The 72,089-nt window shown below is 34.9% G+C and overlaps 1 protein-coding gene across 4 annotated transcripts; it reads left to right on the top strand.

Annotated features, from left to right (window-relative positions):
• The first annotated feature begins 36,309 nt into the window (after nucleotides 1-36,309).
• Nucleotides 36,310-65,591, top strand: LOC145684468 (uncharacterized). 4 transcript variants are annotated; one of them, XM_081756898.1, is made up of 3 exons: nucleotides 36,310-36,876; nucleotides 57,367-57,455; nucleotides 62,722-65,591. In XM_081756898.1, exons 2-3 carry the CDS (start codon nucleotides 57,451-57,453, stop codon nucleotides 64,097-64,099), a joined length of 1,383 nt encoding a protein of 460 aa, XP_081613024.1. In that variant the 5' UTR covers nucleotides 36,310-36,876; nucleotides 57,367-57,450; the 3' UTR covers nucleotides 64,100-65,591. The 4 variants fall into 4 exon arrangements, with proteins under 4 accessions (XP_081613024.1, XP_081613022.1, XP_081613023.1 ...); XM_081756896.1 differs by lacking the exon at nucleotides 57,367-57,455; XM_081756897.1 differs by lacking the exons at nucleotides 36,310-36,876; nucleotides 57,367-57,455 and adding an exon at nucleotides 55,291-55,430.
• The last annotated feature ends 6,498 nt before the right edge of the window (nucleotides 65,592-72,089 follow it).

Genomic DNA, 72,089 nt, shown 5'->3' with positions numbered 1-72,089 from the left:
TAGCAGATAGTACATAAGACTATTTAATATAGCAGGGCTGTACTCGGTTCAACCCCTATTTTAACACAGCAGAAATTACGAACACATAGCAGAGCAGATATTACATAAGATTCATTCCCTTTTATGAACTTTTTAGGGGTGTATTTGTTCTCTTTTATGACCACTTTTTCCACCCCTTATTTTACCATAGCAGAAATTACACTGAGACTACGAACACACAGCAGAGCAGAGAATACATGATTCATTCCCTTTTAAGGGGTGTACTCGTTCTCTTTTATGACCACTTTTCCAACCCCTATTTTACCATAGCAGAAATTACATAAGACTACGAACACATAACAGAAACATTTACATTTCCAATTCGATACTCCCCTTTTAACCGATTTGGATGAAACTCGGAATATAGGGATTTTCGGACATGCTGATTACGAATATTATATGTATTTTTACCTGGGTCTTATAGTTTATGTGGGATACGCCCTTTCTATGTTAATTTTAACCGATTTGGATGAAACTCGGCATATGGGGGTTTTCGGACATGCTGATTACGAATATTATATTTATTTTTACCTGGATCTTATAGTTTATGTGGGATACGCCCTTTGTATGACACTTAAAACCCAATCACTCGTAAAAGAAGCAACATATTGAAGTGGTGTTTCCACATTTAGTAACAGGTCATCAACTACTAAAAGTTTCAAAAATAATGGTCATCGAGGTCAAAGGTCAAAATACTTAAAACCTAATAATTCGAAAATGGATCCACATATTGAGGTGCTGTTTCCAAATCTAGTAACATGTCATCAACTTCTACAAGTTCCAAAATAATGATCATCGAGGTCAAAAGTCAAAATACTTAAAACCCAATCACTCGTAAACGGCGCCACTTATTGAGATGGTGTTTCCACATTTAGTAATAGGTCATGTACTACTACAAGTTCCAAAAATAATGACCATCGAGTTCAAAGGTCAAAATACTTAAAACCCAATCACTCGTAAACGGCGCCACATATTGAGATGGTGTTTCCACATTTAGTAATTGGTCATTACTACTACAAGTTTCAAAAGAATAGTCATCGTGGTCAAAGGTCAAAATACTTAAAACCTAATAACTCGAAAATGGATCCACATATTGAGGTGCTGTTTCCAAATCTAGTAATACGTCATCAACTACTACAAGTTCCAAAATAATGATCATCGAGGTCAAAGGTCAAAATACTTAAAACATAATAACTCGAAAACGGAGCCACATATTGAAGTGGTGTTTCCACATTTAGTAATAGGTCATCAACTACTACAAGTTCCAAAATAATGATCATCGAGGTCAAAGGTCAAAATACTTTAAACCCAATCACTCGTAAACGGCGCCACATATTGAGATGGTGTTTCCACATTTAGTAATTGGTCATCAACTACTACAAGTTTCAAAAATAATGGTCATCGAGGTCAAAGGTTAAATATTTAAGCTTTAATAACTTCAAACAAAGCCTGTGTGACCTATTCAGTTTTGTACCAAGCAGAGAGAAGTGAAGAATGTATAAATATGACTGGCTTACTTCGAAAAAGAAAGCAAAGATATGCCATTTTAACTATTTAAACAAACGAAAGGATAAATTTGAATGATCTATTTTATCCAGCTCAGAATTTTATATCATTTTGTACTACTCAAATAAACAAAAAAACGAAGAAGGATCATTTTAACTTACTCAGACTTTTATACCATTTTGTACTAATCCAATGAATGAAGGAATAGAATATTTAGTTTTATACCAACCAGAAAAAAAGAAGTGAAGATTAGGTGGATTATTTTCTTTTGTACCAGCTGAAAAAGAGAAGAGCTACTTTAACTAGCTCATTATGTACTGTTTACGCAAACGAAAATTTACCATTATGTAACTTGAACTACTGAAATGTTCTATTTTTTGTACCAACCAGAAAAAACCGAAGAAGGATGATTTTAACAAGTTCATAATTTCTGTAAGGAAAGAATAATTTCGATGTTCTACTTTTTATACCAACGAGAAAAAATGAACTAGCTGAATATTTTATATCATACGAAAGAATAAATTTAAGTGACCTATTCAATTTTGTACCAATGAGAAATGTCATTTTAACTGGCACAAAATTTGAGTGGTCTAAAAAAGGCGAAGAAGGACTATTTTATATAATTTTTACTACTCAAATAAACAATGGAGTATTATATTTGTACCACCGAGAAAAACAAAGAAATTGTACCATTTTGGAGAATTCAAATAAACAAAGGACTTATAATTTGTGTCAACTCTAAAAAGGGCCATTTTAAATAGCTGAGTATTTTATACCATTTTGTATTATTTCAACAAACAAAAGGAAAAAGGAAAAAAGGACCATTTTAACTAGTCTAATAAACGAAGGTATAAATATGAGTGAGACCAGAGAAAAAGCGAAAAAAGACCATTTTAGTTAACTGAGAATTTCTGTACCTTCTTATACTATTTAAACAAACGATGGAATAAATTTGAGTGGCCTGTTTTTTGTACTAACCAGAAAAATGGAAGAAGGTACCTTTGTACTAGTCCAATGAACGAAATAACAAATTACGAGTGTTATACTTTTTATACCAAACAAAGAAGAACCATTTTATTCTTCTTTGTTAAATCTCACGTTCAAATATTTTATGAGCCTTACTTTGTCTCAGGAGAGGCAATTTAAATTGTGATCAGGATGACACAAAAATATACAAAATGAAGCACCACAACTAAATGAAGCACTCGTTTATTTTAATCATTCACAAAGGTATAAAACTCTGAGCTTTTCTTCTGATTGTTACAAAAAATGAAATGGACCACCCAAATTTATCAGAGTAATACAAAATGGTATAAAAATACCGAGCTTGTTATAATGGACCTTCGTGGTTAGTACAAAACTAAAAGGGGCTTTTTCTGCTTGCTATAAAGTGAATAGGTTTATTCCTGCGTTTATTTGAATAGCATAAAAGTATAGAAATTCTGAGCTTATTCCTTTGTTTGTTTGAGTAGTAGAATATGGTCTTTCTTTGTTTTTTTCTTTGATTGGTACAGAAAGTAGAACATCAAAATTTATTCCTTCGTTTCTTTTAGTATTACAAAATGTACATAAATATTGAACTATTTAAAAATAGACCTTCTCCGCTTTTTTAATTGCAAACAAAATTTATTCATTCTTCAACTTTTTCTACTTGGTGCAAAATTGAATAGGTCACTCAAATTTAACACTTCCTTTAGTTTAATAGCACAGAAAGGTACAAATTGACCTTATTTGCTTAAGCCACTCAAATTTATTCTTTCGTTTGTTTGAGTTGGTTACAATGGACAAAACTAAATAGGCCACCCAAATTTATTGCTTCGCTTATTTGATTAGTACAAAATGTTAGTTCTTTCCTTTTCTGCTAGCTACAAAAGTGAATAAGTCACACAAATTTATTCCTTGGTTTCTTTAAATAGTACATGGTCAAGAAATTGGGTAGACCAAAAGCACAAAAAAGTTATAACATGCTGTGCTATTTAAAATGGTATTTCCTTGCTTTTTTCGGTTTGGTACAAATTTTACAAAAAGGTATAAAATTTTAAGCCTGTTAAAAATGGTTCTCGTTGGTACAAAAGGAAATAAAACACCTCAATAAATTTATTATTTTTTAAGTGTCTTAGCTTTTCTTGTCAGTACAAATTTATACCTTTGTTTCTGCTTGGTACAAAACTAAATAATCCATCCAAATTTGAGTATTACAAAATGACATAAAATTCTGAGTCCATGTTCGCTTTCTCAAATTTATTCCAGCGTTTTGTTTAAATAATACAACATGCACTAGAAATTCTGAAATAGATAAAAATGGCATTTCTCATTGGTATAAAATTGAACAGACCACTCAAATCTATTCCTTCGTTTATTTAAATAGTTAAAATGGACATTCTTCGCTTTTTTATAAATTCTGAGCTAGTTAAACGGGCATTTCTCCTTGGTACAAAATGGAATAGATCACTTAAATTTATCTCTTCGTTTGTTTAAATAGTACAAGATGATATAAAATTCTCAGTTAGTTAATATGGCATATCATTGCCTTCTTCCTTGTTAGTCCATCTAAATTAATTTTTGCGTTTATTTCAATAGCCCAAAAAGGTACAGAACTTCTGTGCTAGTTAAAATTGTGTTTGAGCTAGTTAAAATGGTCTTTTTCGCTTATTCCTTCGTTTATTTGAGTAGTACAAAATGGTATAAAATACTCAGCTAGCTAAAATGGTTCTTCTTTGGTATAAAAAGTAGAACAACCAAATTTGTTCTTTCGTTCATTGGACTAGTACAAAGTACCTTCTTCGATTTTTCTGGTTAGTACAAAAAACAGGCCACTCAAATTTATTCCATCGTTTGTTTAAATAGTATAAGAAGGTACAGAAATTCTCAGTTAGTTAAAATGGTCTTTTTTCACTTTTTTCTCTGGTCTCACTCATATTTATACCTTCGTTTATTAGACTAGTTAAATGGTTCTTTTTTCCTTTTTGCTTTTCTTTGTTGAAATAATACAAAATAGTATAAAATACTCAGCTATTTAAAATTGCCCTTTTTAGAGTTGACACAAATTATAAGTCCTTTGTTTATTTGAATACTCCAAAATGGTACAATTTCTTTGTTTTTCTCGGTGGTACAAATATAATACTCCATTGTTTATTTGAGTAGTAAAAAGTATATAAAGTAGTCCTTCTTCGCCTTTTTTAGACCACTCAAAATTTGAGCCAGTTAAAATGGCATTTCTCATTGGTACAAAATTGAATAGGTCACTTAAATTTATTCTTTCGTATGATATAAAATATTCAGCTAGTTCATTTTTTCTCGTTGGTATAAAAAGTAGAACATCGAAATTATTCTTTCCTTACAGAAATTATGAACTTGTTAAAATCATCCTTCTTCGGTTTTTTTCTGGTCGATACAAAAAATAGAACATTTCAGTAGTTCAAAAGTTACATAATGGTAAATTTTCGTTTGTTTAAACAGTACATAATGAGCTAGTTAAAGTAGCTCTTCTTCTCCTTTCCAGTTGGTACAAAACAAAATAATCCACCCAATCTTCACTTCTTTTTTTTTCTGGTTGGTATAAAACTAAATATTCTATTCCTTCTTGTATTGGAGTAGTACAAAATGGTATAAAAGTCTGAGTTAGTTAAAATGATCCTTCTTCGTTTTTTTTGTTTATTTGAGTAGTACAAAATGATATAAAATTCTGAGCTGGATAAAATAGATCATTCAAATTTATCCTTTCGTTTGTTTAAATAGTTAAAATGGCATATCTTTGCTTTCTTTTTCGAAGTAAGCCAGTCATATTTATTCATTCTTCACTTCTCTCTGCTTGGTACAAAACTGAATAGGTCACACAGGCTTTGTTTAAAGTTAATAAAGCTTAAATATTTAACCTTTGACCTCGATGACCATTATTTTTGAAACTTGTAGTAGTTGATGACCAATTACTAAATGTGGAAACACCATCTCAATATGTGGCGCCGTTTACGAGTGATTGGGTTTAAAGTATTTTGACCTTTGACCTCGATGGTCATTATTTTGGAACTCGTAGTAGTTGATGACCTATTACTAAATGTGGAAACACCACTTCAATATGTGGCTCCGTTTTCGAGTTATGTTTTAAGTATTTTGACCTTTGACCTCGATGATCATTATTTTGGAACTTTAGTAGTTGATGACGTATTACTAGATTTGGAAACAGCACCTCAATATGTGGATCCATTTTCGAGTTATTAGGTTTTAAGTATTTTGACCTTTGACGTCGATGACTATTCTATTGAAACTTGTAGTAGTAATGATCAATTACTAAATGTGGAAACACCATCTCAATATGTGGCGCCGTTTACAAGTGATTGGGTTTTAAGTATTTTGACCTTTGAACTCGATGGTCATTATTTTTGGAACTTGTAGTAGTTGATGACCTATTACTAAATGTGGAAACACCACTTCAATATGTTCCTTCGTTTATGAGTGATTGGGTTTTAAGTGTTATACAAAGGGCGTATCCCACATAAACTATAAGACCCAGGTAAAAATAAATATAATATTCGTAATCAGCATGTCCGAAAACCCCCATATGCCGAGTTTCATCCAAATCGGTTAAAATTGTCATAGAAAGGGCGTATCCCACATAAACTATAAGACCCAGGTAAAAATACATATAATATTCGTAATCAGCATGTCCGAAAATCCCTATATTCCGAGTTTCATCCAAATCGGTTAAAAGGGGCGTATCGAATCGGAAATGTAAATGTTTCTGTTATGTGTTCGTAGTCTTATGTAATTTCTGCTATGGCAAAATAGGAGTTGGAAAAGTGATCATAAAAGAGAACGAGTACACTCCTTAAAAGGGAGTGAATCATGTATTCTCTGCTCTGCTGTGTGTTCGTAGTCTCAGTGTAATTTCTGCTATGGTAAAATAAGGGGTGGAAAAAGTGGTCATAAAAGAGAACAAATACACCCCTAAAAAGTTTATAAAAGGGAATGAATCTTATGTAATATCTGCTCTGCTATGTGTTCGTAATTTCTGCTGTGTTAAAATAGGGGTTGAACCGAGTACAGCCTTGCTATATTAAATAGTCTTATGTACTATCTGCTATGTTCAAATAGGGGTGGAAAAAGTGATCATACGAGTCCACCTCTTAAAGATTATCTGCTATACTGTGTTCGTAGTCTTCATGTATTCTCTGTTATGGTAAAATAAGGGGTGGAACAAGTACGTAGTCTTATGTATTATCTGCTATGTTCAAATAGGTGTTGAAAAAGAGATCATAAAAAGGAACGAGTTCACCCCTGCTATGTTACGTAGTCTTATGTATTATCTGCTATGTTTAAATAGGGGTTGGAAAATAAGCTCATAAAAGAGCACGAGTTCACCCTTGCTATGTTACGTAGTCTTCTCGTCTTCTATGTTTTCGTGGTCTTATGTGTTACCTGCTATTTTAAAATAGTGCTATGTGTTATCTGCTCTTCTATGTGTTCGTAATCTTGTGTGTTATCTGCTATGTTCAAATAGGGGTTGAAAAAGTGATCATAAAAGGGAACAAGTACATCCTTGCTATGTTACCTAGTCTCTGCTATGTGTTCGTAATCTTATGTGTTATCTGCTATGTTAAAATAGGGGTTGAAAAATATGCTCATAAAAGGGAACGAGTTCACTCCTAAAAATATGCGCATAAAAGGGAACGAGTATACGCCTAAAAAGTGCTCATAAAAGGGAACAAATACACCCCTAAAATGGAGGTCGTAAAAGACCGTGGTTCGACGGTTCAAGGTGTTTAATTTCCCAGAGGCTCCTGAGTTGGCCTAATATGAGTTACGTTGTTCCAGATCGATCCATTTTCTACTATTTTTATGAATGGATAACATTTTAAGAAATATATACAAAACATGCCGCTTCCGACATAGCACTGAAGTATTTCTTTTAGCGGTGTACTCTGACGATCATACCCCCTCCCCTCTCAAGTTGTAAAGTAAGAAGGGACAGAAACATCCCAGACACTCAGGGTTCAGTTGGGAATAATAAAACTATGGGTAATTAAACATCTTGTGCAGTGTCACATTTTGCTTATTTTTGAACATTTCTGTGAATTCAACAATGCAACAGCGGAAATACTAACTGGTTTTATTACTCCAACCATCGCTTCAACTAAGGGATAATTCCCAATTGTCAGTGAGCCACTTAAATTTTCGTTCTTTTTCTGTTCTCCAGAGGTAAGAATGAGATTTTGTCAACAGTAAGTACGCCAGAAATTTTTACTTGGGGGTGTGTTCAAAATAAAAGGAGGGGTGTGCTCTCAGAATAGTGATATAATTTTAAAACAAACTCAAACAAGAAAACAGTATATTTTGTTACGCAACTATTGCACTACTACTACTACTACTACTACTACTACTACTAATAATAATAATAATAATAATAATAATAATAATAATAATAATAATAATAATATCAGCTCTTCGCAGTGGTAGGTTCAATAAACTAAGTTCACACATTTGAGCATTTATTATTATTATGAAACTAGGTAATACAGTGAATCCTCCAAAACCGGCCATCGGCGCAACACGATTATTTGTCTGTAAATAAGAGGTGTCCCTAAAAGGAAGGATTCTCTCTCATAACACCACATCACACATATTTATGGAATGGAAGAATAAGAAAGTTTGTTCTCTTATGAAGATGTTCACTATTGAGAGATGCCCGTTAAGAGAGGTTTCAATGTATTAGGAATTAACCTCCACTATTTTACCCCGTAATTAAACGTGAATTGATTACATGCGAATTATTATAATTATTTTGCAAAATTCTGCTATTATTTCAATTTATTCACCCCCACTAAGTTTTAGTGGGTGATTTTTTTTTCAAAATATTAATTGGGAAAAATTCACTCGTCCCATGCTGAAATCACATTCGTTTAGCAATTTATACTGCACGTAGTTCCAATTTCATTATTTTAATATTCTAACCCTGTTGTTAACGTTAATTGTAATATTATTTGATATCTTAATCTACGTTCCTGCCCCTTCCTGGCTACGTTATTGGCTCTCAATATCTTTCATAAGAAAATTATTCATTGATTTAGTTGTTTTCCAGAAATACAGTTTTTCAATTTACAAATATTTCGTATCTTTCTGTTTTGTCTTCTTTAATATACCCTAATTTTAATAATCCCAGGGCTCATAGTGGACTTGTCTCTTGTAAATAGTTGAAAAGTGACCAAAAATGGTCAAAAGCACAGGTAAAAGTGACCAAAATCTCATCATGCCTCTTTTTTCCTTTGTCGGTTTCTCCATCACCTCTCTCTTTGTTGTTTTGTTTCATCTTTACTTCTTTTTGAGCTTCCTCCTTTCTTAGGTTTTCAAAGTAAGCTTTGAGTTACGGTAAGCAGAAGTAGCAGATGTAAAAAGTTTCTGAGTGGAACCAGTTCTGGCCTATTTCCGAATTTCTTCATCCCAGACATTATATTTAACTTCGCATTAAGAGTTCTCAAAAACGTGAAATATTCAAATTCATCATCTACTCTTAAGAAGAACATACAACAAGCATAACACAAGACGAACATGATGAACCACACAGACACACACACATACAACGTTGAACGGAGCGTTAACTATTACGAGAGAAAACTAAAAGATTATTATGATAGAAGAAAGAATAAACACAGAAGGGTTCTCAACCCCACCTTGAGAGCTTAAGCATCCACCAACCGTCTACTAAAACTTTAGAAAGAATAAAAGCTGAAGTGAGAATAAAGCTGACTGATTCACATGTGGCAGCAAGTATTGAAGCTTTCAGAAGAGTAATGAGTAACAAATTTATGTTTCTTCCATTTGTTTTTATATTTTTCTTAGAAAGCTGCCAATACATAAATCACACGAAAAAGTCACTTTACCTCTCAAAAAAGTAACTTTTAGTGACCAACTTTGAAAAAAAGTAAATTTTAGTTTTAAGAAAGTTACTCGCTATGAGTCCTGTTTCACTCAATGAATTTACGTGAATAAAAATATACTTTACAAAAAATTAAGCTAGCGCCAAATACGTTCCTGCATAACACTATACTCAGTCTAAAATATATATAATTCTTATCTCGATCGATCTCTTTATTTCTAAAAACGTTTTGACTACACCCTTCTAACGTCCGTCCGTTGATACACCACTTGCAGAGCAGGCTCAAAACCAGCCACCAGGGCCATGAATATGTTAGGAGGGGCCAAGTAATTAAAAATTATCTTACAAATATCTAAATTGTGCATTTTGTATTGAGGTCTGGAGGGGACATGAAAAATTAAGGGAAGGCCAGGCCCTCATTAGCCTCCTCTGGTTGCGAGCCTGTTGCAGAGTAGAACTTATCAACTGAATCTGGTATAGGTTTATTACTATATTGTCATATTTTTCCTTATTGAGGAGGAGGTAGGTGAATAACCGCTCAAGACTTTGCCAATTTCAGTCATCTGCATCTGTCCCTCAATCTCTTTTCTCGGAAACGACCGCGGAGCCTAGGAGGTTTGGGTACAGAACCTCGCGGCGACAACCTCGCAGACCAAAAACTCGCCTGGCCAAAACCTCGCGGCCCAAAATCTCGCCAGGCCGAAACCTCGCCTGCCAAAACCTCGCGGTCCTGATCTCTGGACGCAGAATCTCGCCTAGTCTAAACCACGCAGGACGTAATCTTGCCTGGGAAGAAATATGGTCAGTATAAAATCTCGTCATGACGATTTCTTCGACGTAGAATGCTCTATATATTGCTATATGTATATATTTTGTAATAACACATAATTGCATTAAAATAATGACAAGAAAATATTCTAACATGTACTTTGAAAACCTGTATATATAAAGTGAAAATTACTATGTTTGTGACATCAGACCTCTTGAACCACTCTCGACCGATCTCGATCAAACTTTCAACATAGATGAGCTTCGAGCCTGGGATGTCTTTTGTAATTTCACTTTGACGGCATAATGAAGTGGAGGGGGATATATATATAAAAAGAAATAAAACTTAATAACTCTTGAACCAAGAGACCAACCTCCATCGAATTTGTTAGACAGGTCAGGTTACCACCTGGGATGACTTTTATTATTTCACTTTGACGGGAAGGTGGAGGGAAAGGGGGAAACATATAGAAATACATAAAAATTAAATTAGCTCCGTTTGTGACTTAATAAATCTTGAACCACGCGACCTGTCTCGATCAAATTTTCAATATAGATGGAGTTTGAGCCTGAAATGTTTTTTATTTCACTTTGACGGTGACCTTAGGAAATTCTAACAAAATTGAATAATATTTATGAAAGTATGAAATAATATGTGAGTTTTTACGTCCCTCGATTATGTCCTGTAGGTTAAAGGTGGCGTAGATGATCAGGATGAAGGAAATGATAGAATGAAGAAAGTGGGGAAAAACGGGAATACCCCAAGAAAGCCCCCACATACGATGTTTTTATATTATTATTATTATTATTATTATTATTATTATTATTATTATTATTATTATTATTATTATTATTATTATTATTATTATTATTATTATTATTTGTAATATGGAATTGCATATTAAGAAACTCATTGGGTAAAATTTAAGGAAAGGTTCCATTCCGCAAATTTTTGGACAAGCGAGATTTTAGTCGGTGAGGTTTTGACCAGGCGAGATTTTGGCTCACGGGGTTTTGGGCGGTGATGTTTTCGTTTACGCGAGGTTTTGACCCGGCGAGATTTTAGTCCGCGATGTTTCGGGCGGCGAGGTTTTGGCAACGCGAGGTTTCGGCCTGGCGAGGTTTTGTCCCGCGAGGTTTAGGTCGGCGAGGTTTCGGCCGCGAAATTTTGTCCGTATCCCGCCCAGGAGGGTATGTATGAGCATGTCTGTTTTGTCAATTGTTTCGACCGGAACACCGTCCGAAACAAAGAGGTCATATGGTACTCGAAGCCGTACATGAGAACGAGGTCGCTTCGTATTTTGAAGTGAAATAAATAAATAAGAATATTGCCTTCTTTCCTAAACGCTAAACCGTTTTTAACTTGATGTAATAAATAACCTATATGATACTGATTTGATACAATTGGATTTGGGGGAGCATTCCTTTTCCATCCAGGGGTGTGTGTAAAGAAATTTGGAGGGGTGTTAGGGGGGTGTTGGGGGGGTGTAGATTACTCCCTGTTTGTCAACATGCTAAAGTCAATATGCTAGATGCTAAATGGGAGTGAATTATGCTAGATCTAGCACCAAGATGCTAGATATGGCTTCACTGGCGGGCTTCGATATCTACAGAAGTTTCTGCCAAAGCATACAAAAAATAGCACAATAGTTTCGATAACATCTGTGTGGTCCTTCGGTAGGCTACACATCCGGTAAGAAGCCCAATCAAAAGAGTAGTTTGGACTGCACCCGTGGCAAGCTCGTAGCTGTCTTGTATAGATAATTGAATTCAAATTTTCAAGTATCCATTTCCTGAATGCCCATATCGTGTATGCATGCATTTGCATGCATTATTTAATAAGTAAATAAAGTACACACACAATTAATTATGTCAGCGATAAACGGTGTTTATTGAAAAAAACCCCTCTCCAAACAATGAAGATTAATCAGACTGGAGAAATGGTTATCCTTCGTTTTCATTAACATTTGGCCATGAAAAAACGCCTAACAGATATACAACCCCTGTATACAACTATGTGGTGTTGGAATATATAACTCGCAGGGTATGATGCTTTACTTTTTCAAAAATTTCAGTACTTGTAGTGAAATGAAATCTTTAATTTTACGTCCCAGGGTTATGCCGGTTAAGCTAAAGGATACGGTGATGATGAGAAATGAATGAAATCGCGGAATGAAGATAGTGCGAGGAAACGGGAGAACCCCGAGAAAACCCACGAGCATGGTATTTGTCCACCACAAAGTACACAGGGTGCGATCTGGGATCGAATCAGGGCCTCAAGCACCGGAAGTGAAAGCCCTACTACTGAGCCACCGCGCCCACACAGTACTTCTAGTGTATCCCTATAAATGTAATAAAGAACTAATGGCTATGTTTTTTTTAAATGAAAATATTCAATTAGAACTGCACAATTTACACAAAATTTGGAATCGACAAATAAAAACGGCACGTTTCTAGCACTTGTGTGTTCGAGATCTCATTGTTGAAAGGATTGGAGAGAATCATATAAACTTTTCTATGAGGAGAAACATATATGCGTAAATCTAGTATTTTAATATATAGTAGACAATAATTGGAATAGTTTTGTTTTCGAGTGCTATTTTTTAATATTCGCAATATTGAAATTTTTGAACTTACATTTTTCGCCTGTTTGAAAAAAGAGATATCATTACTAGTAAAATTAATCTAATACAAACATATTTATTTTTTTCAATTTTTCCGGAAAACCGGAAAAAACGTTTTAAAAAAAAACAGGTTCAAAATTTCCGGAAATTTAACAACACTAGTTCAGACACACTTGTACTTTGCCCAGCATTAAACTCTGATCTTAGTTCCGACGCAGCTCGCTGCCTGTTCTGTTTTACCAGTCTGCCCAGCCTACGACGTTCGACATCTGTAATGAGGTGGGGGGCGCCCAACCCCTCGACATTTGGACGTCTTTTTCCCTTGGTTTCGCCACTTGTTGAAGACAATCACCACAGCACTCCTAGAACACCTGACAAGTCCTGCAGTTTCCGAAATTCTCGTGCCGAGTGTTTCTGAGCGAGTACTCTCTTCAAAATAATATTAAAAATTATAGAAAAATTTTCGAGACATTCGAGTCGAGTCGAGATTTTTACCAGCTGTCTCGACTCGTCTCGAATTTTACCAAGTGTGTCTCGACTCGAATTCGAGTCGAGTCAAGTCGACTCGTGCGCATCCCTAAAAGTCCCCCAAAAAATAACATGGGGCACTTTAAAATTTAACGAAAACGACCATTATTAGAGTAGAATTCATAGTTTTTGCGGTCGCTGAGATGAATAGCGACAATTTTAATCCAATTAAACTTCAAGGTCATACTCCACTCTCAGGTAGTGGTCGAAATTTTAAAAGTTATCGAAAACGACAGATATTAGTGATGAACTCATAGTTTTCGAGGTCGCTGAGTTTAATTGTATCAGTTTTCATTATGTTCAAGTTCATCCTTACCCCTTGGGGTTAGGGTGGGAGAGGATAACTTTTAATAATAATCAGATAAGTTAGCTAATTAGTAACTACTGTAATTAGAGCGTATTAAAGACCTTAACATATTTTCTCGTGCTTGCGTGGGACTCTGCCCGCCCTCTAAATTTTGCTACCTTGTGTTCTAGCACAGAATATCACTTACCTAAATACGGGCCTGGACATATTTTATGGCAATAATCTTGAACATCACTTTGCATGGAAAAGATTTTTTTTAAATCCCGGTGACTAGCTTTAACTACTAGTTATTTTATACTTTAATCTGAAGCGCAGAATTACTTCATTACTGAAATTTCAATTAACAATAGCGATACTGCTCTCAGTCGCTGCATGTTAACCGCATTTAAAATGTCTATGTATTTCATCCTGTCTGCTGTCTTCAGACGAACGTTACAGTCAAGCTTTTTAACCAGTCAATTGGGTACATCTAGTTACATGTATTTGCAATTGAAATGAATTGAATTTAGTTTTTTTGTCGGTGTAGAGAGAAGTTAAATTTTCAGTTATTTTCAGATTCAAATTCCGTAACAATTTAGTTTAGCACATGAAGTAGCAGTTAAAATACATAAAGGTGTGTCTGGTTTAATTTTGATAATGGATTTTCTCTGCAAACTTTTGGAGAGTGCGTAAGTTTTTAAAGAAACAATCGACCTTATGCAGAGTCGTTTTAATGCGTTATTAGTATCATACTAAAGAGTTCGACTAACATATGTTACCTGCAGTAGTCTGACTTTAGTGTGACGCTAATCATACGTCAAAACGACTCTGCATAAGGCCCAAGGAGTTTGAAATAGGAGTAGGAGGAGAGATTTATTTTTGTTTATCGTTCTGAATTTAGCGTAAATTTATCTTTTCTTGCTAAATGCTAAATTTGTATTTCTTTTAGAATACCGTAAAACGGGGTTTTCTTTGCACAAAATACGAAAAGAGTTTCACAGTCCTCTGTCGGTAAAACCATGAACTGTAAAGAGGAAGTTTCAACTGCCACTGTAAAATAGAATATCTAACTGATTTTTGGCTATAATTTTGGCGGTTAACATCAGTTCTAATTACCCGGAGGGTTTGGTGTTGTAGAGGTATGGAAAACAGTCACTGTAAAGGACGACATAGTTAGAAAGATATCACGTAAGAATTTTCGTCAAAGTTAAGACAATTTCGTAGAACACTACTGTGTATAACGGGACTTGTGAAATGTAAAATGTGAAACGTTTCAAAGTCATTAAAAAAATAAAACTGGGAGGCGGTTTCAGCCTCTATTCGGGGTTACTTTGCACTGGTCCAAAATATCGCTTAGATAGGAAATTATTACTACTGGAACCTCCTGCATTCTAAATTTAGGTAAATTTCTTATTTCGTTAGATGCCGGAATGAATTTCTTCTTGGAAAATAAATTATGAACAGTGGCGGATCCACAAAAAAAGTTTGAGAGGAGCTTCACTCACAAGGGCTTCGTTTTTTTTAGAAGTCACTAGACTTTCGGGAGAGCTTGAAGCTTATATGCATAGAATGACTAACATTAGATCTTTTAGAAAAGAAAGGATACAATTTGTGGACTTCAGCCTGATAGTCCCAAATCCCGTAAATCTTCCACTGATTAGCTACGGTTGGGATGATATTCTTGGATATAAAGAATAACGAACGCAAATCAGTTAAGGGGGAGTTTTGTGTGTGTGTTTCTGAGTCGGCATTTTTGTGGGACATATGCTAAACTATTAGAATGTGGCTCCTGTGCGGGAACCAGAAAATACATAATTTCCTCTTGCACAGAAACGGTATGTTCGTATGTTGAACATACCTTTTTGTATGTTGTGCAAAGTAACTCCACTTATGGGATTACTTTGAACCAAAGTTTATATTTCAATACTGTGTTCATACTGAATGTTTACAAATGAACTTGCACTAATGTTTTCCTTATATGTACATACCTAGCTATTACATGTTTAAAATACAGTATTCTTTAAAACATCACGTTTGTAAGTTACATGCGATTTTCTTTAAATTCCTTAAATCTTGTGCAAAGTAACCCTTTAAATTGCATGCACGCAGGTAAACAATTTTTTAAATTATATAAACTATGCATTATTTTAGAATGAAAGGACTTCCTTCGTTCTTTTGGGCTTCATATTTTTCTATGACTTCATTGAAATCTGAAATGCTGCTCGCAAAGTTTTTCTGAATAGAAAGCATCGCTACCGTAGTAGTAGGGACCCCGTTATATCTAGTCGAGTCAGCAAAAATTTTTGTGACGTCATAGGTCAAAGGTCAATGACCTTGGCCCGGGGTCAATGACCTAGGGGTACCTAGGACCACCCCCTCTAAATTTTGGCAGGGGTACCTTGGCCCACCCCCTAAATTTTGGCAGGGGTACATAAGACCACCCCGCTTAAATTTTGGAAATTGCCAAATTTAAAAATTTGGTATGGTAGCCTAGGACCATAGTATGTACCTCTATCAGTATTGGATGTCTATGTCGTTCCCTTTCATGGGTAAAAAATTGCCAAAAATTCAAATTTCGGGGGTTTTTGACCTAATTTATCCCCTTTGATGAGGTATTATTACCCTATATAGTTATATGGGCGTATACAGGGGTCCATTACCTTTCATAAGACATGGGTATATTAATGCAACCCTTGAAAAATTTGGGAGGGGTACCTTGGCCCACCCCTTCATTTTTAGAAATTGCCCAATTTAAACATTTGGTATTATAGTATAGGACGCTAATATGGATTACTATAAATTTGGGTGGTCCACCTCGTTCCCTTTTAGGGGTACAAAATTGCCAAAATATAAACGTAAGCAATACGTTGTACCACGTGTTTGGTTTTCGACCTAATTTATCTCCTTGGATGAGGTCCTATTACCTTATATGATTATATGGTCATGTATAGGGGTCCATTCCTTTCATAAGACATAGGTACATTAATGCACCCCTTGAAAATTTTGGCAGGGGTACATAGGACCCCCCACCCCCCTTAAATTTTGGAAATTGCCAAATCTAAAAATTTGGTATGGTAGCCTAGGACCTTAGTATGTACCTCTATCAGTATTGGGTGTCTATGTCGTTCCCTTTCATAGGTAAAAAATTGCCAAAAATTCAAATTTCGGGGTTTTTTGACCTAATTTATCCCCTTGGATGAGGTGTTATTACCTTATATAGTTATATGGGCGTATACAGGGGTCCATTACCTTTCATAAGATATGGGTATATTTGTGCACTCCTTTAAAAATTTGGGAGGGGTACCTTGGCCCACCCCTTAAATTTTGGAAATTGACCAATTTAAACATTGGGTATTATAGCACAGGACCCTAATATGTATCGTGATAAATTTGGGCGGTCCACCTCATTCCCTTCTAGGGGTACAAAATTGCCAAAATATAAACGTAAGCAATACGTTATACCACGTGTTTGGTTTTTGGTCGACTTTATCCCCTTTGATGAGGTGTTATTATCCTATATAGTTATATGGTCATGTATAGGGGTCCATTACCTTTCATAAGATATGGGTATATTTGGCCCACCCCTTAAATTTTGGAAATTGACCAATTTAAACATTGGGTATTATAGCACAGGACCCTAATATGTATCGTGATAAATTTGGGCGGTCCACCTCATTCCCTTCTAGGGGTACAAAATTGCCAAAATATAAACGTAAGCAATACTTTATACCACGTGTTTGGTTTTTGGTCGATTTTATCCCCTTTGATGAGGTGTTATTATCCTATATAGTTATATGGTCATGTATAGGGGTCCATTACCTTTCATAAGATATGGGTATATTTGGCCCACCCCTTAAATTTTGGAAATTGACCAATTTAAACATTGGGTATTATAGCACAGGACCCTAATATGTATCTTGATAAATTTGGGCGGTCCACCTCATTCCCTTCTAGGGGTACAAAATTGCCAAAATATAAACGTAAGCAATACGTTATACCACGTGTTTGGTTTTTGGTCGATTTTATTCCCTTTGATGATGTGTTATTATCCTATATCGTTTTATGGTCATGTATAGGGGTCCATTACCTTTCATAAGATATGGGTATATTCGTGCACTCCTTTAAAAATTTGGGAGGGGTACTTTGGCCCACCCCTTAAATTTTGGAAATTGCCCAATTTAAACATTTGGTATTATAGTACCGGATCCTAACATGTATTATGATAAATTTGGATGGTCCACCTCGTTTCCTTCTAGGGGTACAAAATTGCCAAAATATAAACGTAAGCAATACGTTGTACCACGTGTTTGGTCTTTTGGCCCAATTTATCCTCTTGGATGAGGTTCTATTACCTTATATGGTTATATGGTTATGTATAGTGGTCTATTCCCTATCATAAGACATAGGTACATTTGTGCACTCCTTTAAAAATTTGGGAGGGGTACTTTGGACCACCCCTTAAATTTTAGAAATTGCTCATTTTATATATTTGGTATTATAGTACTGGACCCTAACATGTATTATGATAAATTTGGGTGGTCCACCTCGTTCCCTTTTAGGGGTACAAATTGCCAAAATATAAACGTAAGCAATACGTTGTACCACATGTTTGGTTTTACCTAAGTTATCCCCTTGGATGAGGTTCTATTACCTTATATGGTTATATGGTTATGTATAGGGGTCTATTCCCTATCATAAGACATAGGTACATTTGTGCATTCCTTTAAAAATTTGGGAGGGGTACTTTGGCCCACCCCTTTAATTTTGGAAATTGCCCCTTTTTACATGTTTGGTATTATAGTATAGAACCCTAATATATATTACTATAAATTTGGGTGGTTTACCACGTTTCCTTTGATGGGTACGAAATTGCCAAATTTTAGTACAACCACGTGTTTGGTTTTGGCTCAATTTATCCCCTTGGATGAGGTCCTATTACCTTATATGGTTATATGATCATGTATAGGGGTCCATTCCATATCCCCTTAAATTTTGGAAATTTTCCAATTTAAGCATTCGGTATCATAGTACATGACCTCAACATGTATCATGATAAATTTGGGTGGTCCATCTTGTTCCCTTTCATGGGTAAAAATTACTAAAATATAAACATAAGCAATATGTTGTACCATGCGTTTGGTTTTTGGCCCAATTTCTTCCCTTTGATGGGGTTCTATTACCTTATATGGTTATATGGTCTTGTATATGGGTTCATTTCCTATCATAAGACATGGGTACATTGACGCACCCCTTGAAAAATTTGGGAGGGGTATCTTGGCTCATCCACTCGGTTTTAGAAATTGTTTTAATATAAGCATTTGGTATCATAGTACAGGACTTCAATATGTACCACTATAAATTTGGATGGTCCACATCGTTCCCTTTCATGGGTAAAGAACTACCAAAAATCGAATTTCGGAGGTTATTGACACCTATTTAGCACGTTATATGGTTTATTACCTTTATATGTTTATGTTCCCTTTTAAATTTGGGAATTATCAAATAACAAAATTCGGTAAACGTTTTCTAGGACCCATTGGTGTTCCTCTTATGGCCAAATATTCAAAATTTAAATGTTATTGACCGGCTTTATTATTGAATAAGTACAGGATTTATTACTTTTTCATAAGACACAGGTGTATTTGTGTACCAATCTTTAATTTTGGGAGGGGTACATTTCTTATTGTCATATCAATAATTGGTAATTGTTCTTTGGGTAAATCATTGTGATCACGTGATCAGTTATTGACCTATGATGGGATTAGGAGTCCAGGACATTGGTACATTGAAACTTTGTAGGATAATTTGAGAATGCGTCATTGGTATTGATTATTACAGCCAAATATAAACGTAAGCAATACGATGTACCACGTGATTGACCTTGATGAGGTAGTGTACAGGGATACATAGCTAACCTTATTGAATCTTATGACTCATAGTCTTAAGGGAATACATGCTACAACACTGGCAAAGTTATTGCTGATGCAATTTGATTGGTTGATCACTATCTTTCGTGCAATCTGATTGGCTGATCACTATCTTTCGTGCAATCTGATTGGTTGCTGATTTTCAAATCTTTGCTGCATTCAGTTTTTAAGTTTTGTTTAACATTTAAAAATCTTGGTTTCGTTCAACATTTTGGACTCACTGATAAATATGATCAAAACCGTTTATTTGTTAATCGAATAGTTAAAAACCGGATAAAGTTTGACGGTTAACCGTGAAACGTAAATTTTTTTTAGTTTCAAATTTTTTGTTTTAATTTTTTTGTTTCAGAATTTTGTTTGAAATTTGTTTCAAAATTTTTTGTTTGAAAATTTTTTTGTTTGAAATTTTTTGTTGCAAAATTTTGTTTGAAATTTTTTTGTTTAAAATTTTTTGTTCGAAATTTTTGTTTTGAAATTTTTCGTTTCAGAATTTTGTTTGAAAATTTTTTTTTGTAAATTTTTTGTTTAAAATTTTTTTGTTTGAAATTTTTTTCGTTTCAAATTTTTGTTTAAAATTTTTGTTTGAAATTTTTCGTTTCCAAATTTTGTTTGAAATTTTTTGTTTCAAAATTTTGTTTGAAATTTTTTTTTGTTTCAAAATTTTGTTTGAATTTCTTTCGTTTGAAATTTTTTTGTTTGAATGTTTTTCGTTTCAAAATTTTGTTTCAAAGATTTTTGTTTGAAATTTTTTGTTTCAAAGTTTGGTTTGACATTTTTAAAGTTTGTGCACTCATTAGTAAAGAACCGGAACTGTTTAGAACTAAAACCTCTGGCAACATTTTGGTGCAATAGTACACGTTAGAACATGGTGCAATAGTACACGTCAGAAGATGATAATGAAACGTCATCAGTTTTGCATCATATATAAGTATCGTTCGCGTTAGTATTCATGATAACATCATCATGGCTACTTGTCTGCAGTTTCTAAACACGCGTGATGTGATGAAATCATTTACCAAGATTACTGATTTACAACAGAATGTACCTTATAGAATCTTAGCTAGCCAAATGATCCCTACAGAGTTTGGATTAAGAATCGTAGTGAAGCTTGAAAATGATAAGAATATAATTTTACCAGCAAGATATTTACCCATGGAAGCATCAAAACAAGAAGAACTGCTGCGTTTCTTAAATACTGGATCTGTATCTTTATGCTATAAAAGACTCTTGGGTCGAAGTCATCAGTTTGAATTTAGTACACAGCCAGATTCGTCAGCAATTGTGATGAAATCATGAATTCAAACGTCAGCACATCAGACATAGTTGTATGAATGTGGTTGGTCAGCATGACGTCAGCAACTGTGATGAAACCATGAATTCAAACGTCAGCACATGACGTCAGCCGTAGTTCTATAAATCAACCAATACCGTGAAATCATTTGAGCAAGTGCTTTTCAGGAGGAAAGATGTGTACTTCTAACGATAAAGAATTCATCTTCGCAAGCTATTATCCAATAAATATATTTCAAACAAAACATGTGATGATTGGTATCAGTGCTAGAACATTTGAACCAGTGATTCGATTGGGCAAAGCAGAACAATTTGGTGTACAACTGACCTGTGAAGAATGGCACGAATCGACCAAATGAACGATGAGCTAAATGTGACCATAGTCAAATCATTAGGCTCAAATCATGAAGTTGTGATGCGTACAGTCCTCGAAGAGAAGATGGTGCTGTTACGTAAAAAGAGTACATTTCATGTCCCTCGCAACATGGTGTATCTAACGGAAACAGAATGGAACAAATTCATCAGCGTATTTCAGTGTGCGAAACATGCAGTGGAAGTGTGCAACAAAACAAGTATATTCCTGAAAAAGTACTATTTTGAAAAATGTGTTATGCATATTGTACAACATGTATCTAGATATTGTGATGGTTGTCAACATCGTTCGTGGGTGCATACCTGTATTGATAAACAGTTTATTTGTGATCAAATGAACATTGAGTTTCCACCAATTGATATCGCAATAGACCTTAAAAGACTTCAATTGGAATTAAAATTATACGCTAAAGACAAACTAGTGCAAGAAGTTCAAAATACATTGTATCGACAATATCCAGAACCACTATCTGGTATGGATGTATGTGGAGTGTAATAAAATGATCCATTTCAATGAATTGTGTTTTTTTCATTTCAAGTACAACCCCATATTCTGACGTGTACTATTGCATCATGTTCTAACGTGTACTATTGCACCACAATGTTGCCAGAGGCTTTAGTTCTAAACAGTTCCGGTTCTTTACTAATGAGTGCACAAACTTTAAAAATGTCAAACCAAACTTTGAAACAAAAAATTTCAAACAAAAATCTTTGAAACAAAATTTTGAAACGAAAAACATTCAAACAAAAAAATTTCAAACGAAAGAAATTCAAACAAAATTTTGAAACAAAAAAAAATTTCAAACAAAATTTTGAAACAAAAAATTTCAAACAAAATTTGGAAACGAAAAATTTCAAACAAAAATTTTAAACAAAAATTTGAAACGAAAAAAATTTCAAACAAAAAAATTTTAAACAAAAAATTTACAAAAAAAAATTTCCAACAAAATTCTGAAACGAAAAATTTCAAAACAAAAATTTCGAACAAAAAATTTTAAACAAAAAAATTTCAAACAAAATTTTGCAACAAAAAATTTCAAACAAAAAAATTTTCAAACAAAAAATTTTGAAACAAATTTCAAACAAAATTCTGAAACAAAAAAATTAAAACAAAAAATTTCAAACTAAAAAAATTTTACGTTTCACGGTTAACCGTCAAACTTTATCCGGTTTTTAACTATTCGATTAACAAATAAACGGTTTTGATCATATTTATCAGTGAGTCCAAAATGTTGAACGAAACCAAGATTTTTAAATGTTAAACAAAACTTAAAAACTGAATGCAGCAAAGATTTGAAAATCAGCAACCAATCAGATTGCACGAAAGATAGTGATCAGCCAATCAGATTGCACGAAAGATAGTGATCAACCAATCAAATTGCATCAGCAATAACTTTGCCAGTGTTGTAGCATGTATTCCCTTAAGACTATGAGTCATAAGATTCAATAAGGTTAGCTATGTATCCCTGTACACTACCTCATCAAGGTCAATCACGTTTTACATCGTATTGCTTACGTTTATATTTGGCTGTAATAATCAATACCAATGACGCATTCTCAAATTATCCTACAAAGTTTCAATGTACCAATGTCCTGGACTCCTAATCCCATCATAGGTCAATAACTGATCACGTGATCACAATGATTTACCCAAAGAACAATTACCAATTATTGATATGACAATAAGAAATGTACCCCTCCCAAAATTAAAGATTGGTACACAAATACACCTGTGTCTTATGAAAAAGTAATAAATCCTGTACTTATTCAATAATAAAGCCGGTCAATAACATTTAAATTTTGAATATTTGGCCATAAGAGGAACACCAATGGGTCCTAGAAAACGTTTACCGAATTTTGTTATTTGATAATTCCCAAATTTAAAAGGGAACATAAACATATAAAGGTAATAAACCATATAACGTGCTAAATAGGTGTCAATAACCTCCGAAATTCGATTTTTGGTAGTTCTTTACCCATGAAAGGGAACGATGTGGACCATCCAAATTTATAGTGGTACATATTGAAGTCCTGTACTATGATACCAAATGCTTATATTAAAACAATTTCTAAAACCGAGTGGATGAGCCAAGATACCCCTCCCAAATTTTTCAAGGGGTGCGTCAATGTACCCATGTCTTATGATAGGAAATGAACCCATATACAAGACCATATAACCATATAAGGTAATAGAACCCCATCAAAGGGAAGAAATTGGGCCAAAAACCAAACGCATGGTACAACATATTGCTTATGTTTATATTTTAGTAATTTTTACCCATGAAAGGGAACAAGATGGACCACCCAAATTTATCATGATACATGTTGAGGTCATGTACTATGATACCGAATGCTTAAATTGGAAAATTTCCAAAATTTAAGGGGATATGGAATGGACCCCTATACATGATCATATAATCATATAAGGTAATAGGACCTCATCCAAGGGGATAAATTGAGCCAAAACCAAACACGTGGTTGTACTAAAATTTGGCAATTTCGTACCCATCAAAGGAAACGTGGTAAACCACCCAAATTTATAGTAATATATATTAGGGTTCTATACTATAATACCAAACATGTAAAAAGGGGCAATTTCCAAAATTAAAGGGGTGGGCCAAAGTACCCCTCCCAAATTTTTAAAGGAGTGCACAAATGTACCTATGTCTTATGATAGGGAATAGACCCCTATACATAACCATATAACCATATAAGGTAATAGAACCTCATCCAAGGGGATAACTTAGGTAAAACCAAACACGTGGTACAACGTATTGCTTACGTTTATATTTTGGCAATTTGTACCCCTAAAAGGGAACGAGGTGGACCACCCAAATTTATCATAATACATGTTAGGATCCGGTACTATAATACCAAATGTTTAAATTGGGCAATTTCCAAAATTTAAGGGGTGGGCCAAAGTACCCCTCCCAAATTTTTAAAGGAGTGCACGAATATACCCATATCTTATGAAAGGTAATGGACCCCTATACATGACCATAAAACGATATAGGATAATAACACATCATCAAAGGGAATAAAATCGACCAAAAACCAAACACGTGGTATAACGTATTGCTTACGTTTATATTTTGGCAATTTTGTACCCCTAGAAGGGAATGAGGTGGACCGCCCAAATTTATCAAGATACATATTAGGGTCCTGTGCTATAATACCCAATGTTTAAATTGGTCAATTTCCAAAATTTAAGGGGTGGGCCAAATATACCCATATCTTATGAAAGGTAGTGGACCCCTATACATGACCATATAACTATATAGGATAATAACACCTCATCAAAGGGGATAAAATCGACCAAAAACCAAACACGTGGTATAACGTATTGCTTACGTTTATATTTTGGCAATTTTGTACCCCTAGAAGGGAATGAGGTGGACCGCCCAAATTTATCACGATACATATTAGGGTCCTGTGCTATAATACCCAATGTTTAAATTGGTCAATTTCCAAAATTTAAGGGGTGGGCCAAGGTACCCCTCCCAAATTTTTAAAGGAGTGCACAAATATACCCATATCTTATGAAAGGTAATGGACCCCTGTATACGCCCATATAACTATATAAGGTAATAACACCTCATCCAAGGGGATAAATTAGGTCAAAAAACCCCGAAATTTGAATTTTTGGCAATTTTTTACCTATGAAAGGGAACGACATAGACACCCAATACTGATAGAGGTACATACTAAGGTCCTAGGCTACCATACCAAATTTTTAGATTTGGCAATTTCCAAAATTTAAGGGGGGGGTGGTCCTATGTACCCCTGCCAAAATTTTCAAGGGGTGCATTAATGTACCTATGTCTTATGAAAGGAATGGACCCCTATACATGACCATATAATCATATAAGGTAATAGGACCTCATCCAAGGAGATAAATTAGGTCGAAAACCAAACACGTGGTACAACGTATTGCTTACGTTTATATTTTGGCAATTTTGTACCCCTAAAAGGGAACGAGGTGGACCACCCAAATTTATAGTAATCCATATTAGCGTCCTATACTATAATACCAAATGTTTAAATTGGGCAATTTCTAAAAATGAAGGGGTGGGCCAAGGTACCCCTCCCAAATTTTTCAAGGGTTGCATTAATATACCCATGTCTTATGAAAGGTAATGGACCCCTGTATACGCCCATATAACTATATAGGGTAATAATACCTCATCAAAGGGGATAAATTAGGTCAAAAACCCCCGAAATTTGAATTTTTGGCAATTTTTTACCCATGAAAGGGAACGACATAGACATCCAATACTGATAGAGGTACATACTATGGTCCTAGGCTACCATACCAAATTTTTAAATTTGGCAATTTCCAAAATTTAAGCGGGGTGGTCTTATGTACCCCTGCCAAAATTTAGGGGGTGGGCCAAGGTACCCCTGCCAAAATTTAGAGGTGGTGGTCCTAGGTACCCCTAGGTCATTGACCCCGGGCTAAGGTCATTGACCTTTGACCTATGACGTCACAAAAATTTTTGCTGACTCGACTAGATATAACGGGGTCCCTACTACTACCGCAAATATTTTCCCCTTTATTTTCTTTAGGGTCCAGAACACCTCTCTTCTCCGAAAATGTGCATTTTGTTAGTATTTCTTTGTATAAATATATGGTACAAAAAGTCCATTTTCAGAAACCATGTATTTTTGTCTGCTGTTCTACTTCAAAGAAGCATGAAATCTAAGATGTTTTTCTTCGAAAATAAAAAAAATAGTTTAGCATTCCAGCAAATTAGACTAAACAAGACAGATGAGTATTGGGTGTGAATACTTTGATATTAATTTTTTATGCTGCCCGCCGGAAATCGAAAAGGTGATCATGTGCACGAAAGACATACAGCTAGTAATTAGACCAGTGGTAAGACATTTTCTTCTTCGGTACTCGATCGACCCCCACCCAAAATATTTTTTTCTTTTTAAAATAAAACTTATCCCAAGAATTTTTACCTTTACATTATAAATGTTAAAAAAATCTATTGACTTCGAACGACCGCCCCCCAAATTTTCAGCCTGGATCCGTCCCTGCTACCACCAGACTTATATTTGTTCTTTGCGAGTTTGTGTTTTGTGAATAACTGCTTCCTTCCAAGCGTCTCTATCTCCCTCGCCCCATCAATTGAGTCAAGCGCTGCTAATCGGAGGAATTCGTAACTATTACAGAAGCTGACAAGTTGCGGAAGAACGTGCAACTGCAAGCGGGTAATACGGGGAGATAGGAGAGATGCAAGAATAAATCCACTTCCCTATGTTAAAAGATAGGAGATCGTTGCCATATGCTCAGCTTCCAGTGGCAACGCTCGCTGCAACTGGAAATGTAAATATCTCTCTTTCTTTCAGTTTTTAATTGATTTTTTAAAAAAAGAAATGCATCAATACTGTTTTATTTTTTACTGATAGATTTTAATACTTAAAAATAAATTTAATATTAAAAAATATCCGGTTGCAAGCTGTTATATATGCTATGTGAGATATTTTCATGTTGGTCAATGCAAATCATTTAGGAAACAGTGACAAATTATAGTTTTGCAACATTTATTTTGAGTGGTACACCTAATATAAACATGCACGATCAGAAGATACCTCATCAATTGTTTTACTTCTCTCACCTGATGTCGCTTAGATCGAAATCTTACGAATTTTCTTCCCGAAATAGAGCGTGCCCTAAACAAGAGAAATTATAGGATCGTTCAGAAAACAGGAAATGACATACGATCTGATGCCATACACGTTGAGATTTTGACTCTAGGACAAATCGTAAGAGATTTCCTAGGATCTATCGTATGGTGTAAAGCAGCTTTACTTACCTGAGCTAATCCTTCTCCAACCTTCTCTCTCGATTTTGACGTTTTCCTTTTCTGGTTGTAACTTTTGCTTTTCCACATTGTGACTTACTTTTCTGGACATTTTAGTTTTTATTTTGGAAATCATTCTTATGATGTACCCATAAGATACCTTTACAGTTATTAACTCCATGTTTTAAGTCAGAGAAATGTTTTAATCATTTATATAATATAGTACAAGAAGAAGAAGAAGAAGAAGAAGAAATAAAAAATCACAGATGGTGTATTCTATTATTTTACCTACAGTTAGCAATCTATTTTATTACAATATGTATGGATGGTTGACTGCAAGGATGGTTTCAACTATTTTCTTTCTTCTGTGAACTGTCATGTATATCATTTCACTAAGATTGCCAGAGTTAACAAATATAAATATAGTATAAGTGGATCTCATGGCGGCAGATGAAACATCTGGGAAATTGGATGTGTAAACAAGCACATTGATAATGGAAGGGATCAGGAAGATTTACTCAAAGGAAAAGGGTGGACATATCCAATGATGGCAGACAACAAAGAATTAATATCACGTACAGATAGAGTAGAGCAAACCATGGCGGGTGAAGCTATGAGTTGTTCTTCCGATGTGGAATTAAACGTGTACTATATTGGGAAATCAGAACCTGCCGTTGAAGATGATTCTTCAAATGAAAGTGATTTCGAAACCCTTACAATTACAGTGGCTCAAGAGACTTGCTCGTTCTCTTCCACTGACTACGAACATGTAACAAAAAATTTTAATTCACTTGCCCCAGGAAGGTAACATTTAATTTTCCATAATATTTTTTTTTTCATATTTGTAATACGGGGTAATTTCCGAAGATATATTTCTTACGTTTTAAGGTTAGATTAAAGCTTTTTTTTTTTTTTTTTTTTAGCAGCGCATGCACTAAATGAGGAAGTTCATTTCTGCTTGCAGATTGACTTTAGGAGGGCTCTATATAAATACAGTGTAGATGTATGTCATGAAAATTACAGTACATAAAACACGAACTAGGTAGCCGGGAAAAAAGGACGAATCCTATCGAACCCAGTGCGAATAGTAGCAGAGAAGGGTGGCCCTAGTGATGGACAGTGGGTTTTTCCCTAGCATATAAATTCCCGGGAAGGAATTTATTACCATTTCTTTATTAATTCTTCCAAATTATAAGAACCATATGACTAATAACATTACTTTCATTCATTATGATTTACTTCTAGGCTTTAAATAATTTGGAGGTTAAAAAAACTGTAGACTGTACTTTAGTAATCATATGATTAATTAGTTCCATTTCCACTAAAAAGTAGCAAAGTACTAATTTACAAATGACGAAAAGGAAATAGTTTGTAAAGTAATGTAGAAATTAGGTAGAAATAGAGGTGCAGTACAATTAATACACCCCAAACCATCGTTAGTAATAAACGTCGGTCTGTCTTCTGTCTCTGACTCGAATTACTGAAGAGGTTCTCGGAGTTCTCTTGCATGTGAATTAACGCATGAAGTTGAAAAATAGGTAGAAAGAAAGGTTTTGTGTTGCAATGTTACGTGAAAAATTATAAAAATAAGTCAGTATCTTGCAAATATTGTGAACATAAATATGTATGCGCAAATGTTGATAAATTGGTGAGATATGTATCTCCTGGCAGTTACCCAATCTAATTTGTTTATAACATTTAAAAATTTAATATGTTTATCATATCAGTAGTAGAGTAAAATTTAGAAAATTCAGTTACTTATAAATTTAAACTGTTTAGCGGTGTTTAAAAATGTGGATTTACTATACCATTTTTTCCACATATTTACTTTCGTAAAACATATTCTAAGTGAATACACATTTATGCGTACTCTAAATATAATAAAATGTTAATAATGTAACGTAGTACCGTTCAGAATATACATTTTAAACAATCCTCTGGAGACAACTGTAATAATATACTGGGATAATCAAAAAAGAATTTAACTTTGAAATCATAATATAGTAATAGAATGCAACTTTTTTTGTAATACTTAAATTCCCATTTTGCGAATATTCCCGAAAAATATCACAAGGGAATTTACCCATCACAAGGTGGCCCGAGCGGTAGTGAGGTGGTGCGTCCGTAGGGAGAAAGCGCGTATGCAACAAGGGTATACGCATAAGCGAGGATAGCAGAAGAGCACAGTTAGACACGATTGTTTCACTGTCACTCAAAATTAGTTTCGGTATGCTGTGTACTGACTGTAATTACTTAAATTCACTCTCTCATTCTTTCATGAGAAATGTTTCACATCCTATTTTACCTGTAAATTTTTTCTTGGTCGAACCGTCTGCTCGAGTGAACCCTATCTTCGGTAATTTTACAGGTAAAATGCAATACTTCACTAAAAACAGCAAGTTACGAGCGATATCTGTAAACTAAAATCGTAATCTAAACATAGGAAATGACACGGCGTATATAGATAATTTAAAATACGAGTGATCGATATGACCTGTATCATGTAGTTTGATAAATAGTGTTCATAATTCGCCCACTCGTGTAGGTATTTACAATAAGAGTGCAGTATAATAGTGGTTTATATATATAGTCCTCTTAAAAAAAATAGGTAGCGCTCAAGAAATAGAGGTAAATTTTAAAATAATTGCCTCAGTCTTTCTTCTTCCGCATCGAAAACAGTTTTTGTTTATTTTTTGCGATAGTGTTATTCATCGTCAAGAGATGGCGTCGCAGTTAATATCAGCACGTGACTCAGTATTGTTCGATCACGTAAATGATTAATAGTGTGAGAAAGCATTGTGTGTGATGGACTTCCTATTGCTTCTGTTTGCTTAAGTTCTGTTTGCTGAAGTGCTTAAGTTGAACTCTTGTTGCGTCACCTCGTATTGTGACTTAATTTTGTATTAATTGTGATGTTAAGTTTTCAAAAATTTTTACTATCTATAGCGAGGAGTTGATATGATTTTAAAGCACATGACGTCAGCCGTAGTTCTATAAATCAACCAATACCGTGAAATCATTTGAGCAAGTGCTTTTCAGGAGGAAAGATGTGTACTTCTAACGATAAAGAATTCATCTTCGCAAGCTATTATCCAATAAATATATTTCAAGTATCTTATACGTAGATTGAGATATGGTGATGAAAATTTATGCATTGGATTTTATTGGCAAGTAGCCAAACAAAACATGTGATGATTGGTATCAGTGCTAGAACATTTGAACCAGTGATTCGATTGGGCAAAGCAGAACAATTTGGTGTACAACTGACCTGTGAAGAATGGCACGAATCGACCAAATGAACGATGAGCTAAATGTGACCATAGTCAAATCATTAGGCTCAAATCATGAAGTTGTGATGCGTACAGTCCTCGAAGAGAAGATGGTGCTGTTACGTAAAAAGAGTACATTTCATGTCCCTCGCAACATGGTGTATCTAACGGAAACAGAATGGAACAAATTCATCAGCGTATTTCAGTGTGCGAAACATGCAGTGGAAGTGTGCAACAAAACAAGTATATTCCTGAAAAAGTACTATTTTGAAAAATGTGTTATGCATATTGTACAACATGTATCTAGATATTGTGATGGTTGTCAACATCGTTCGTGGGTGCATACCTGTATTGATAAACAGTTTATTTGTGATCAAATGAACATTGAGTTTCCACCAATTGATATCGCAATAGACCTTAAAAGACTTCAATTGGAATTAAAATTATACGCTAAAGACAAACTAGTGCAAGAAGTTCAAAATACATTGTATCGACAATATCCAGAACCACTATCTGGTATGGATGTATGTGGAGTGTAATAAAATGATCCATTTCAATGAATTGTGTTTTTTTCATTTCAAGTACAACCCCATATTCTGACGTGTACTATTGCATCATGTTCTAACGTGTACTATTGCACCACAATGTTGCCAGAGGCTTTAGTTCTAAACAGTTCCGGTTCTTTACTAATGAGTGCACAAACTTTAAAAATGTCAAACCAAACTTTGAAACAAAAAATTTCAAACAAAAATCTTTGAAACAAAATTTTGAAACGAAAAACATTCAAACAAAAAAATTTCAAACGAAAGAAATTCAAACAAAATTTTGAAACAAAAAAAAATTTCAAACAAAATTTTGAAACAAAAAATTTCAAACAAAATTTGGAAACGAAAAATTTCAAACAAAAATTTTAAACAAAAATTTGAAACGAAAAAATTTCAAACAAAAAAATTTTAAACAAAAAATTTACAAAAAAAAATTTCCAACAAAATTCTGAAACGAAAAATTTCAAAACAAAAATTTCGAACAAAAAATTTTAAACAAAAAAATTTCAAACAAAATTCTGAAACAAAAAAATTAAAACAAAAAATTTCAAACTAAAAAAATTTTACGTTTCACGGTTAACCGTCAAACTTTATCCGGTTTTTAACTATTCGATTAACAAATAAACGGTTTTGATCATATTTATCAGTGAGTCCAAAATGTTGAACGAAACCAAGATTTTTAAATGTTAAACAAAACTTAAAAACTGAATGCAGCAAAGATTTGAAAATCAGCAACCAATCAGATTGCACGAAAGATAGTGATCAGCCAATCAGATTGCACGAAAGATAGTGATCAACCAATCAAATTGCATCAGCAATAACTTTGCCAGTGTTGTAGCATGTATTCCCTTAAGACTATGAGTCATAAGATTCAATAAGGTTAGCTATGTATCCCTGTACACTACCTCATCAAGGTCAATCACGTGGTACATCGTATTGCTTACGTTTATATTTGGCTGTAATAATCAATACCAATGACGCATTCTCAAATTATCCTACAAAGTTTCAATGTACCAATGTCCTGGACTCCTAATCCCATCATAGGTCAATAACTGATCACGTGATCACAATGATTTACCCAAAGAACAATTACCAATTATTGATATGACAATAAGAAATGTACCCCTACCAAAATTAAAGATTGGTACACAAATACACCTGTGTCTTATGAAAAAGTAATAAATCCTGTACTTATTCAATAATAAAGCCGGTCAATAACATTTAAATTTTGAATATTTGGCCATAAGAGGAACACCAATGGGTCCTAGAAAACGTTTACCGAATTTTGTTATTTGATAATTCCCAAATTTAAAAGGGAACATAAACATATAAAGGTAATAAACCATATAACGTGCTAAATAGGTGTCAATAACCTCCGAAATTCGATTTTTGGTAGTTCTTTACCCATGAAAGGGAACGATGTGGACCATCCAAATTTATAGTGGTACATATTGAAGTCCTGTACTATGATACCAAATGCTTATATTAAAACAATTTCTAAAACCGAGTGGATGAGCCAAGATACCCCTCCCAAATTTTTCAAGGGGTGCGTCAATGTACCCATGTCTTATGATAGGAAATAAACCCATATACAAGACCATATAACCATATAAGGTAATAGAACCCCATCAAAGGGAAGAAATTGGGCCAAAAACCAAACGCATGGTACAACATATTGCTTATGTTTATATTTTAGTAATTTTTACCCATGAAAGGGAACAAGATGGACCACCCAAATTTATCATGATACATGTTGAGGTCATGTACTATGATACCGAATGCTTAAATTGGAAAATTTCCAAAATTTAAGGGGATATGGAATGGACCCCTATACATGATCATATAATCATATAAGGTAATAGGACCTCATCCAAGGGGATAAATTGAGCCAAAACCAAACACGTGGTTGTACTAAAATTTGGCAATTTCGTACCCATCAAAGGAAACGTGGAAAACCACCCAAATTTATAGTAATATATATTAGGGTTCTATACTATAATACCAAACATGTAAAAAGGGGCAATTTCCAAAATTAAAGGGGTGGGCCAAAGTACCCCTCCCAAATTTTTAAAGGAGTGCACAAATGTACCTATGTCTTATGATAGGGAATAGACCCCTATACATAACCATATAACCATATAAGGTAATAGAACCTCATCCAAGGGGATAACTTAGGTAAAACCAAACACGTGGTACAACGTATTGCTTACGTTTATATTTTGGCAATTTGTACCCCTAAAAGGGAACGAGGTGGACCACCCAAATTTATCATAATACATGTTAGGATCCGGTACTATAATACCAAATGTTTAAATTGGGCAATTTCCAAAATTTAAGGGGTGGGCCAAAGTACCCCTCCCAAATTTTTAAAGGAGTGCACGAATATACCCATATCTTATGAAAGGTAATGGACCCCTATACATGACCATAAAACGATATAGGATAATAACACATCATCAAAGGGAATAAAATCGACCAAAAACCAAACACGTGGTATAACGTATTGCTTACGTTTATATTTTGGCAATTTTGTACCCCTAGAAGGGAATGAGGTGGACCGCCCAAATTTATCAAGATACATATTAGGGTCCTGTGCTATAATACCCAATGTTTAAATTGGTCAATTTCCAAAATTTAAGGGGTGGGCCAAATATACCCATATCTTATGAAAGGTAATGGACCCCTATACATGACCATATAACTATATAGGATAATAACACCTCATCAAAGGGGATAAAATCGACCAAAAACCAAACACGTGGTATAACGTATTGCTTACGTTTATATTTTGGCAATTTTGTACCCCTAGAAGGGAATGAGGTGGACCGCCCAAATTTATCACGATACATATTAGGGTCCTGTGCTATAATACCCAATGTTTAAATTGGTCAATTTCCAAAATTTAAGGGGTGGGCCAAGGTACCCCTCCCAAATTTTTAAAGGAGTGCACAAATATACCCATATCTTATGAAAGGTAATGGACCCCTGTATACGCCCATATAACTATATAAGGTAATAACACCTCATCCAAGGGGATAAATTAGGTCAAAAAACCCCGAAATTTGAATTTTTGGCAATTTTTTACCTATGAAAGGGAACGACATAGACACCCAATACTGATAGAGGTACATACTAAGGTCCTAGGCTACCATACCAAATTTTTAGATTTGGCAATTTCCAAAATTTAAGGGGGGGGTGGTCCTATGTACCCCTGCCAAAATTTTCAAGGGGTGCATTAATGTACCTATGTCTTATGAAAGGAATGGACCCCTATACATGACCATATAATCATATAAGGTAATAGGACCTCATCCAAGGAGATAAATTAGGTCGAAAACCAAACACGTGGTACAACGTATTGCTTACGTTTATATTTTGGCAATTTTGTACCCCTAAAAGGGAACGAGGTGGACCACCCAAATTTATAGTAATCCATATTAGCGTCCTATACTATAATACCAAATGTTTAAATTGGGCAATTTCTAAAAATGAAGGGGTGGGCCAAGGTACCCCTCCCAAATTTTTCAAGGGATGCATTAATATACCCATGTCTTATGAAAGGTAATGGACCCCTGTATACGCCCATATAACTATATAGGGTAATAATACCTCATCAAAGGGGATAAATTAGGTCAAAAACCCCCGAAATTTGAATTTTTGGCAATTTTTTACCCATGAAAGGGAACGACATAGACATCCAATACTGATAGAGGTACATACTATGGTCCTAGGCTACCATACCAAATTTTTAAATTTGGCAATTTCCAAAATTTAAGCGGGGTGGTCTTATGTACCCCTGCCAAAATTTAGGGGGTGGGCCAAGGTACCCCTGCCAAAATTTAGAGGTGGTGGTCCTAGGTACCCCTAGGTCATTGACCCCGGGCTAAGGTCATTGACCTTTGACCTATGACGTCACAAAAATTTTTGCTGACTCGACTAGATATAACGGGGTCCCTACTACTACCGCAAATATTTTCCCCTTTATTTTCTTTAGGGTCCAGAACACCTCTCTTCTCCGAAAATGTGCATTTTGTTAGTATTTCTTTGTATAAATATATGGTACAAAAAGTCCATTTTCAGAAACCATGTATTTTTGTCTGCTGTTCTACTTCAAAGAAGCATGAAATCTAAGATGTTTTTCTTCGAAAATAAAAAAAATAGTTTAGCATTCCAGCAAATTAGACTAAACAAAACAGATGAGTATTGGGTGTGAATACTTTGATATTAATTTTTTATGCTGCCCGCCGGAAATCGAAAAGGTGATCATGTGCACGAAAGACATACAGCTAGTAATTAGACCAGTGGTAAGACATTTTCTTCTTCGGTACTCGATCGACCCCCACCCAAAATATTTTTTTCTTTTTAAAATAAAACTTATCCCAAGAATTTTTACCTTTACATTATAAATGTTAAAAAAATCTATTGACTTCGAACGACCGCCCCCCAAATTTTCAGCCTGGATCCGTCCCTGCTACCACCAGACTTATATTTGTTCTTTGCGAGTTTGTGTTTTGTGAATAACTGCTTCCTTCCAAGCGTCTCTATCTCCCTCGCCCCATCAATTGAGTCAAGCGCTGCTAATCGGAGGAATTCGTAACTATTACAGAAGCTGACAAGTTGCGGAAGAACGTGCAACTGCAAGCGGGTAATACGGGGAGATAGGAGAGATGCAAGAATAAATCCACTTCCCTATGTTAAAAGATAGGAGATCGTTGCCATATGCTCAGCTTCCAGTGGCAACGCTCGCTGCAACTGGAAATGTAAATATCTCTCTTTCTTTCAGTTTTTAATTGATTTTTTAAAAAAAGAAATGCATCAATACTGTTTTATTTTTTACTGATAGATTTTAATACTTAAAAATAAATTTAATATTAAAAAATATCCGGTTGCAAGCTGTTATATATGCTATGTGAGATATTTTCATGTTGGTCAATGCAAATCATTTAGGAAACAGTGACAAATTATAGTTTTGCAACATTTATTTTGAGTGGTACACCTAATATAAACATGCACGATCAGAAGATACCTCATCAATTGTTTTACTTCTCTCACCTGATGTCGCTTAGATCGAAATCTTACGAATTTTCTTCCCGAAATAGAGCGTGCCCTAAACAAGAGAAATTATAGGATCGTTCAGAAAACAGGAAATGACATACGATCTGATGCCATACACGTTGAGATTTTGACTCTAGGACAAATCGTAAGAAATTTCCTAGGATCTATCGTATGGTGTAAAGCAGCTTTACTTACCTGAGCTAATCCTTCTCCAACCTTCTCTCTCGATTTTGACGTTTTCCTTTTCTGGTTGTAACTTTTGCTTTTCCACATTGTGACTTACTTTTCTGGACATTTTAGTTTTTATTTTGGAAATCATTCTTATGATGTACCCATAAGATACCTTTACAGTTATTAACTCCATGTTTTAAGTCAGAGAAATGTTTTAATCATTTATATAATATAGTACAAGAAGAAGAAGAAGAAGAAGAAGAAATAAAAAATCACAGATGGTGTATTCTATTATTTTACCTACAGTTAGCAATCTATTTTATTACAATATGTATGGATGGTTGACTGCAAGGATGGTTTCAACTATTTTCTTTCTTCTGTGAACTGTCATGTATATCATTTCACTAAGATTGCCAGAGTTAACAAATATAAATATAGTATAAGTGGATCTCATGGCGGCAGATGAAACATCTGGGAAATTGGATGTGTAAACAAGCACATTGATAATGGAAGGGATCAGGAAGATTTACTCAAAGGAAAAGGGTGGACATATCCAATGATGGCAGACAACAAAGAATTAATATCACGTACAGATAGAGTAGAGCAAACCATGGCGGGTGAAGCTATGAGTTGTTCTTCCGATGTGGAATTAAACGTGTACTATATTGGGAAATCAGAACCTGCCGTTGAAGATGATTCTTCAAATGAAAGTGATTTCGAAACCCTTACAATTACAGTGGCTCAAGAGACTTGCTCGTTCTCTTCCACTGACTACGAACATGTAACAAAAAATTTTAATTCACTTGCCCCAGGAAGGTAACATTTAATTTTCCATAATATTTTTTTTTTTCATATTTGTAATACGGGGTAATTTCCGAAGATATATTTCTTACGTTTTAAGGTTAGATTAAAGCTTTTTTTTTTTTTTTTTTTTTTTTAGCAGCGCATGCACTAAATGAGGAAGTTCATTTCTGCTTGCAGATTGACTTTAGGAGGGCTCTATATAAATACAGTGTAGATGTATGTCATGAAAATTACAGTACATAAAACACGAACTAGGTAGCCGGGAAAAAAGGACGAATCCTATCGAACCCAGTGCGAATAGTAGCAGAGAAGGGTGGCCCTAGTGATGGACAGTGGGTTTTTCCCTAGCATATAAATTCCCGGGAAGGAATTTATTACCATTTCTTTATTAATTCTTCCAAATTATAAGAACCATATGACTAATAACATTACTTTCATTTATTATGATTTACTTCTAGGCTTTAAATAATTTGGAGGTTAAAAAAACTGTAGACTGTACTTTAGTAATCATATGATTAATTAGTTCCATTTCCACTAAAAAGTAGCAAAGTACTAATTTACAAATGACGAAAAGGAAATAGTTTGTAAAGTAATGTAGAAATTAGGTAGAAATAGAGGTGCAGTACAATTAATACACCCCAAACCATCGTTAGTAATAAACGTCGGTCTGTCTTCTGTCTCTGACTCGAATTACTGAAGAGGTTCTCGGAGTTCTCTTGCATGTGAATTAACGCATGAAGTTGAAAAATAGGTAGAAAGAAAGGTTTTGTGTTGCAATGTTACGTGAAAAATTATAAAAATAAGTCAGTATCTTGCAAATATTGTGAACATAAATATGTATGCGCAAATGTTGATAAATTGGTGAGATATGTATCTCCTGGCAGTTACCCAATCTAATTTGTTTATAACATTTAAAAATTTAATATGTTTATCATATCAGTAGTAGAGTAAAATTTAGAAAATTCAGTTACTTATAAATTTAAACTGTTTAGCGGTGTTTAAAAATGTGGATTTACTATACCATTTTTTCCACATATTTACTTTCGTAAAACATATTCTAAGTGAATACACATTTATGCGTACTCTAAATATAATAAAATGTTAATAATGTAACGTAGTACCGTTCAGAATATACATTTTAAACAATCCTCTGGAGACAACTGTAATAATATACTGGGATAATCAAAAAAGAATTTAACTTTGAAATCATAATATAGTAATAGAATGCAACTTTTTTTGTAATACTTAAATTCCCATTTTGCGAATATTCCCGAAAAATATCACAAGGGAATTTACCCATCACAAGGTGGCCCGAGCGGTAGTGAGGTGGTGCGTCCGTAGGGAGAAAGCGCGTATGCAACAAGGGTATACGCATAAGCGAGGATAGCAGAAGAGCACAGTTAGACACGATTGTTTCACTGTCACTCAAAATTAGTTTCGGTATGCTGTGTACTGACTGTAATTACTTAAATTCACTCTCTCATTCTTTCATGAGAAATGTTTCACATCCTATTTTACCTGTAAATTTTTTCTTGGTCGAACCGTCTGCTCGAGTGAACCCTATCTTCGGTAATTTTACAGGTAAAATGCAATACTTCACTAAAAACAGCAAGTTACGAGCGATATCTGTAAACTAAAATCGTAATCTAAACATAGGAAATGACACGGCGTATATAGATAATTTAAAATACGAGTGATCGATATGACCTGTATCATGTAGTTTGATAAATAGTGTTCATAATTCGCCCACTCGTGTAGGTATTTACAATAAGAGTGCAGTATAATAGTGGTTTATATATATAGTCCTCTTAAAAAAAATAGGTAGCGCTCAAGAAATAGAGGTAAATTTTAAAATAATTGCCTCAGTCTTTCTTCTTCCGCATCGAAAACAGTTTTTGTTTATTTTTTGCGATAGTGTTATTCATCGTCAAGAGATGGCGTCGCAGTTAATATCAGCACGTGACTCAGTATTGTTCGATCACGTAAATGATTAATAGTGTGAGAAAGCATTGTGTGTGATGGACTTCCTATTGCTTCTGTTTGCTTAAGTTCTGTTTGCTGAAGTGCTTAAGTTGAACTCTTGTTGCGTCACCTCGTATTGTGACTTAATTTTGTATTAATTGTGATGTTAAGTTTTCAAAAATTTTTACTGTCTATAGCGAGGAGTTGATATGATTTTAAAATCCATTTCAGCAGCGAAGCTAAATGACAACGTGACCTACTGATTAACATGAAATCCGAACTATATGAACTCCATTCGGGAATCGAATCCGAGTGTCCCACAGCAAATGCACGTACGATAAACGTTTAGCCCCGAAGGGGCTCCTATAGTGAAAAGTTGCTTTAGAGTGACATGATTTCATTAAATTCAAAACTCGTTACCGTAAATGTGAGGCAAGTTTGAACTCGAAAAAAAGAGGCTTGTATACTTTCCGGTATAATTGGTTGGTTAATGTGATAAAGTCTTTTCAGTGTGAGTCTGCCTTTCGTAAAGTATATATACAGAACTGCATCGAGGATTTTCTGACAGCCGGTGTGAGCACTAATAGTTATCAAATAAAAAATAACACTGAAATTCTTGAAAGTGCATGTGATAATTCTTTACACATGACCACGCTGATGCATAGCACGGTTGGAAGTTTTGTAATGAGGGTCGCAAGTGGAATTTGGAAAAAAGAAAATGTTCTCTTTTCTTGGCTTCTGTTTGATTCCGAACTTGAGAAATGTTTAATTGATTTTTTTGGTGAATCTTTTTCCTTCAACGTTCAGAAACTCGACGTAAACTTTTTGTTGTTAAACCATACTTTCTTATAGGGCCCGAACGGAAACAATGTAGTAGAAAGTTTCAAATAGTGTTGCTATTTTCACTGCTAGCTTTTCATTTTAGAAAGTGTATATTTACTACGAAGTGCATTGCACTCCGCCCTAAATACGATCATATATATTTATTTATATTCGAACACCGTGTGCGTGGGTTTCCTTGGGGATCTACCGTTTCCTCCCACTTTCTTCATTCCACTATTTCATTCATTACTCATCATCACCGTCTCCTTTATCCTAACCGGCATAAACGTTGGACCTTAGACTCATAGATTTCACTTAATTTTTTATTCATATTCGAGAACTAAAATTCTCTCTTACTCGAGATTTACTTTTGCAGCATATTTTTTATTTTATTTTTCTGTGCGTTGTCTTGAAGGAAGTCACGGCACGTTTCTACTTTGGGTAGAACACCTACTGCAACCTAACCTAACGTAATCTAACCTAATCTATACTATCCTAGTTCAAGCTAACCTAAACTAACCTCACCTAATCCAATCTAATCTAACGTAACCTAAACTAACCTAACTTACCATAATATACTTTAAATTTAGCAGATATACTTCTACGGAAACTGGTTTCAGTCATAGTTCCAGTCGAAATATAATCTTACCACGATCGCAAAATTTCCTCAACATGAATGTCTTTTTTGTCAAGAACAGTTGTTGACTCGAGTGATTCTTGCAGGAGTATTTGTAATGGCTGTTGAAGATTATAGGAGCTGTAGTGGTCCTAAAATTGTATACGAGCTGAAGTTTGGTAAGATAAAATTAGTTTTGAGTTTAATGGGCTTGTCCCCATTAAATGTGGAGTTTTTTTAAAAGATAAATTGTTAATTGAGTTGCAGATAGAATGTACTTTGCAATCTTCATGTCCGAGGTCAAAGGTTACAATACGCCTCCATTGGGAAGAATATCTAGAGCATTGTGTTAAAGTAGATGAGTGCCTCGTAAACTGTAGCTCTTAGTAAACATTATAATACAAGCTTCAGTTCCTTTTCACATGTGTATTGAAAAGAATGTCTTGTTTATATTTTTGTGGCTTTTGTTTTTAATCTTTTTTTTAAAAAACTTTTCTAGTTATAAATGTTTTGTTATTGGGAATGTTTTTATTTTAATAATGAAGATGCCTTGATCTGGAAGATTGTTCTATAGCGATATGATGTGGCCCAATGGTTACAGTACGGGACTTTATGTACTTCACCCGAAATAGAATCCGAATATTTCTGAAATTAAAATATGAAATGTCTTACACTCGAACAAAAAATATGGCTGTTAGTGGTTTCATATAAAATTTGTTTTGAACGGGGATCAAGAACTTTTCCGGAAGATTCCCAAGAACATTAGCGGAACACAAGCTAAGACGGAATTCGGAATAAAAATAAAAATAATCTCCGTCATACACCAAAAATTAAAGGAAAAGTAGTCATAAACCTTATGGATATAATGCTTTGTGTGTTTATAATATGTGTCTTTTCGGTATACCAATTCACAGCTTAGATTTGAGGTACTTTAATGTAATTTTGTCGAACACATGACAGTTTGGATGATTCTGTGCTGCAGATTTAACGTTTTGGATCGTATTCTTAGTAACGTATCTTTTTAAAACAATATTTCACGAATTTCTCATTTTAAGAAGAAGTTTGGTGTGTAAAGTCATTATTTAAAAAAAATGACATATTCCAATGATTTACACTGTGAAATAAAGTAGCGGGGAGATAAGGTATTTTGAGTGAGTTGGAGAGGATAAAATGTGTAAAATACCACAATTAAGCGTTATTAGAATCGAATCTTTTTCTCTCGGTCTTCCTGAGACGAGTAGTGTCGAGTTGACAAGTAGTAGTCCATCCTTCATCTCCCGGCAGTAGAAGATGAAAGGCAATGAAAAATAAATTGATCAAAATGGCTGAGATTGTTGTCGAGTTCACAATTTTTTGGGTCAGTAAGCTGATTGGCGACATTCCCAATGACAAATGATTCCAATTTGAGTTAGGAGCGTGCGAATCGTATTGCCAAAATTTGACTGAGTTAACGGGCCAGCTCCTGAATATTTAGTTATGTATTTTTTTTATTTTATGTATTTATTTAATTGACAAGTACATGTCAGTTGCACTGGAAATGACAGGCGGAACAGAGAAACAGACAGAGAAAGAGGGAAGGATTTAACGAAAAAAATGTGAGGACAAGAATTTTTTTATAAAAGCAGGGAAATTTGAAGAAATATAAAAGGAAGGTGAAATTTGTGGAACTTCAAAGGAAACAAAGGCGTATTACGATGACAGTAGTAAATAAGAATAGGAAGGTAGTTTACGAGAGAAATAAAGTCTTAAGAAGAGGTGAAGAATATGTTGAGTACTTATGTGAGGGTAGGTATAGATTGTGTGGTCTACATATTGAAGCACAAAACGAAGCATCCCATGATGACAAAAGGTTTCCTACTCTTCGGAATGAGATTGAAAAAATATTTACTTATTTCAGAAAACAATCAAATGGCTGATTGAATGGAATGGTAACCGGAACAGATAATATACCAATCGAATTCATTAAGAAAAAGGGATCAAGGCCAGGAAAGAATTGCTCCAACCCTCGTATGAAATATGTGAAACTAGACAGTAGTCGAAACACTTCATGAGGGCTAAGAAATCGAACCCAGTTAGATGTGAAGATTATTGAACTATTAGTCTTAAATCGCACGCAACAAAAATTTTGCTTCGAATATTCAACAGAAGGTTCTATGAAAGAACAATTGAAATAGTTAAGGAGGAACAGTTCTGGTTCCTGAGAGGTGAAAATGCAATATATGTACTTGGACCCTAAAGTGTGGTAGGTAAAATGTTTACAGATATAGGGAAAGTAGTGTATGTTTTACTTATTAGAACCTCTTGAAGTAGGAATAGTTCTGACTTCTAAAGGTGGTTGGGTTGAAATAGAAAGATTGGACACTCATAAGAAACATCCGTATGAACCATCAATTAAGTGTTAGAACAAGGAATGAAATGCCATACTAGAATGGAATTGTAAGAAAAGTACATTTCCATTGAAAAATGGCCGCCGTAACAAATTCAATCTTAAAGTTGTGATCAATAAGGAAAATACCTTATAGGCATGGGCTATGTAAATAGATGCATTTTGTGGTATTAAAGAACATACTGAAAGCTTCTCAAAAGCGCAAGTGTGCCATGGCCGCCATATTGAAATCTGTACGTCGTAATATTAAATAATTAGAAGCTGTTATTAATTCTTTATATCTATCGATCTAGCTATAATGAATAAAATAAAGAAACCCCCTTGTCCTACCTCGGGCATATTGCAATATGACAGCCATATTATTTGCTTAGATCCTCAAGGGTACTGATACATTTTTCTTCTCATCAGCATCAGTGAAAATTAAATTTTACAGAAATATGTTATACATATATACCAGTTTCAACAATCTTTGCAGTTTTTTTTTTTTGCAATTAGTATTTGAAACTATATACATTACAAAATTTTCATTAGAAATAAAATAAATGAAAATCGAAAGGTGATTCTACGAATAAAACAATTGCAATCAAATTATGTCAATTAACAATTTTTGGTCAATCTTGTTTTCGTCATCAGAAAATAGATCATTGTATTAGCCTTATTCATACAGGAAAATCCTTGGCAGTTTTGACATAGCAGAACATAACAAACCCGAGTTTTTACAATAACATTTATTACAGATGTAGATCGACATAAAATAAGCCTCATCAACTGTGGAGGTGCTGGACTCCTTGTTATCGGCACTGGAGGCAAGGCATTTCCCAACTTTACCCACCCACAGTCGGTTGCGTTCAATTTATTGTCTTTCCATACCTGGACCTGAAGATACTCACGATAAGAATGTTGGGCAGCTGCGTCACTTGTAGGAGGTAGTGATTAAAGGTCAAACGTCATGTTGAAAGGTTGTTTGGATATCGTTATTACACCTGTAGTACCGTAGATCGTCCAATGTTTGTTGTTGTCCACCAACATACAAGTGTAGTAAAAATTTTCTCCTGCTTTGAATATTTAGCTCGTGTTGCCAAAAGGTTAATAAATACTATTATATTCTCCTGCTATTTTTCTGTATGAGGTGTAATGCCTTTTTTTTAACCCTATTTATATAACGCCGAAGTTGTGTCACATCCCGTAGCTGCGTGAAAGAAAAGAAATGCCTTACATGTTTCCTCCAACAGTGATTTCTGGCGCTGAATAGAGAATAGCTTCGGTTTCTGTTGACTGGATGCTGGGCAAAAAACCAGATCATATCACTTTCACTTGACTAAGATGTTAAAAGGACAATTAAATCTGTATCACGACTGACAACCACTACCGATTATATTGTGCTTACCATCTTTATAGTAGTGAGCTCCCTCGTGGCTAAGGAGCGTACGCGCCTTTGGCGTGGGAGACCCGTGTTCGATTCCCGGCTGGAGCTCATGTGGTTCGGATTTCACGTTAATCAGTAGATCCACGTCTCATATAGCTTCGCTGCTGAAAGGGACGCTAAACTAAAATCAACTCAACTCTTTATAGTAGTTGATACAATGAGTGTATCAGCATCTGCATAAGCAATGCGAACATCTGTGTTGTATGACTTGCTGCGACTAGCTAGAAGTTCGATTAATGATGCTTTGTTCTTGTTATTTGCTAGGAAATCTTCCTGTGATGATGTAGTTACTGCATTTAGATGAGGTTGTATTGCTGGTGAGAATCGTTGAGTTGCTCGCCTTTGCTGCCCCCAGCATTTAATTGTAGGTATGCCTGGATAACCGTTGAACACAACGATGCAATTACTGCTAAAGTGGGTTAACAGATATGAAACGTAGCAGTCAACAAACTGGTCATATGCAGCTGGTCGAGGCTCAGAGTCAAAGCTTGCAGTAAAGAAGATTTAACCCCTGTTAGCAGAAATGCTTCATAAAAAAGGAGATGGAGACTTGGGTGCTAGTTCATAAGAAAATATTCCTTCAAATTTTAATGGTCTTTCACGACGTACATAATGCGATGCAATAGTTTCTGAATGTTGATTACGGTGCTTGTATCTCCGACTTCGACAGCAGATGTGACTGATGCAAGAGTCTTCACTTTAAATTTTCTCTGTATTTTCACAGTGAAGATTACTCCTTTCTATTGCATGCATGGATTTCTCTCCATCCTTGCGTACACTGTCGCAGTTTACTGTTGAGTCTGCATTAATTCTGGTAGAAAGGCTTACGATATCATCAATGACCTGTCGGAATGCATAGTACTCCATTAACCATGCACACATTGTCTCTACATCACGTGAATCGCTAATTTACCTGCCAGGAGTCTCATTGTGGTCGTAACTTGTACTTGATGTCACGCCTTGAAAGATTCCAAAGATTTGGCGATATCTTGCAAGTGAGAGACGAAGTCATGGCAATAGTGTCTGTTCTGTAATACCTATTCCATGCGTAAACCCACCAATTGATTTCATGAGTCCCATGAATGAGTGCTTAATTACCACGTCTGACTACGTTGAATTGAAGTTCGTTGTATTGTAAAGTATCCCTCATGCGCAAAATGGTCATAATCTTCTTCACTCATTCGAGACGGTAGTTTCATCTTTTGGAGATATATGAGCGCTTTTAGCATATAGATGATGAAAGGAAGCATTCACATAACCGTATTCAAGTGCAACTGAAAGTCTCCAGTTCTTTCTGCTCTAATAACTAGGTATACTCAACCATCAGGATCACCTTTCGGATATATTGTTTTAATAGTTCGGCTGTTCGACTAGATTTAGTAGCTTCACTGCATACTCTTTGCAATTCTTCAACCAAAGGCGTTTCCAATTCCGACAACAAAATATCGGTTGGTGTCATCCCATTCCTTATTAACATGTCGCTGTGCTCAAGTACTTCAAGTAATACTTCCCCGTTTAGTGTTGGGTATGTTTCAACTAAACATTTAAATAAGCTAACGACTGTTAACAAATGAGCTCTCACGCATAGGGAGAATGCATGGTTCGATATCAGTTGTAGAATGGTTCCTCTTGCATTTACACATTCCCATAGTTCTTCAATTCCACTTTTATTCATGACGGTTCCTATACTCCACAAGAAACTCATCAGTAGGTGGAATCCTCCGAGCCTGACAATGACGGCAGACAATGGACTGTCGACAGATGATGCTTATACTATTTTACGTGCTTTAATAAACAGTGGCTAGTCACATGTCACAATACAAAATTGATTTTTGCGCTGGGAGTCAGATGCTGCGTGTGTACAGCAGTACTGAGTACAGCAATGTCGGGTTGGCAGAATCCAAGTGGATGAAAGGCAAGGGTGTAACTTTTGATGTCTGATATTCTGTGGATTCTTGTGTGGCTTCAAGCATGTATCTATTCCAGAAAGGCATTGTCGTATTTGAAAACAGGTATCCAGAGCAAATGTACGTGAAGTGCATTTCTGATTACATCTTTCTCGGTGGTTTCCACATTAAAGGACTTCACCTGCACGTTTTCCAGACAGACATGCAATGGTTTCTTATACTGAATTATTTGTATGCTATTCGCTGATGGAGCCAGTTTGTTGTTGGTTTTTACGCGAAGATGAGATGGGGAGGAGCTCACTGTATTATCAGGTGTTACGCACATGATAGGCCCAAGTATGTGTACCGTTGCATGGCTATCTAATGTTTTAGTATTTACGTCAGCGTTGTCAAAAACGTGCTGCGAGAAGCCATTTCTTCGCAACTGGCCAGCATGATAAGCAGCAATATTCACGTACGTGACAGTTTCGTTGTAGGGGACACACAAAGACATGGAATGGAAGGATGTAAATCAGGTAACGTGATCCAAACTTAGAGTGAAAGTGAACAGAGGGAACTAAGTGCAAAGGTGATAGAAGGATCTCGGTCGAAAGATGAGATTATAGTATTCCTTAAGGATGTAACCTCCTTCGATTTATCCGTCTGCTGTTTACTGCTATTTTTTGTATGACTATATACAGAAACCGTTGCAAAGTATCTGGTACTACATCATTACCAGCTTTCATATTATCCAACGATAAATGGTATGACAGGTCATAAATCTTTGATCGAATATTCTGAAGCACTATCTCGGCCGGCATTTGGACGACTCTATATCTCTTGTTCTCAAACTTTTTCTTTCTCACAGTGTGCCATTGCTCATGTAATATATGAAGTTCCAAGGAAACTAATGATTACAGGCATTTATTCACAAAGACTCATGTTTAAATGTTTTTAAACTGATCATAGCTTTAATATAATTTTCATAATAGATGACCATTTACCAATATGGCGGTCATAGCACACTTCCGACTTTTGATCGCTTTAAGTATGCCTTGTGTTTCACTACCACTGAATGCGCCTATTTGCGAAGTCCCATTCTTTAAAGTTCTCTGCTAGTTACAAGTTCATACGAATTTTTCATATTGTGTCGGCCATTTTCCAATATGGCAGCCTTAGCACACCTGTAATTCTTTTCCAACTTTTAATATGGTTTTCAATCTAACAAAATGCGTCTATAGAGTGAGTTCAATGCTTATAAGTATTTACAAACTTATCGCGACTTTAAAACCATTTCTTATCTTCCGGAGGCCATTTTCTAATATTTATTTAATTATTTATTTATAATAGGTCTCAGATAGAGCACTAGACCATTTTACACTGAAACATTTTAACAATTGTGTAACATAACGATAGAATAACAATTTGAAATCAAGATAGTACAGTACAATGGCAACATTACAAAGATACTTTATTTACAGATGATCTGAAGGTCTGCTCATTTGAAAAAACGTCTACAGTTTCTGGTAACTTATTATACGTGCTAACAATTCTGTTTAGAAGGGAACTTTGGACAAAATTAACTCTCACAGCTCGATTGTAAAAGAAATCACTAGATCGTGTTGTTCTAGCGGGTACGCGAAAATTGATCTGAATTAATAACTGTTCACATGATATATGGCCATTTACAATTTTATGCAAAAACATTAGGTCAGAAAGTTTGTTTCTCATTAGGGGAGGTTTGATATTGAGAAATGTTAAAACATCACTTTTCGGAAGTGTTCGAAGGTGAGGTACTTGTTAGGAAACAATGGCTAAAAAAAATGTATTACAGAATTTATTTTTTTTCAGATGAGTAGGGCAGGCCATAGACCAGATAGGAGAACAGTACTCAATACTAGGAGCAACATGTGACTTATAGAACAAGCTTAAAGAACTAGAATTTTTTTTGTTAGTGAAGCGATAAATGAGTCCTATATCGCTCATAGGGGTACAATATATTGTGTTTATATGATCCGCAAGAGTAAGCTTACTAAGAATGATAACACCTAGATCTCTGAAAGAGGTGACAGGATTTATGTTCTGATGACAAATTTTGTAGATGTGGTTTATAGGGTCCTTTTTTTAGTGAAATCGTAAGAGAAAGAATTTTTTCGATGTTTAAATTAAGTTTCCAAGAGTTACACTAGTTGAGAAGAATAGAAGCATCATGCTGAAGAGCAAGAGCATCGTACTCTGATTTAACTTGTTTGTAGAGTTTGCAATCATCAGCAAATAGAAGAATTTTGGTAGAGCTGTTTGTGAACAAAGAAGGCAAATCGTCCATGTATAATAAAAATAGAAATAGAGTAGAAATAAAAATATAAGTGGACCCAGAACACTGCCTTGAGGAACTCCAGAAGTTACGGGAATAAAGTCAGAAAAGTAACCTGAAACTGAAACTCGTTGTTTCCTATTACTGAGATATATTTCTAGAAGACTAAGTAATTTACCATGTATATTGAATCTAGAACTGAGTTTGTATAGAACAAGATGGTGTGGAAGAGAATCGAAAGCCTTAGACAGGTCCAAATACAAAATGTCCAGTTGAGAATTTTCTGAGATGCTCTCCGCAGCATCGGACAGAAGAACTGATAAATTAGTAAGACAATATTTTCCTGGAAAACAGCCGTGTTGTGAGGAGTTTATAAATAGAGCAACAAACTGAAAGAGCCTGTTTTTAATTATCTTTTCACAAACAAGTGAGAGTGGAGATAATAAGGAAATAGGTCGATAGGAGGACACATTTTTATTTTTACCCGACTTATGAACAGGAGTGATATTAGCTCTCTTCCAACTGCTGGGAAAGACACCTTCTGCGAAAAAGCGATTTAGGAAAACTGAAAGAGGCTGAGAAAAAACTGGCAACACTGCGTAGGAAACAAGTATATATATTATCTGGCCGTAAGGCGCGCTGTTGGGGCAATGACAAGGGAAGAGAGAGTACTTCAGTCGGTGTGGTACTGATAGAAGACAAAGACTCAGAACAAACAGGCTGAAGAGAATAGGGGAAGGAAAGAGAGGTGGGAGAAGACGAAGCACAGCTGATAGCAAAATATTCATTAAATACCTTTGCCCTGTCTTCTTCATTGACACAAGCATTTTTGTAGGTCAGTTCTGTTGGTATGCGAGAACTATTTCTTCGATGGCGGCCGTAGCACACCTGCGATTCTCGGGGACTTTTAGTAAGTTTTATCAATTAGGGATGGCCAGAACCGGATCTTGGTGGAACCGGTTTTCGGGTCTGAACGGATCCGGTTCTAGAAGTTCCGGTTCTGGAACCGGTTCTTCGGATCCAGGTCTAGAACCGGTTCTTCAGATCCAGATCTGGAACCGGTTCTTCGGATCCAGATCTGGAACCGGTTCTGAAACAGAACTGGTTCCTCGCGGAACCGGTTCCGCTGGAACCGAAACTTTGTTACCATCCCTACCTAAACGCGAGCTGCTGGCAAGCTGTGAACAGTATGCTAGATGAAATGGTGGAAGCGACAGGCAGGCTCCCAGGCGGCGGCAGCTTGTCTCATTTGGCTAAATAAACTGGGTAACTGGCAAACTCATTGGCTAAACAGGCAAACTGGCCAACTCATTTGGCTAAAGACCCACTGGTGGACCAAAATTTTTTTCTGGGGGCACAAGCTGGTCTGGGCGGGGAAGGCACAAGCGCATGGTCCTCTTTGCATTATTTTTAAAGGTGAACTTTGTGCCTCCTTTACGGGTCTTTGGGGGCTTTCGGATCCAGGTCTGGAACCGGTCCCTAAGATCCGGTTCTGGAACCGGGTTTTCAGATCCAGATCTGGAACCGGTTCCTAAGATCCGGTTCTGGAACCGGGTTTTCAGATCCAGATCTGGAACCGGTTCTTAAGATCTGGTTCTGGAACCGGGTTTTCGGATCCAGATCTGGAACCGGTTCCTAAGATCCGGTTCTGGAACCGGGTTTTCGGATCCAGGTCCAGAACCGGTTCCAGAACCGGTTCTGAAAACCGGATCTCCGAGAACCGGTTCCTCGCGGAACCGGTTCCGCCGGAACCGGAACTTTGTGGCCATCCCTATTATCAATGCAACTTAATACATCTATTTACAATGTTCCATGCTTATAAGGATTTTTTCAACTAATTTTCATATTATGACTGGACTACAGGAGGGAAGAAAATAGAAGAGGTGACCAGTTTTCGATATCTGAGTAGTATTAGTGATGATTGGAAATTAAAACGTAAAATAAAAGCCGAGATAGAAATGGCAAAAGAAGCTTTTAAAAGCAAGAATAGTCTATTTTGTGGGACATTGATTAAAAAGTTGAGAAAAGACTCATAAAATGTTTTGTTGAAGTATTGCGCTACTGGAAGCAGAAATATGTGCATTACGCAAAAATGATAGAAAGAAATGTAAGCCTAGAAATATTAATGCGGAGAAGGAAGAATCAGCTGGCTCGATAGGAAAACGAATTACAGTGTGTTAGAAATGATTTGGAAAAATAACACTTTTAGATGGTATGGAGAAGAGAAGCAGAAGCTGGCTGGAATTTTGGCTAAGAAGAAATCTTATCATGAGCAAGGAGTGTATGGTGGCACGAAAGAGAGAAATTAGACGGAGGAGGCTACAATTGGTGGATAATATCAAAACAGAAAAATCAGAAGAAATGAGGAAATCATTTTATTTCAGTTATAGGATAATGAAACAGGCAATTTCAACATAACCTTCCCATTATGACCAATTAACCCTGCAGTGTCGACAATAACATACAGAACCTTTATACACGTCTGAAATAGGAAAAGGTAGGAAAATTTCGGGCTGTATTTATGGCTATACTTAAATGCTTCTAGATTTTAGATAATAGTAACTCAATTTATTTCAATTACCTTATAAGAATGAATGATTTCAAGTTACAACCTCTGCGGTTTGGAAGCAGAATGGAAGCTACTTAAATATCCCAATTCAAAGCATGATTGAACAGAATGATTCGGGAAAATTTTCAAGATTAATAACTGTAGTTATTTTTACGATTCTGTAGTTTCTAGAAAGTAGTAACTCTAGTGGAGTACTAATACTCTAAAGGAGTATTAATAACTGACTTGAAATCAAAACTTCCCCCATTTAGTGCCAGAGCAAGGAAATGAGAAATTCAATTTGAGAGTGGGTTTGAAATTTAACGAATGGAAAAAATTTCCCGTGGCTTCTACGTAGGGATATTCTTACATAATTGTGGATTTTATACAGTAAATTCATTGTTTGTGTCGTTGAGCTATAGCGTTAACAGGATGTATTGTATCGTCCGCGGCTAAAAGAAAAGATTCCATTAACGAGGTCAGGTGCTAAAAGTATTTGAAATTGATTGAGATTTTTTTTTTACCTCGGACCTTTCAATGTCAGTCTTTCTGCTTAAAGTGTAATTTGAGATCTTGTCATTTTCATTTGACGTGTCCAATAAATTGCCCTGTATATTGATAGAAACCAGTAAACCAAGAATGGCTGTATCCATTTGCAAGGAAAATTTTGAGAGATTCTGCATCTGAGCCTCTGGGAACTATTACAGGAATATGTCATTTGACATCCTGCTATTGCTACTGAATCATTATCATTAGAATATAGAGGCACGTAAGAATGTGCCTACGTGCCACTCGGAGGTAATATTTCAATCGTAGCGTTTCAAGCATATTTCGAAATTGGACGTATTAATTGCGGCTATGCTGCTTCTAACTGCGAATTGTGTATTTTTCAAATTGTGTCATTTCTTTTAGACGAGTAAAGTAAATTGATTTATTATTTTCTAAAACCTAAAGGAATGTCAAACTTCCCTTAGGTAGAAGCCATAAAAAATTCCCCAACTATTCTGTTTGAAATGTTTTGAACCTTAGCCAGGTAGTGTCGATTATTTTCTTTCTAACCGCGTATTGTATAATTTGATGCCAATTACACAGCGTAAGTTTTTTTTGTAGAAGATTGATAGTATAAATGAAGGCTGAGGGGGAGGAGAACATTAAACCGATTATTATCGCTAAGAGGTGAATTACAGAGTATATTACTTTGTGAATACACCCCGTTTTATTTTGGACATCCCGTAAAGTTTCTGGTGCACTTATTCATTCTCTTTGTAGTGCGAGGGGGCGCTTTTAGTATACGACGAGTTGGTAGTGGGTTGATATTTTAAAATAATTGGGAACGATTGATATTAGTGTCGAATCCATAGTTTGGGGGGTCACTGTGATGAATAGTAACGGCCCGAAGCTGATCAAGTCTAAGAGCCTCCATCGACATACGAGGATGATGAAAATTAAAATGTTCAACCTCACTAAGATTACTGTTGAACTAACAGTTTTCGGGATCGCTAATATGAATAGTAACGATCTTTAATCTGTTCAAATAGTGTTGCTCACGAGGCGAGAAATAAGGTTTTCTCATCTAGTCTCGATTATAAAAAACTTAGATGTCGTCTTTTCTTACTTGGATTATTTTGGAAATTTGTTTACAGAAATTATGTCCTGATTTTTTTTTAAATTTCATCTAGAATTTATTAGATTCCCTCATTACAAGAGGTTCACGAAAGGTGTAGTATAACAAAACTTTAAACTATCTATTTTTGTGGTACTAGTAAGGTCAGGGGGAATTCCGGGCTATTCAACTCACGATTTTTTTAAAATTCCTTCATTCTCTTTTTTCTCAAAATAATACTGATACCTTGTTTAAAGAAAATACTCAAATATAGCTATGTCAAGTATGTCTCAACAATGTAGCCAGTGCGCTCTTCAGAAAAAATGAGCATATCTTTAAAATGTCATTGTTGCCTTTATGGGTAGAATTAGTGGAAGGTGAATGACACCTCAAGCCTTTTGAATAGTTGTGAATAAAACATTTTTATTTAAATAACAATATAGACTATAAAGACCCATATATTCATATAAATACTGGCAATCCTGTATGCAGCCGATAACAAGAAGAGAAGTATGAGGCAAGTAACATTTACAGGTTTTTCTACTCTGAGGTAACAGCATATCGAAAAGCAAATTTAAAATATAGTTTATTTTGCAGTATGAGTAAAGTAAGAATGACTCTTAGAATACCAATACGAAATGACAAGCTTATCTTTTATTAGTTAATTTTCTTGCGATAGTGGAAGTTAGGTAACATTAACTCATTTGTTGCCACGTCGTTCGACGGCAGAATAGAATGCATTGACCATCGATCTAATCCTTAGTGGTTTGCGTCAACGCAACGCTTCCGAGGTACTTTTTGTCATTGCGTACCACCTTCGTAAAATTGCGTACACAGTACCGCAACAAGACGCAAAAATCAAAAGATAATTAGAATCGCTATGCTGATTCTTGCAAACTATTTCGTAACTTTTGGGTTGCATTTACGCAAACCTTTACGAAATGTGCCCAATCATTATTAATTTTTGTGACTTTCTCATTACTGTTATTCTTCTTCGAGGCATTTCTCTTCTGTCAAGATCCTATAAAATTCTTTCAAATATTCTATTAGCAAGACTGTCCCCATATGCAGATGAAATTATTGGAGATTATCAGTGCGGATTCAGAAGAAATCGATCAACTATCGACCGAGTATTTACCATTCGCCAAATACTCGAAAAAAAAGTGGGAATACAATACCCCGATACATCAACTTTTTATTGGTTTTAGAAAGGCGTACGACTCGGTTAGGAGAGAAACATTATACAACGTTCTTACAGAACTTGGAATACCAAAGAAAGCTAATTAGATTAATTAAGATATGTTTAAATGAATCCTAAAGTAAAGTCCGGGTAGGAAAATTTTTGTCCACGAGCTTTCACGTCGAAAATGGTCTGAAACAAAATGATGCGTTGTCGCAGTTATTATTTAACTTCGTTCTGAAATACGCTATAAGGAAAATCAAAGATAGCAACGAGGGCCTAGAGTTGAACGGTATTCACCATGTTATGGCATATGCTGATGATGTAAATTTAATAGGGGATGATAGGAGAACAATAGAAAGAAATGCAGAGATCTTATTAAACGCTTGCAGGCACATGGGTTTGGAAGTAAATGCAGAGAAAACTAAATACATGGAAGTACGTCGGGACCGGAATACAGCAAATTATAAATGCGTTAAAGTATTAAATAATACTTTTGATAAAGTGGATAGTTTCAAATAACTAGGATCAATATTAACAGAGGAAAATCATATTCACGGAAAAGTTAAGTATCGACTAAAAGCAGGGAATTTGTGTTACTATTCGGTTCAAAATCTCTTGTCGCAAATTCTGTCGAAGAATTTGAAGGTTAATCTATAAAAAACGATAATCATGCCTGTTGTTCTGTATGGCTGCGAAACATGGTCACTTACATCCAATTTTGTTGCAAGTGTTGAGAATACCTGAACTACTGTTGTGCTATTTTTTTTTTTTTTTTTGGGAAAATGGATGCAAACTCCATAGTGTTAAAGGAAATAATGGGAAATCTTTTTCTGATTGTGAAAAAGTATGTTATCAAATGTTTATTCATATTTTCGAAGCCAGACAGTGAAGGAAGTTACTGAAACTGTTTGAGGAGATATTCAGAAGACCTCTGAAACAACATTACTTGGAACCGTAATATAGTAGAAGTTGCACATGAATTGTATATTACTAAACGAAAGGAAAGGTTTGTACTCCACGCAAGAAAGGAAAAAGGGCCCATCTTTTGTAAATCTTCGGAAAATTTGCGCTTCGCAACTAAACAAAATACAATAAGCAATTTATAGATGCTATACCTGTTATTGCAAACTAGAATACATTTCCGTGTGGCGTTGACCCAAAGCGCCCTAACAACGTCAATAAGACAAGACCAGAAATATGACACTTTTACCAAATCAACAATATGCCATAAAATTCATGTATATATAGGTAAACGCGCTTCCTTTGCAGAAAATTCATTGTATTGTAGTAGTGGACCATGGCCTGCTTTGTCACTGCCGACGAAGCATCGCCTGCTGCTTGACATGGGATTCAAATTTCTCTCTCGTAAGAAGAAAATAAATATTTTTTACTTTAACGAAATACACGTATGCCATTTAGGTTAAACGAGACGGTTGATTAATGAAAGTGAACGATAATGAAATTAAATGTTTTTGTGGCACTTTGAATCGAACCCGGAACAACGTACAATAAAGGCTCATACAATACTTACTAGATCAGCAGGGAAAGAATGTCTTGTAACGCTATTGATTCAGAAGACGGATAACAAAATGGAGCGTAAGTATTCTAATAAGAGTATTAAACAACTCAGGGGTGCAATTAGGTATATTGTTCATAGGGACAAAACTTGGGTTAACACTTACCAGACAAACTCAAAGGTGGGCGGCAAGGCATGGGAAGATATTCCTATCAAAACTGCTGGTCAAGCTTTGAATGAGAGTTTGTCCTCAGACATCAAGGCACTTTTTGCAAAGGGGAAAGGAAAGAGTAAGTTATGGGTGGTGAGTAAATTACATTTATTTTGTTATTATTATTATTATTATTATTGCGTCGCACTCGTTGTTTGGTTCATTTGGTTTTTGTTTTTCCATTTTTTAAACTGTACTATAACTACCAATAACAATTATTAGTGGCAGCGTCGCAGTACAACGTTACGTTGAACGAAATTTTCATTTTGGCATGTTCATAACCTGAAACAGAGTAGTTGAGAAAAAAAAGTGAACCCATTTGTCCTCGGGAAGACGGTTATAACTACAATTTCCCAGTTGTTCACCCGTGTTCTGGAATGTGAAAAATGTATGGATGGAATTCAATATGACTATGAGACATCTTCAACCATACAAATAAAAAACTATTCATTACGTGGATAACTAATATTTATTGGTAAAAAGCACACAACACAAAAATTTTCACACAGCTTAATGAGATTATAACTGCAAATAATAATTAAAAATATTTAACGAATATCTATGAAATGCCCTTCTGATCACGGCTTACTTCTAAATTTCCACATTTTTATCGTTACAGTTTTTTGCACTATTTGGAGAGAAAAAAAAGTGAGTAGCAGCTCTGACAAATTACATCCTAACGAAGAATATTATAGATGTTTTCTTTAGACGATTTTTGCTATTGTAGACCTGGTCTTTTGACGATTTTTGCAGCTTACACCAAAGATGAACTCCTTAGCCTAGTTTTAGACGAAAGCATATATCGCATCATTTCTCATAGCAGATGTACTGCCAAAAATCTCGTATAATATTCTATGGCATCAAAAGTACATTGTGCTTTTACACGGTAGCATTTTGTCGTGACGTAGCAAAGAAATCACTGGAGAAGAGCGCAATTATGGCTCCAAAACTAAAAACAGATATTTCAGTCACTATTTCTTCTAAATCCTTTTTTTGCATATGCGCATTATAATACAAACGACTTTTAACGGTGTAGTTATACTATACAGATCCATAGATTTTAAATTTTACAAAAGAAATTTCTATAATTTTAATAGAGTAGTGTGTAAGTAATGGAAATATGGTGTGCCCTTACATCTGAAATGCGTATTTACGTGGAAATATAGAAATTAAAGTCGAACCTAAAATGCACGTAATCTTCAATAAGCTGCCATAAAATTTTGGCAAGTCTGTAATTTCCCAATTTTGTATCGAGAGCAGAAACCAACCAACCCCTTCGGGACTTCTAACTCGTTCCCACTACTGCCACTACTACTATCCGTTCCTACTCCTATTCCTCCTACTACTACTACTCTTACTATTACTACACCTACTGCTACTGTTACAAAGTACTCCTACTTCTACTCTTACTACTACTAGTCCTCCTTTTTCCTACTAATACTACTACTACTTATACTATGGATCCGTATAGTAAAACTACACGTTGCCACCTGTTAAAGTGAATGTGCACCGGAGAATGCAAGAGCACGAAACGAGAAAGTTTATTTTTAATGGATTTTTGTGTGGATCCCCATAGTGAAACTGCGCGCTTTTAACTTTGTACAAACAAGGATGATCCTCATATTTTTTTAATCAACATAATAATAGGGCCCCTGCTCCAACTCATTTTTCTTTACTACAATTCAATTTCCCACACAAAACAAAGAGCATGGATTTTTGACACAAAATCTTTCGCTTCCTTTTAACAAACCACGGCGCTGCAATCGGAGCAGAAATGCTAGGGAAAATGCTACGAAATAGAGCAGGTTCTATCGACAAGAAATGCCATACTATATGCCATGGCTTGGGAAATGCTATAGCATTTGCTACTTTACACGGTAGGATGTCGATGATACGATTTTTGCTACGATAAATGCTTCCGTCTAAAACTAGCCTTAGTCAGCACGTTCAGTTCCTCTTGGTGTAAAATGCAGACTGTTCGTTAAGAACGTAGTTTCTCATGGTGGCTGATGCATTGTTCTTTTAACAGGAAATATCCGGAGCGGTTGATGATAGTTTGTTCAAATATTCAGGATGAGCAAATACAATTGTACATATAAAGCACATAAAAATCATGCTGTAAGTAAAATATTTCGTTCCAAGAACATAGATTCTCTTATCGGAACACTACAATTCGTGAGAAAATTGCTGATTTCAGTTTCTCAAGCATGTAAATATTGCTAACTAACTTACAGTATCAACAAGCTCACTAAATATTTATAAACCAGGCATATAAGTGTACTTTATTTGAAAGAAACTATGTTTAGCAAAAGTGTCGACTATGTACTATTGTCTCTCTGTCCTGGCCACAACTGGTGTTATAAAAACAGATTTGAAATGAAAGAGTACTTTGTTCTGTGCGTTATGACGTTTAAAGGAAATTGGTTTCTCATCAATGTTCACCAACATAAGGAAATCTTTTTTTCTAGAAAAAAAAAGAAACTAAAATGGACTTTTCCTTAAGTTGGCTTGTATAGTTGGGGACAGAATAGTACATATAGCTGAGAAACGGTTCTAATAGATTGAGATATTTTTCCAAATTATAAGGAAGTGAGAACGGCCTAGGTAGCAGCGACGGATTTTTTTCTTTTCTGTTTTAATCGTGTTCTGAAGTATTCCATATTGTTGGCACACTGGACGGAAGATGGGGAAGGATGATGAACTGATAGTCTTATATTGATTTTATGAGTAAAATAAATTGTGGGCTATATATTTATGAATTCTTGAAGAATGTACATTCCCAATCTGTATTTTGTACTTCCATATTTTATATGCATTGCTCAAAACCAGAGTGCAAAGGGGCCAGGTCTCACTGCACGTGTATAATAAAAAGAAAATATTACTATTATACTGCACATATTCCTATGTTATCATTTATGGCTATTACTTTCCTTTATTTCTTTTCCTGTAGGTAGTGTATTTCGATGCTATTTTTGTTTAAAATTTCTTACCTTGTCCTGAGCCAATCTGTTCGTATAACACTGTAGAAAGACCGTTGGTAGCCCCACACAAGATACACCGTCCTTAATATTAATAACGGAAGATAATTGCGTAAGTTTTTAATCCTCCCCACGTTATATTAGTTAAGCTAGTTATAAACACTATATAGTACATTCTTTTTAATTAACGGAAATCACTGTTTATCTATCTATCTATCTATATATATAGGGTGTTAACGAACTATATCAACAAACTGTCAGAAGTGATTCCTTCCCTCAAAATAAGTGAAAAATTTCATATGGACTTATGGCGAAAAGTGCATAGTTTCAGAGCTAAGGCTGTCCAAAATATCGAAAAGCCAAATTTCAATAGGCCCTATTTAGAATTTTAGAATCTGCGGATGGCTGCTCTTATCAGTGTAAATGGAGTCAGGCATACACAATCCAAAAATGCTTATTTCATCAATTGCCAATAGGTGCAGAGAATATTCCTACAGAGTGTTTCATATGTTTTCAATAGAATTTTCAGATATACCCTGATTTCGAGAAGGGTCCAAACTAGGCAGGCGGGAAACCTTGACAACATTGCACATCTAATGCTGCGGGGAAAGGCAAACGTGTTAGAATCCTGCAGCTCCATATATCTTTGTGTTCGGAATAACGTGTGATATGTATTTCGTCACGGTATATTTCACGTTTTTGCACTTATAATAATGAAAGTAAACATCGCACCATGCGTTTCCCGAGTACAAAAGACCGTGCTGCTGACGATCCTTGACACTTCCGACATCTCGCCGAAGGATTACATGTTCACTGGTATCAAAGCTCATCGTTTGCGTACTTTGGACCAATCATAAAAACAGAGCTCATCACAAAAATTCGGTTGATGGCTTTGTCTGGGTATTTTTACCTGCAGGGAATAATCTGAACATCCATTGAAAATTTCTGGTGCTTGGGGTCCCGGGTTCGATCCCAGCCCCCGCCAAGTGAACTTTGTGATGGACAAACACCGTGTACGTGAGTTTTTTCGGGGTTCTCCCGTTTCCTCCCACTTTCTTCATTCCAGTATATCATTCCTCAGTCATCATCAACGTCTCCTTTAGCCTACCCGGCATAGACGAGGGACGTAAAACTCAAAGATTTCATTTCATTTTTTCCATTGAGAATTATTCAAATATGGAATTTTAGATTGTCTATGGGTGACTTTCTTTACGCTGATAAGGGCCACCATCAACAGGCTTTCAAATTCAAAATAGGATTCTTGAAATTTTGCTTTTGTGCGATTTTGGACAGTCTTAGTTCTCAAAATATGCACTTTTCGCCATAGGTCCATATAAACTTTTTCTCTTATTTTCATGTGAGGAATCACCTCTTAAATTTGATCGGTATAGTTCATTAACACCCTATATATATTCGCTCATTCCAGTCCCCGTTATCCGAGGCAATCTAATAACATTCCAGTTGGTGCCAATGGACCATTTAAACTACAGCCTTGGCGCAAAAAAAAAAAAAAAAAAAAAGGCAAAAAGATGGCGCAGAAAAGAATCTTTGAGATTAGAAATTTTACTGTATATATGCCTATATAGAAAAACTTTTATAAGTTTTAGTATAATATGATACAAAATTCCTGTTTAAAAATATTGTCTTGTAATTTACGTTATGTACTGCTGTACTTAATGAGGTAATATACGTATTATCCGAGTTTTCATATATATATATATATATATATATATATATATATATATATATATATATATATATATGCGATTATTCTTAGTCCCAGTGATTTCAGATAATTGTAAGGCATATATATATATATATATATATATATATATATTATGCCTTGTGTATCATGCAGAAGAAGAGCTCCTCTACTAATACAAAGTAACTATATAAAATATCTTTTCGATAAGATATGCTCATAGGTACTTTAAAAATGGTGTCTCATAACTCCTCTGCGCAGAGTTCCTTTATTATGACTATAACTTTAATTACGATTATAATTGGATTTCTAAACACCTTTAGTCTCTGTTTTTATTAAAGAATACTTGCCCTTCCTCAGAAGCATTATCTATCTCTCTGTAACTTATGTACCCTAACGATCCAGATTAAATAAATAATAATCAGTTGTAAGTGAAGTCATATACATATCTCGCGTTTTAAATAAAGTTCCAAAATACTGTGAAAGTTGTACTTTCTAAAAAATAAAAAAATATTTTGGTTCTCGCTGTAGTTTTACATTAAGAAAATACAATCATTTTGGCTTTAAATCCTGAGTTACGTCTAGTACATTTCTGTAATTGCCAGCTCATCGTTCTAAGAACTCTACCAATACAAAAATCTATGACAAAGGTTCCAAATATTTGAAGCTGCTGGAGCATGCACGTGAAATTTCTGTGTCCCAGACAATTTTTGTATTTCGCTAATGCTGCTTTGTAATAATGTTACTTCCAAAATCAGTTACTTTGATTTACAAATGTGCCAATCCTAAGAGTTTATGAGTGTAAAATGTGCAATACCATTTATATGTTCAAGCCATGCTCGAGCAGACACTGGAGCAGAGATTCGAAAATGACTAGTGCTCCAAAGCTAATAGAGCCCATCTGTGACGTGGTAGAATTTTCTTTCTTTCTTTTTTTTTTTTTTTTTTTTTTTTTGTAAAATTCTTGAGGTTTTAAATTATATTGATGTTTTATATATAGCATGATAATTTCTTAGAAATATGCATCATTGTATTTCTTTCGCATTTTCGCGAGAAATTTGAACGGTGCTTGTTGGGACATGTTATTCTAATCTCTACCGTTATAACAATCCAACAATCTCTGAGTTAGTTCATATACTGAGAAATAACTTCTTTTGGTTGTTGCTTTCCTCTAGTTTGCATAGTTTGAATGTTGCATCTGACCATACTGTCACAGTTGCTACTGCAGGGCGTTCGTTTTCCGAACTTGTAATAGTAATAAATTTATCTGAGGAAGAGCACGAGTCAAGAAAAATTGAAAAAAATAGTAATTGAGCAGTCTTTCATAGATAGCTATATTTCCAAGAAATACAGATTTGCCAAATTCAAAGATTAAAATTTGCAGTAAGTTACATGAAAGTCAAAGCTTCAAAAGAAACACAGTATCCAATTACACTGTTTTGTTTATAATGATGCCATTAGTTCATATTTATTTGTCATTCCATAATTTACCAAATACAAGAAATAAATGGACAAGACAGCATCAATCCTTGTTTATATTGTGGTGTGTTTTCACTCTGAACCTCAAGCTTGATTATTATTATGAAATATCGGTGTTACACAATCAATTGTGAGATTGTATTATCTATTTATTTGGTTGGATCCAGTATTTTTTTCGTATTATGCTCGTTCTTTATCTTTGGTGAAATATATTAAATGTAATTTTATCATAGTGGTTTCTATTTTCTGATGTCATGTATTTTTGTATATTAATAGTCATTTCCAATTTTATTTTACACTTTTATTGCCGTGTCATTTTTTCAAAACTAACATATGTCTTGTATTTCTCTATTTGTTCTCCATATTTTTAACTGTAATGTAAAATATTTTATTTCTGTTTCTTTACACACAAGACTGTCGCTTCTTTACTGTAAACATTGAAGTCAATTAATGTTACGTGAAATTGTGGAAAAGACTAACATGAATTATGTACTCAAAAAAATTCCTTATAAATATCCACTAAAATACGAGATGAATATCAAATACATATTTTTCAATAATGTATGTAAACTTATCTTTTCGCTGTTCTTTATTTTGATCTGTGAGTGTTTAAGATATGTATAACTGGTTTAAGTTATTACTAATACTCCTGGTATCGAAAATTCTTTTCAGTGTGGCCTTACAACCAAAAAATCTAATCATTTATAACTCTTTACTCGAACTATACTAGTGTTATCTTTTTCAAGGCGTAGTCGAGCATCATGTATGAGACAAAAACATTCGAACTGATATTTTCTCTATTGCTATATATTCAATTCTATACATGTTAATTAATTACAAACTTTTATATATTTTAAATAAATATTTATCCCTCCCGTCAATTCCAATCTATGTATATGCCTCTCAGCTTAGTTATAAGTAAGACCTACGTAGCTCGAGACAAAAATATTTTCTTTTAGAATCGTTACATAGTAGTACACGATGTTTTCAGCTCCGGGATTTAATGTCTTCATTATCCGTTACGTCCTATTGAGTGTCTTTCAAATATTGATATCGTTTTTGGCCATATAATTCTGCAGTCGGATCCAAAACTGGAAACAAAGAAAAAATGGAAACGTACATTTTTTTTTACAGATAAACGAGTGTATGATATTGGGTGCTGAAATGAATATAATCAAGTTTCCATTTCTTGCTTAATGTGAAGTATCTATTATTCTATTTTCAGTGGAAGATATATGTCAGATACACAAGAAAATGTAAGTTCTGAACTATTAAGTGACTCTCAGATGAAGTCTAACATACGGCTTGCAAGAAGACAAGAAGTTCCATCAAACTACATAGTACCATATACTGGTGAGAAACCTCAGACTTATCAAGACTCTATTAAGGAATGCAGTGACATATCAGCTTTGGGAAAACATATTCGAACGAACACAGAAGAAAGATCTCATATATGTCATGAATGTGGTAAGAGATTTGTTAACAGTTCATATTTGAAAGGGCATTTGTTAACCCATTCAGATATTAATCCTTATACTTGTGAAGTGTGTAGAAAGGGGTTTAAGCGGAAAATATCTTTAAGATCGCACATGTTACAACACACGGGTGAGAAACCTTTTTCATGTGAATTGTGCAGGAAGAAATTTCGTATCAGATCGACTTTGATAGACCATATGGTAACGCACACAGGAGAGAGAACCCATACCTGTGAGGAATGCGGGAGGGCATTTGGTCGAAATTCTCATTTAAAATCGCACATGTTACAACACACGGGTGAGAAACCTCTTTCCTGTGAATTGTGTGGGAAGAAATTTCGTATCAAATCGACTTTGATAGACCATATGGTAACGCACACAGGAGAGAGAACCCATACCTGTCAGGAATGCGGGAGGGCATTTGGTCGAAATTCTCATTTAAAATCGCACATGTTACAACACACGGGTGAGAAACCTCTTTCATGTGAATTGTGTGGGAAGAAATTTCGTTTCAGATCGACTTTGATAAACCATATGGTAACGCACACAGGAGAGAGAACCCATACCTGTCAGGAATGTGGAAGGGCATTTGGTGGAAATTCTACTTTAAGACAGCACATGCAGACACATGTGGGTGTGAAATCTCATATTTGTGAGAAGTGTGGAAGGGGATTTAAACGAAAAAGTCAACTGACACAGCACCTCATAACACACTCGGGTAATTATCCCCATACGTGTAAAATTTGTAGAAAGGGGTTTAAGCGTAAAAAAGAGTTAACACTCCACATGTTAAAACACCCGGGCGAGGAATCTTTTATCTGTGAAATGTGTAGGATAGGATTCAGTAGCATTTCTACTTTTGTACGCCACATGGAAACGCACACAGAAGAGAGCATTCATACCTGTCAGGAATGCGGAAAGGAATGTCTTGGTAATAGTACACTGAGAAATCACATGCTAGCACATACAGGTCAGAAACATTATACATGCCAGGAGTGTGGGAAGAAATATAACCAAAAATTATTTTTGAAAGAGCACCTCGCAACACACACAGTTAATTATCCTCATATTTTGATGTGTGTAAGAAGAAATTTATTTGAGACTCCTTATGTTGCAACATACAAGTAGTAAATCTTTCATAACGTGTACTATTAGATGGGATTTACGAAAAAAGTTGGATTTAAGAAACTACTTCTTAACCCAATTACATATTAATCTTCTTTCTTGTCAAAAGCGTAGAAAGAGATTTATTAACAAATTAAATTGGGCAAAATGTATGGTAACGTACAGAGATGTGAGATGCCATACGAGCTACGAACACGGTAAGAAAATTTGTCAACATTGGATTTTGATAGCCAGAAATTAACACAAAGATTGTAAAAGCTCATACGTATCAGATGTGTGAGCCAGGATTTAAATGATACCCTCACAGTTAAGAAACCTCTGGGAAAGAACTTATTGATTTATTTATTTATTATTACCTGTAACAGGGGTTTCCCCCCAATTACAATAGGTGTACAAGTATATGTTTCAAAATATTATTACAAGAGAAAAAAAACAAAAAAGGAAAAGAAGACGTCATATATAAGCACCTATTACAGTATTAACTACAATAATCAAAAAGAATATTGCAAGATGCGCAACTATACAAACATTTTTTCTACAATACATACTGCGTTTACAATTTGTAATTACAAATGAGCAACTATAAATGTCATTTCAACATTGCTTCTATAACTAAAGCTTCTTATTTGCACTCCAGCAAATTTTAAATAAATTTACATAGATATGTGTCAAAAATAAAAATAAAATCTTTATCCAATATTAACAGCAAGTAAAATTTAAACTACTTCTTTAATTTTTGACACATATAATTTAAATGGTAAAGAAAAATCAATATTTGAGTTACGTTGTACCAGTTCAAATGTTTTTTACTAAGCCTTATGACAGGTGAAAATTGGTGAAAATTAGAGCGTGAAATACCATAATAAAAGGGTAACGTAATACGCAATACATCTTTCTTCACACTAAAACAAAGTGAACCCAGAAAGTCGGGATTATTAATAACACCATTAACAATTTTATACAAAAAGATATGTTGACTTATTTCTCTTCTGGTATATAACGAAGTTACAGCAAATTCTTCGAGTAAAGATTTATAAGAAATCCTTTCAAACTACGAGGATTTATTGTATTTTTTATAATAAAGAAATAAAGAAATTGATAAAACAGTAAAGCGTCTGGTAGCGCACACATGAGATAAAGATGGTACTTGCCATGAGTATGTAGCGGGTCTTAGTTGAGAATGTGATATCGTAACGATTATGATCACATTCTTAAAGCATTCAAATAACAATCTAATTTTTAATAATGTAGGAAGGTATGACCAAAAATACAGAAAAGCGTAATAGTACTGTCTCCTGCAAGTTTCAGTAAAAGTCATGAAAACATGTTTCAATATTATCCGCCCTACTTTAGAAAATCATGAGTTCCTTGCTGATTACTTGATTTGAGTTTTGCATAAAACCGTTTATAGGAAGTGAGTATATAATTAGAAATAAACAAGTCAAACAATAACCAGTGGATAATGATATAAATCTTAAATTATCTATTTTTTTTTCTAATAAACGCTTTAGCTTTTTATTCTAGTAGTGTAAGTTTATCAACATTCGTATGAATACCCTACCCCAGGTGTAAGATTCAGTTTTTGAAACGTGTTTGCTTTAATTACAGCTTTCTGAGGGATATCAGCTTCGCCGTGGCTCAATATAAGTTTTTAAACACTCAATATATGATATGACTGTAATTACTTGACATTTCTGATACGACATCGTTCTGGAAACATTGCACCAATTATTCCATTTCAAAAAAAAAGAAGAAGAAGAGAAAAAAGATAGGCTAATACATTTATTAAGCCGGAATAAGTTCGGATTAACTAAGAACCGCAAATCGCAGTGAGTGAAAGCTCCTTTCACTACCATGGCTTGGGTAAATAGTAACGGGAAGAAACACCTTCGTTTACATGGTTTCCGCTTATTATCCTGTATTAAATATTGGAGAAGCCCTTTCATCACCCGTATCTATTAGCTAGTAGAGGGCTCGCCATTGCGGCATATTCTACTCTCTAATACTGCCTTTTCTAAATATAACGAAATGCTTTCATTTAATAGACAGAATTATCGTATTGTAATTGATAGACACATAGTCATAAAAAAAAAAGGAGACTTTCTTCTTGAATATAAATCTAAAATCTTAAACCTAGATCTTCGTAAGAGAAAAGTTTATGTTTCCTCCACTCTGTTAGATATGCACGTGAGTGCTCTTTATTAGAATCGGACGAGTTCAATCAATGTTTTATAAGTAAATATTCAAGTGCCACGTAAAAACATTCGTAAAATACTACCGAAGAGAAGTGAACGACTGCCGCATTACTTGACGCGAAATTTCAAGCCTGCAAAAGGTACATCATGAATAGTAAGTTACTTTATTCGAATTAGTCGGACGACTAATAGTTTTTAGTGCGTCTAATTCGAACCCATCTCCTCGATCTCGTACCGTAGATCCCCAACAATTATTTCAATCAAGATTACTGGATAGTTATCGATCTAGATGAAAATAACAATGACAAGGAAAAGTAAAACATGTCGGGTAGGAAAAGTGACTTCGAGGAGAGCTTTAGAAGGAACATATATTTGGATAGGATGAATTTCAAACGAAAAAATGAAATGTTGAAATTTACGTCCCATTTTTATGCATGAAAGATTAAAGGAGGTGGTGCTGATTATAAACGAATGAAATAGTCGAATTAAGAAATTGAAAATAAACGGAAGAACTCCAAGAAAAATCAAACACACGGTATTTGTATTCAACAAAACTCACTTGGCGCGAGTTGGGATCGAACCAAGGGTCCCTGCACCAGAAGTGAACTCTCTGTCATTGAGCCACTGAAATTTCAATCGAGTTCTATAAAATATAAAATAATGAGTTATTATTCCATTTTTTAAAATTGCACATTTCCTTTTACTTTTGTACCCTGTATCGTTCACCTGTGGTGCTTTTCAACTACGACATTAGAGAATAGTCATATAATATTTCGTGAAGTTGCTATATCATTAGGTTCAAATTAGTAAGAGTCCAGCATTAGAAAAAATAGACTGAGAATATTTTGCCATTTCTCTATTACTGAGTTTGGTAAGCTTAAATACTCAACTTCATATTTCATTGTTAATGTGTTAGGTTATGTTATATTATTTGATCCTACGGATTATACAAAGAATCAGAATTACGATTTCTTCTCTGTAAGTGTTGTGTTTTTCTCTCATCTGTAAATTAACTTTTAGTATTTAATGACGTTCTTCGTGGTTGCCGCTATTTGTATATCGATTTATCTGTGCTATGACTGATAGAATTTAGTCTTGGAAATAATCGCATATCAAAGTCTCAATACGAACCATATTTCCATATATATTTCCATTCAAGTAAGGGCAAATCTGGAAATAAGAAGAGCACAAGAGTGCGTCCTTTGTAATTGTAGAAATTGTCCTTACTTTTCTCTTCAGATTTCGATTTTAAAAAAAGAAGCTGAACAAAACAACGTTCCATCGTTAGAGAGGGAATTTCTGGAAATAGTGAATTTTGTACTACTTCACTTTTAACTAAATTTTGTTTGCCGAATTTCACAACTTCAACTTAATTGAATCTTAAAATTCGACGATATAAAGAGAAGAAATGGAGATTTGTATACAACAACTAACCCAATGGTGATGGAATTTTTCGAACTATAAAAAGTATTTCTTTCCTAAAAAGTATATAAATTCCACATATCCAACAGACTCGAATCTTTACATTCCGCGCGTTTTAAATAAGGAAAAAGATATTGTCATTATGCCAGCCCTTGATTATTATTGAAAAGATAGCTCTGACTAATTTGAACCGAATTTTCGAAAATGCTGAAACACGTGTCTGTATATACAAGTTTAGAGGTGTATAGAGCCCGATTTCTCTGTGTTCACTGAGCGTGCTTTTCCTTTTTTCACTGGAGCTCGTTTTCTCCATTTTCCCAGAGTTCGTGTATAATATGTCTATATATATATATATATATATATATATATATATATATATATAGGGTGTTCATGTACTATACCGACAAACTTTAGAAGATGATTCCCCACATCAAAGTAAGAGAAAACATTCATATGTATCTATGGCGTAAAGTGCATAATTTCAGACGTAGGGATCTCCAAAGTCGCGAAAAATCCAAATTTCAACATCCTCTATTTCGATTTTGAGAGAATGTGAATTGTTCTTATCAGCAGAAAGGAAGTCACGCATATCCAATCCAAAAATGCATATTTCATTAATGTTCAATGGGTATACACATAATTCCCTGCTAGGTGAAATTCCCAGACATTCCAGCAGCCAAAATTTGAGATATGCTCTGATTTCATGATTGGTCCAAAGTAGGAAAAGGGTAAGCCTTGATAGCAGTGAACACTAAATCCTTTGGAACGATGTCGGAAGTGTTGAAGATCGTCAGCCGCTCGGTCTCTCCTACTCGTAAAACACAAGATGCGATGTCTTCTTTCACGCTTATAAATGAAAACGTGAAATATACTGTGAAGAAATACATTTCACCGCACGTTATTTCGAACACAAAGGAAACATGGAGCTGACGAATCCTAACACTTCCGCTTTCCTTCCGAAATATTGGATGTCCATTGTTGTCATGGTTTACCTCCTTCTATTTTGGACCCTTCTTGAAATCAGTGTATATCTGAAAACTATTGAAAACACCTGAGAATTACACCCTGTGGGGAATACCCTTTACACCTATTGACAATTGATTAAATATGCACTTTTGGATTATGTGTGCGTGGGTACCATTACGCTGATAACAACCACCATCTACAGTTTCTGGAATTCGAAAGAGAGCCATTTAAAATTTAGCTTTTTCCCTATTTTGGACAGCCCTAGCAATGTAGCTATGTACTTTTCGCCATAGGTCCATAAGAACTTTTTCACTTATTTTGGTGTGAGGAATCACTTATTATAGTTTGTCGGTATACTTCATTAACACTGACGGTATATATATGCGTGTGTGTATATACAAGGAGGTGGTTTTGTTTTCCTCTAAGTATCGTTCCTTTCCTCTTCTTTTTTTTATTATTTTTTGACTCATTTGGTTTATGTTGATCTCTTCCACAAGCGTGGTCGTTTCGCTACGGGTGCGTTTTTACCTTTTTTGTCTCTGTTTTCTGTTAATTTGTTATTGTTGTTTTTCTTTTCTTTATTATGTTTTATCTTTGGTGTCTCGGTAATATTACTGTTATCACTGTCATTTTAATTGATTTTATCTCTTGTTTCCTCATTATTTTAGTTCATGGTTTCACGTTTTAATATTAAACCGTTTTCTAAATGGTTTGTTTTGTATCCCTTTTTTTGTGGTTTTTGGTTGAGTTCTAGTTAATCTTCTTATCCTGTGTTTCCGTTTCCTTTTGTTTAGGTAGTTTTCTGTCTGTCTTCCTTTGATATCTTTTCCCTATTTCCATTTTTCTTTCCTGAGTCCGCTCTCAGGAGTTCTTGTTTGTTTGTTTGTAGTAAATTTTAGTCTAGGAGACCGCATTGTCTTTTCATCATTGTTACATCCAGATAGTTTATTCGGTTTAGTATGTTTTAATGGTGAATTCCCATCCACCATTTCTTTATGTGTGTAGGGCTTCGATATGTTTCAATTTACTGTTTAGAGCTTGGGAATATTCTTATGATGTCGTTTTCAATTCTGTATTCATACAAGGGTTTCTTACGACCCGTTTTTGTCTGAGTTAGCTCCATGTAGACGTAGATGTTCACACAGGCACCCGGCACTGATGTCCCTGAGGCAGTATCTTTGCATTGGAAAAAACTTTTGCAACAAAATTTAATGTATATATTATACATCAGAATTTCCAGCTCCTTCTTTACTAGTAATAGAACTGGTTGTTGCAGAGTTTCTCCTTTGCGTTTTTTTTTTTTTTTTTTTTTAGCCAATCATATCTCAAGATGGAATAATTTGGTATAGTTCTATGCCTCTTCTGTTTTCTATGCTTCGATATAAATTTTCCAATGTCGAATCTACCTGCCGAAATTCGTTTCATTTGTCCCTACTTGCTCATATTATCTAAAAAGTGCACTAAATAATAATAATAATTTCTCGATCCTGCCCACGACTTTTTAAACCTCTGAATCGTTTGGAAGAGGAATTCGTTGACTACTTTGTCAATATCAATATGGTAACTTTGTTGGTTATCACTGCTCAAGACTGAGAAAAAATTCAAACATCTGCCACATTATGGTGCCAATATATATATGATCCGAACAACTGTTTCCCTGAAAGACAACGGATTGAGACATGATAGTCGATATGGTGAAGGCAGTATTGTCATTCATCAAACTAAACAATGCTGTTTCATTGCTGTGCAGTCCAATGGCCATTCGTGCATGCCCGTAATAATCATTAGATACTATCGTGTGGGTTAACACTGGTACACATGTGACATATCATGTGCGGGAATCCCTATCTAAGAGTGCACAGTCCCTGGCGCAAATCCCGGGGAGATGAGTGGTACATGTACCCTCCAATCTTGGAACTGGGGGACTGTCTCCCCCAGTAATGCGATATCAAATGTGTGTTTTTTGGGGGGGGAATGTGATGCATTGTGTCCGATTGACACAAAGGAAAGTGAAGTGAAATTGAAGACCCCGCCCCAGAATAAGCCTCTAGTCTACCGCCTCCCAATGTTGAAGAGAACTTGGCTGCCCTGATCTTCCGCAACATTGTTTTTCAACTTCATAAATATTTTGAATATCTCTTAAAAAAATGATCATGGAAACGGTCCTACCTGTCCCCCCTCAAGCCCAATGTTGAAGTCAGATTAGCGCAGCTATACACATTCTCAGATATATTCATCTTGTTCACTGTCTGCTGTTAATTGTGCCATACTTTAATACCTATCTCGTTGTATCGACCTCGAAATTATACAACGTCACACATTTTTAATGAGATGTGGCCGTTTCATTTTTTTGCAATTTTGTTTAGTAATGGTTTCACGGTTGTGAGTTGTACACTTGGTCTCTGTACCTCATTTGCATAACGAAATGGAGATCACATTGCTTTATTCATCCATACGTAACTTAAATGGATTTGTGTAGCGTGTAGTTTATTAATTGCTTTTAATTTTTATGTAAAAATTTAATGGAATACTTAGCTGGAGACCAGTTACATACAACAACAAATACAAAATGAATATTGTTTTGTCTGAACATATATTGGCATATAGGGAAATTATTCAGTGTTTCGAATATCTACGATAATAATGGGTAGAGATGGTACAGTTTATTTGATTATTGATTTATCGGTGGGGAAAATAGCATTTGAAAGGAGGAAAAAAAACTTATCTGCTTTTGGATTTCTAGCTAAAGCTATCAAGAGCACAGAACTTTTTTCTTTTTTTCGGGGGGGTACGTCTCCTTGCTGCGCTCCGCATTTATGTTTAAGAGTTTCAACCGTAACATAAATAAGAAATGTAGCTAAGACTATCATTAGAGTTGTTTTTATATATATTATCATGCTCAGTGAGAAGGAAGGAATATTATGTTAGTGTATCACTACAGTTCACTCAATACTCTTGCTTTGTTGAAAATCCGCATAATCTTAACCCTCTGACTATAATCCCACACAGCAATGAAATATTTTCAAAACGTTTCTAAAACGTACCATCATTTTCCTTCAGAAAATGTATCCTACTTCCCTTAAGGAAATATATTCCATATATTGTTGAAAACATTTTCCAAATAATACTGAAAATATTTTCGCAATATACTCAAAAACGTTGTAGAAATATTTTATACGCCGTTAGAAAAGTTTTCCAAAAAATGTTTTCTGTACCATTTCCACACATTACTGAAAATGTATTTGAAACGTTTTATACAATGTTAACGGAATGGTTTTTAAAATGTTTCGCATGGAATATTTTAAAATCATTTGCCAATAACACTGAAAATCATTTGTCTAAAATAAAGAAATTTTCTCTAAATGTTTTTACAATGTATTGGGTACTTAGTTGAAATGTTTTCTGAAGAT

This window comes from Thermobia domestica, chromosome 4, assembly GCF_964235325.1.
Source record: "Thermobia domestica chromosome 4, izTheDome1.hap1.1, whole genome shotgun sequence".
Taxonomy (NCBI): Eukaryota; Metazoa; Arthropoda; class Insecta; order Zygentoma; family Lepismatidae; genus Thermobia; species Thermobia domestica.
The sequence above is the reverse complement of the archived record's forward strand: the minus strand, read 5'-3'. Positions and strand labels throughout refer to the sequence as shown.

What these genes read in the sequence shown, in the direction of transcription:
- LOC145684468 (XM_081756896.1), top strand. Translation starts at nt 36,617, where the DNA reads ATGATGGCAGACAACAAAGAATTAATATCACGTACAGATAGAGTAGAG. An exon ending in AATTCACTTGCCCCAGGAAG is followed by an intron (nt 36,877 to 62,721) that starts GTAACATTTAAT and finishes TTCTATTTTCAG; the next exon opens with TGGAAGATATATGTCAGATA.